Source organism: Liolophura sinensis, chromosome 6, assembly GCF_032854445.1.
Source record: "Liolophura sinensis isolate JHLJ2023 chromosome 6, CUHK_Ljap_v2, whole genome shotgun sequence".
Classification (NCBI taxonomy): Eukaryota; Metazoa; Mollusca; class Polyplacophora; order Chitonida; family Chitonidae; genus Liolophura; species Liolophura sinensis.
Window position 1 is genome coordinate 58,969,011 of NC_088300.1, and position 72,089 is coordinate 59,041,099.

The following is a 72,089-nucleotide window of genomic DNA, read 5'->3' on the forward strand; positions in this document are numbered from 1 at the left end:
ATACAATTGTGGACAATTGAGATTGACCTATATACACATCGCGTTGATGACACATTGTTGTTAAACAACAATATGTAGGTTAGATCATCCAGTGAGGTTTGTCATTGTACATATGCGTCGCCTTGAGTTTACATATGCGCGCAGACGCAGGAATGCAAACAGTGCAATACCGGTACCATATGAATATTTACTGTGCACATTGAGAGTAAGGTCAAGGTCGGGTCATGGCACTCCGCCCCCTGTCTGCGCAAACGTATTACCCGACTAGCAGCGTGAAAATGGCGGAGGAATCGCCACTGACCCAGACGGAACACTGGAAACAACTGGCCGACTCTGTGAAAGATGCTGATTGTGTCTTGCAGGAGGCTATCAACGCCCAACATGACCATCTCATCATGGAAATCGAAACGTCTGATGGTCCGTTAGCAACGAATCTAAGGTGAGAAAATAACCGTCCGGAACATTTTTGATAGAACTATTTCCGCACAAACAACAACAACAACTAGCAGCAGACGATTTATTTGGCACAACCTGTTGGCTATATTGACTCACAACTACGGCACAAATGAGCTGACATACTCGTCTAATGGTCATTAAAGAAGTTATACGGTCACACTAAAGGCGTGTCGATAAAAGGGTCTGTTTTACGAAACCAAAAGCGCTGTATTTTTTATGACAGTTCACTGATTGATCGTATAGGAAGACGGCCTAACACATTCCGCTGGCATGACAGTACTTGAGTTAGTCCGACTTCAGCAAGTTGTGAATACGTCTTTCTGGTCTTATTTGATGCATACAGCGAACAAGGTGGTTCTGCCTCCCTCGTCGATGAGTATAATACATCAACATGCTCCAATAAAGGGTACCACACCCACACACCTACATTTTTAATTCAGCCAGATGTGCTGGCTGGTACTGGCTGTTCTGCTCAGCTGGCTTTGCGGTCTAACATATAATCTGTATTATGTATAAACTAGTCTTCTGCTGGCTGGCAAGAAGAGAGATAGAAATATTGTCTGTCACAGAAGACACAAGCAGATGATAGGTGTGGCCAAACCTTATAATGTTCATGCTATTTTTTTCATATGTAAATTTCGTATGGCAGTTAATAGGATATAAAGCAATTAAGAAAATAACAGATGAAATGAAACAGTGAACTTTTGTTAGTTTTGTTGAAGGTGTAAAATTTGGTATTTGTTCATAACTCCTAGATTGTTTGACGGTCTTAGTAATCACAAAATAATGTTATGACATCGATTGATTGCAGGGCTGTATATGAAAGTGATGAGTTGAGCAGGTTCATGGGCCGCCTGGATTCTCGTATCAAGAACCATGACAAGGAAATTGAACGCATGTGTAACTATCATTATCAGGGATTCATAGATTCCATCCGGGAACTGCTGCAGGTTGGAAGTGATGCCGAAAAACTAAAGGTATGCCCATCTATGAAACTGTACGTTACTTACTTTGTAACCAGTGACAAGATCAGAACTGTACCTGATTTAAAGGAAAAGACAATAAATGATGTAACCTTTGTTATTTTGGATGAGGGTGTAAACAGATCAAAACAGCCACAGAACTTTATAATTGGATATGCCATATAGACACTAGAGAAACTGGAAACGTGATGTTGTGTTACTGTACACTCTTCAATCTATACAGGGTTCATTTTTACATCAGATTTTGTCAGAATGGATTCCTCTAACTTCATCTTGTGAATCCATGGGAGTTTGAATTTAGAATCCTGTATATATTCAAAGATATAAAATACACATTCAGGTTAGGGAAGTAACTTATACCCTTGATAGGTAAAAGATGTGCTCTCAATTTTTGGCTTACTATGAACTACAATATCTTGGTTATGCATGTCATAAAAATAAAAATATACACTTTGGTTGGAATACTTCAGTGGTACGTATATTTGTTCTATTGTTGTCATTTCTTTTACAATTCTTTTAAATCTTGAAAGTTGACTTATAATGATGGAATGTATGGTGGCTAACATTTATGTTAAAACATGTGTTTCATGCTTTTCATTCCGGCTGTTCTAAGGCAATCATGGTGTTTATGAGCTTCAGGCTGTTTTAGAGCCCTCAGCACCTGAGGCCATTATCAGTGCTGAAGACGTGAATGTACACAACACTGATCTTGGCCTTCCTCATCTTTGTCTATAACATTTTCAAGTTATTAATTAAAGACCAAGCTTTGATTTTCTATTCACAGGACGAAATAGCCAGTACTGATCGTGAAGTGCAGGCTTCAAGTAGACCTCTCTTGTCCAAGGGTGAAGAGCTGATTAGGTGTAGAAAAATTCAGAAAAATATTGCATCTGCAATTGAGAGTATTTCTTTGTGTTTACCAGGTGAGCTTTCATGTTATTGTAATTTCATTGAATTGTGCTTACTTTGAAATGTCCTGCAGGTTTTAGACAATAATGATTTTGTAAGGAGAAGACGCAAGCCCTACTTTGCACAGTGGTAATAGTCATCATTTTAGCTGAGGCTTTCTTCTGAAACGTCCATTCAAAGATAAAAGTTTTGGGCTTAGTAAGATGAATGTTGGTATACTGTGACTGGGTGGTTGTCATGTTTGGTGTCCTCAGAACACCAACACTGTAAATCTGTTGTTGTTGTAAAGCCCTGCTGTAATGATATGTGGGTTGTCATATTTAATTACATAATTTTAAAGGTGATATTAAGCTCAAGGATAATATGTATTGTCTCTTCCCTGGAGCAATTGATAAAACTCCTGGAGCAGTTTATGGTTGAGTGGTTAAAACCCTTGCATTTCAATTGCTAGGTCCCCAAGACAAGGTTAAATCAGATTTTCGGACAGGAAATTTTCAATATTCCCTGCTTCAGTTGCTGTTTTGGTCTTTAAGCCAAGAAGCAGTGAACTTGTTTTCTCTTGTGCTCTCTTGTGTGGTTTTACATGAAGTTTGTGGGAAATGGCTTGGCTTCCACCAATGTAGTACATGTTGGGAAGTTTGCAAATAGCTTACCAAAGGTGAGTAGTCCACTCCAGGCAATCCAGTTTCCTCCGTCCATAAAATTATCTGCCATCATATAAATGGAATTTTTTGTTTTAACAAAAATCAAATTAAATACTTTTATATGAAAGAAACATAAAGTGGTATGGTAATATTTGTTTTGCAGTTTTAGAAATGTATGGAAAACTAAGAGAGCAGATGCATCATCATCGGTGAGTAATTCTTTTTGATCTTCAAAGTCTATTCCAGCATTAAAGAAAATAGTGATTGTTTAAACATATGATAATGCGTAATTAAATTACTAGTACAACTTTAATGCTCTTCCTGCATTAAACCTTTGTGACTGAAGTGTGGAAATATATCAGTTCTAGTTGGGTTTTTTTTTTTTTTTTTTTTTCAGGTACTATCCAGCATTGAAAACGTTAGAACAATTAGAGCACACTTATTTGCCACGTGTTAGTCGTTACTGGTTCTCCCAGACCATGGCTGATACAATACCAAAGCTACGAGAGAGTATCAAGGCTGCCTCAATGTCGGAGCTTAAAGATTTCCTTGAAAATATTCGTAAGCACTCCACAAGGATTGGGGAAACTGCTATGAGACATGTAAGTAGACTTGGTTTCTGTTGATTATTCAGTTGTACATGGGTATACAGGAACTCAAGTGCAGTTAAGCGTAAATGCAATGATCAGAATGTTAAATTTATCTCTGAAGTTCTCTTTTGTGTCTAATTAATTGATTTTTGATTTTGTCGTCAAATTATTTTGAAAGAGAAATTATAGAGAGCAGAAATAGATTTCTTTGAAGTTAAGAAATTGAAGCTAAGAAAAGGCTGATGAAGGAAAAACCATTCCTTACTATATGTTGTCATTTTCTCTCTGTGCCAATCCTTCTCAGACATGTATTCTTCGTATAATATAGGCTGCTGAACAGAACAACCTAGACCCAGATCTGGCCAAGAAAAAGAGGAAAAGGAAAGCTCCTGCACCACCCAACCCATTCACAGGGGAGGTGGAGGAAGAGAAAACAGCTAACCCATTTGATGGAGAGCCAGGATCTGATGAGGAGACAGAGGAGGTGGGTGGGGCGCGTCAGGCTGTCATTGTAATCAGACACCCATGGATACATGTGGGCGGGAATTGCGTGGGACAAATGTCAGTTCAGTGTAGATACATGTACAGAGGAGGTGGGTGGGGCAGATTTGAGTGCAGACAGACAAATGTACATGTTCAAGCATGTTCTATTAGGTTACAAGGTCTGCTAATGCAGATGTTACACGCTGGCTTAGTTCAATCACATAACAGAAATAAAATGCACTTGGTTAATAGTGTTTGGAAGAAAGTGATAACCCATATCTGTATAGTGATTTTTATATTTGTTTTGTAGGAACTTAGTGCACAGGACATGGTGGATTTCTCTCCTGTCTACAGATGTCTACACATTTATTCTGTTCTGGTAAGGTCATTGGGTCTGACAAACTTTAAACTACTATGTTATTGTAATTTTATGAGCTCTTGCGCATAAGAGATCTCCAATGCAACTGCTGTGAGTTCAAGTCCAGCTCATGCTGGCCTCCTCTCTGGTCATATGTGGGAAGGTCTGCCAGGAACCTGCGGATGGGCATAGGTGTCCCCTGGGCTTTGGCCAGTTTCCTCCCACCATAATGCTGGCGGCTGTCATATAAGTGAAATATTCTTGAGTGCGGAATAAAACTCCAATCAAATAAATAAATAACTCTGTTTATCTGTTACTCAGAAAGTGGCTTTTTATTTTTAAGCATTTATTTCTTTATTTGTTTTCAATATATGTGATAACATACTTTATGAGATGATGAAGTACCCCCGATACTTTCAATTCCAGGGAGCAAGAGAAACGTTCGAAACTTACTACAGAAAACAAAGGAAAATCCAAGCCAAGTTATCATTGCAAGCTCCGCAAAATATGGTATGAATTTCATATGTTTGGTGTAACTTTTTTCAAACAATTTTCAGCCTGTATTAAGTGATGAAAAGTTCTAAAAGATGGTTTTCATGATTTTTTATGCTTTCGTGTATAGTTTTTATGCAAAGACATGGAATATTTGAATAAGATAAATTGTTGAATTGAGCATTACTGGCAGTGATGTACTTTCTGAAAGTTATATGTAAATCTAAAAATAGCAGTTACGCCCGCACAGTCTGTGATGTGTTTTCATATTTCTTCTATCCTTACAACACTTATGTGTTTTGCCATCATTTTTTTTTTCTTTTCTTTTGTTTTTGTCTTACAGCATGAAACTTTAGATGGGTACAAGCGATACTTCCATGATATCATTGGGTAGGTTGGATAAATACATACATTAAGACAATGGAGTTAGGATAGTTTTCTGTTTCTGAGTGTATGGACTCTATACAAAGTAGAAGAGAGACTGACAAACAGTTAATTTTGTATTTCAGATGAGTACTGATGTGCAGCGAAAATTAATTCAAAGATTTTGAGGAATTAAAAGTTACTATTTAAGCGCTGGTATGGTGGTTGTACCATTGGTCAGTCACAGGCAATACTGTCCGTATTTGTCATGGTTATTTGTTATTAGAACAAAAGCTTTTGAGTATTGATTAGCCTTGAAAAAGATGACGTGTGGTGTAAACACCTGTTTGAAGCACAGCTCTTGTTAGATTAATGGTGACAACATTGTGAGGCCAGTCAAATTACTGGTGAGGGCAGTGGTTTCCTCTCCTGGTGAGGGGCTGTGGTTTCCTCTCCTGGTGAGGGGCAGTGGTTTCCTATCCTGGTGAGGGGCAGTGGTTTCCTCTCATGCATGCCCAGCACTGTTTTGTCCAGCAAGAAAACTTTGAAATTCACATATTCATGTAACATGTTTAGCAGCATCTCGTCAAGAAAACTACAAGTACTTATTTGTTAAAATCTCATGCATCAGTGTTTACTAAAATGTTTATACACACATCTTTCTTTACATCTTTACCCATATGGCACCAATTTGTGTATCACTTGTTATTAATTCTACCTGTCTTTTCTTTACTCAGGTTTTTTGTGGTAGAAGACCACATTTTACATACAACAGCTGGTCTTGTGAATCGGTCAAACATGGATGAACTGTGGGAAATGGCTGTGACTAAAATAGTAGGAGAACTGCACAAAAGCTCGGTGAGAGATTCCTGTTGTATTTCTTTCTTTAACAATGAAGCCAGCTGTTATTTGTGGGAAGTGTTGTTGAAGGATGTGTGTTAAAATTCAAATGAAACTGTTTTCCAAGTGCTCTTTTCTCCAATGTATTCGAATGCCTTTGTGTAGAGAGGTCAAATGATAGTCTAATGTAATTGGTATGTGTAACAAGAAAAAAGTGTTGTTAAGTGGTGTAATATCTGATGTGTGCAAATGTATTTCATTATGATTTTCATTTATTTTTATTCCAGGCACTCTGTAAAGATGACGAAATGATGCTACAGATCAAAAACCTCATAGTTTTATTTTGTCACACTCTGCGTGTAAGTCAAATTATCAGAGATTTCAAGAGTAAAATCTTGTACTTTTGATGTCATACCAGCTGATGAACATGGATGTCTGCTTTTTTTTATGCAAATGAAAATTTTTATGTAATACTATAATTACTCAACCTTTTTATATATTTGCAAGGTGTTTATTCAAGCATATTCTGAAGGCATTATTCTGTGTTATGTGATAAAATTATACTTTAGCAAAGCCCTGAAATCGACCAATCCAACCAACATTGTCTCCAAAATTGAATTTAAAATATGCATAAATTGCACTGAAAGTTGCTCTTTCATATGCAAAAAGGTTGAGGACTTAGGGTAAGCCGTCTGTACCAGTTGAGAAAGGCTGTGGGTAAAGGCTGGAAAGCTTTAATATGAAGTAAAGTATGGAGAGGCAGCTATTTTGCCCTGTGTCTAATGCAATAACACTGACAGTGTAGCATTAAAGGTTGGTGCCGAACATTCAGTAGTTTTCATTCATGTGAATGTACATTTTATACTGATAAATGAAATGATTAAGTTCATTTCAAAATTATTGCAGCCTTCAAATTGTTAGAAGAAAGTCATGTAAATGATGACTAAGCCACAGTGAAATAAAGCTGAAATTTGGTATGCCATTTTAGTTCATTTATTCAGATTATAAGGTCATAGAGGAAACAATTTATCATTGTGTTGTCTTTATTTGCCAGGGCTATGGCTTCAGTGTGGGACAGTTGTCAGACTTACTGCTGGAAATAAGGTAGGATTCTGTTGATACTGTTGATTTTTGGTTCAAAAGAAACAATTGTTTAAGTTCCAACTTGAAAACTTGAGAGAGAGCAGCTTGTGTGTCACTGGGTCAGAGATCTCCATTGCTCCAGGTATCTCCATTGGGATGGGCCCAGAATACTGTCAGTAGGAAGTAGCCGACTTGCAGAAGATTTAAGATTGAGGATACATCTGAATCATGGATGTTTACGTACAGCTCTAGTGTATACTAAAGCTTATTATTTTTAAAAAAATATTTGCACTTTATTACTATTTGTGCAAAGGCCTGTTGTGTTCTTTTTAATTATATGTAGAAGAAATCTTTGATGTCTTGCCTATTCCTTTCAATGCATTATGTTACTTCCTGATTTACTTCCTCTTATTTCTCACTGGCTATCTGTATGTAAACTTGGTTTGAGTTGATACTTCATGCAGGTGTATTATTTTTTCTGTTGATGTTTAGGGACAAGTACAACGAAATATTGATGCAGAAGTGGTCTGGTGTGTTTGATGGGATATTTAATGAGGACAATTACACACCAATCTATGTCCGGGATGCAGAGGAGTGTGTGGCCATCATGGATGGCTTCCCTCTCAGGGGTGAAGCTGACAATGATAAGGTACACTCATACTACACATACACTTCCATCACGTATATACTCTGATACTTTTGCCCTCTCCAACTGTAGCTATGGACAGATACATTTGATTACAATAAATGTCCCACAAATACTAATTTATGTACATATATGTGAGTGAATTGCTATTGTAAAGTTAATCCACTATCCTCTCGTATAGCAATGTTTTAAGTGACCTATTGTAACCTTCATTTTGCAAGGAGAGAGGGATATTTCCATTGACCAATCAATGCACAGTAATGTTTTCATTTATGAATCATTGCTATCAAATCAACAGAATGTCCCTGATAGGCTGAAAGTATATACCAACTAATAATTTTCTACAGATGTGAGTCCGTCCTGAGATGGATTAGTCTCTGTAGTGCTGTCATCTCTCCTGTGAATTGGTTCTTTACAACAGTAAGATGTGTCATCAGAGAAGACAATATCAGGTTGTGTGGGCAAAAACTATTAGGATACTTCCTAATTGTGGGTTGAAAGGATTTATCTGCACTCTTTGAAATTGTTTTAGAAGGTATTTCTTTTTTTTCAGGTACCATACCCTAAAGGATTCCCATACTCTGAATTTGTGCCAAAGATCTATAGTGAAGTCAAGAAGTATATACAGGGTTGTCTCAAGTTCTCAGAGGATCTTCATCTTAGGTACTGATCACTGATCTTATTTTCTGTTGTCATGGCAAATAGTACATATTCCAATCAGAAGTCTGGCTTTGTCAAGGGTATAATACAAATTATCCAGGTGTTGGGAAGGGTATAAAACAAGTTATGTACGTGTTGGGAGGGGCATAATACAAGTTATCCAGGTGTTGGGAAGTGTATAATACAAGTTATCCAGGTGATGGGAAGGGTATAATACAAGTTATCCAGGTGATGGGAAGGGTATAATACAAGTTATCCAGGTGATGGGAAGGGTATAATACAAGTTATCCAGGTGATGGGAAGGGTATAATGCAAGTTATCCAGGTGATGGGAAGGACATAATACAAGTTATCCAGGTGTTGGGAAGGACATAATACAAGTTATCCAGGTGATGGGAAGGGTATAATACAAGTTATCCAGGTGATGGGAAGGGTATAATACAAGTTATCCAGGTGATGGGAAGGACATAATACAAGTTATCCAGGTGATGGGAAGGGTATAATACAAGTTATCCAGGTGATGGGAAGGGTATAATACAAGTTATCCAGGTGATGGGAAGGGTATAATACAAGTTATCCAGGTGTTGGGAAGGGTATAATGCAAGTTATCCAGGTGATGGGAAGGACATAATACAAGTTATCCAGGTGTTGGGAAGGACATAATACAAGTTATCCAGGTGTTGGGAAGTGTATAATACAAGTTATCCAGGTGATGGGAAGGGTATAATACAAGTTATCCAGGTGATGGGAAGAGTATAATACAAGTTATCCAGGTGATGGGAAGGGTATAATACAAGTTATCCAGGTGTTGGGAAGGGTATAATACAAGTTATCCAGGTGATGGGAAGGGTATAATACAAGTTATCCAGGTGCTGGGAAGGGTATAATACAAGTTATCAAGGTGTTGGGAAGGACATAATACAAGTTATCCAGGTGATGGAAAGGACATAATACAAGTTATCCAGGTGATGAAAAGGGTATAATACAAGTTATCCAGGTGTTGGGAAGGACATAATACAAGTTATCCAGGTGATGGGAAGGGTATAATACAAGTTATCCAGGTGTTGGGAAGGACATAATACAAGTTATCCAGGTGATGGAAAGGACATAATACAAGTTATCCAGGTGATGAAAAGGGTATAATACAAGTTATCCAGGTGTTGGGAAGGGTATAATACAAGTTATCCACATGTTGGGAAGGGTATAAAACAAGTTATCCAGGTGTTGGGAAGCGTATAATGCAAGTTATCCACATGTTGGGAAGGGCATAATACAAGTTATCCAGGTGTTGGGAAGGGCATAATACAAGTTATCCAGGTGATGGGAAGGACATAATACAAGTTATCCAGGTGCTGGGAAGGGTATAATACAAGTTATCCAGGTGTTGGGAAGGACATAATACAAGTTATCCAGGTGATGGAAAGGACATAATACAAGTTATCCAGGTGATGAAAAGGGTATAATACAAGTTATCCAGGTGCTGGGAAGGACATAATACAAGTTACCCAGGTGTTGGGAAGGGCATAATACAAGTTATCCACATGTTGGGAAGGGCATGTTGACATTTGAACTGGTTCAGAGTTAAAATTTCACACCCAGGGATTAAATCCTAATGTACCCTTCTTGTCACCCGTACAACGGTTTTTTCTGTGTAATATTTATCAAATAGAAATAATTTAAGCACTGATATAGTGGTGTGACGTCAGAATGAAGTGTCGCAAAATTCAGCATCAATAAGAAAAAGGACATCAACTGAACTTGTCATGCTTATTTCTGCACAATAATTCAGCCACACAGGGTGTAACTATTTAAGTCCTTGTTGTAGTTTATATAACCTGTGCAGGTGTGGTCTGCAGCTTTGTCAAATGTACACTGATATTTTAACCCGTCTTATCAGTTGAGAATGATCCAGGGGCAACATTAAATGTAGAAGTCATTGGTGGGAATACGGTCTTCAAACTTAATTTCAGCGAATATGAACTGCAAGTCTGTGCTTCACACATGGAAAGTTACAGTGGACTTGGTATTTTTCCACCCATAAAACTAACTGCTGTGATATAGGTGGACAATTGTGGAGTAAATAGTGGCATTAAACAACAATCAAACGATCAAATAAATAGTTCATAACACTGTGTAATTTTGAATGTGAACATATCAACTACAAATCTTCCACAGCCATACAGAAATTGATGACATGATCCGGAAATCTGCAAATATGTTGTTAACAAAGACACTGAGTGGTTGTCTCTCCAAGTTGATCAGGCGACCGAACCTGACTCTATTGCAGGTAAGTGCTAGCAAGAGCTTTTTACATTTAGATTCCATTGTAAGCAGTAAAAAGTACAATTAGTTAGTCAATGTTTGCCAAGGATTATGTGATTTAGTATGAGACATCAGCCAACGTATGTTGTGTAATCATCACCTCTTTTCGAACCCCTGCTTGATTAGATATACATATCTGATACAAAAAGGTATAAAATGGGTCCATAAAAACATTCTGGCTTTTTTATTGGCTAAGAATGGTAAGAGAATTGATGGTACGCATTAAATAAAAGTTAAATAAAAATACTTTGTCTATCATCTGACCTAAATCACTGTTTTTGTGGCTAAGTGGGTAGATCTTCTGCCTCCTTTGAGAGTCATACAGATGGCATACAAATACAACTGAAAACATTTTGATATCTACAAGTAATGTTTTTCCACTCAGTTCCATATCTGAGTAATACAGTTTACAAAAATGCCATTTTATGTTTTGTATTTTACAGTTGATCCAAATATCAATTAACATGAACTACCTTGAGAAGTCCTGCGCATATTTGGAAGACTTCATCTCCAGTATCACAGGGTAAGGTGGTTTTGTTCACATATATTAATTCTCTGATTGGGCATTCCAGTAGATTAAAATACTTAGTATTTTCTCGTAACAAAATTTTGTTTGTTCGTAAGTTAGAGTAGTTTACCAAATGCTTGTGTGTGTGATACATCCAGTTTTATATTACTCTTGTTAACTGCTGTGTGTATATATATTCTCTAGGTCATGTCGTGCCCCAAGCATCGGCATCCAAGTCCATTAACAAGGAAAGCAATGTTTAAATAATGACACGTTCAGAATACTCCCTCATTAATGCTCTCTGTGAATGGCGAGCTCTCTGGTAGCCTTGGTATCAGATCTAATTTTTAGTTATATTTAATTGTTTGTGTTTGATTGAGTGGTTTGTATATTCTCATTATCAGGGCGGAGAAGGACAGTGTTCATGTGGCTAAATTACACGGAACTTCAATGTTTAAAGTATGTGACTGACAGTTTTGGATGCATAAAACTTTGCACACTTTTTCTGAATCTCCAGTAATATATACTGCTTACATCTGTGTACATGTAATCTTGATAATTTGTGATAAACCATAAGGTCAGTCGAGTAGAATTTCATCACTATAAGTGGTTTCATTACTGTAATTTCATCACTGGTGGTTTAAAGTGAGCAAGAATTAGAAGTACATGTGTATGTGATGAGTGAGTCATTGCACATGTGTTGGTTAACATTGTAAATCTTCTATCCTTTCAACCTCTTAAGTACTTTTTTCCCTGGAATTTATGCATACAATGATTATGAAATTAAAAATGATTTTGAAGGCCACCAAAGACACAAGCTTCGTAAAACAGAATGTTTCAAAATATTGTTCCCAGTTGTGGTTGAAGAATTAGTGTAATTTGATTTTGTAAGACTTTTGTAAGACTGCATTGATGATTTTCCCTTGTTTAATGGTGATTCATGTTGAAGTTGTAATCTTACAGGATGCAAAGAATGAAGCAGAGGAACAAATTTATAAGCAGCTGAATAACAAAATTGATGAATTTTTAGAACTAGGTAGGTGGAATTTTTGCTGATTTATTGATGGTTTATTTTGAAGTATAAATCAATAAAATCACTACTTATGAACTATTTGTTGTTAGATACATGTTATTATTATGTTTCTCCAAAATGTTACATGCATCTGGAAATATTTTTCAGTGACAATGGGTATATAATAAAATATGTACTTATGCTAGCAAAAAAAAAAAGACTAATGAAAAGTTAACATTATATTGGAGTTAATAATGTGCCAGTATTTTATCCCCATATATCCCATTTCATCTCTATATGTCCCATATCTTGCTTTCTTTTACAGCCAGTTATGACTGGTTATTAGTAGACCCCAAGGGCCATGCCAGTGGATACCTCATGGATCTTATTGCCTTCTTACAGAGTACCTTTATGTCCTTCACCAATCTCCCGGTGAGTTATGTGCCCCTGTGTACCAGGCTACAAATACATGTACATGTACCTGACAATCCTGAGACTGCTTTAAAGAGAAGCATTTAGGAGATGGCAGATGTAGTTTTGGGGACTTACTTCAGATATCTGTTGAGAGAAGCATTTCTTCACAAGAGATCAAAAACTGTTTTTATGTGAATGCAATGGGGACATTTTGTAAATAACCTCTAGTTTGTGTTTGTGATATCATTATATGCATCTTGTTAGAAATTCCAAACTTCAGTACAGAATGTAACATCTAACTTTTCAGGACAAAGTTGCCAAAACAGCATGCATGTCATCGTGTAAGCATATTTCCACCAGCTTGATGCAATTCCTCCTGGACAACGATATGAAGCAGATTTCCATGGGTGCTCTACAGCAGTTTAACCTAGATCTGATGCAGTGTGAACGTGAGCCACAGTTCTACATTCACAGTTGTTCTTTATACCATACCAGTTATATTTGCCAGTATTGTAACATTATTGTAGAAAACTGCCTTGTAAGCTTGGCAAATTTTGTCATGGTACTGCGGTGAATATTCATTCTAAGCATGGTAATTCGTTACATTTTCGTGCACAGTGGGGACTCTTGTCCAAGCCGATTGACCTTTGTTCTCATGTAATGTATGAATACTATGTTGCTAATTTGCCCTCAATTCATCATCGCTAGGGGAGGAATGAACAATAAACCTTTGAGTGAGTGAGTGAGTGCTTGGGGTTTAATGCTGTACTTAACAAGTTTTTAGTCATATGATGACGAAGGAGTCGTTAGAGTGCATGTAATGTGCCTCCTTGACGTTGGATGCATTTCCACCGCGCTCTTTTATCTAGTGTTGCCTCACTGAAATGACTTGGCGAAGGCAAGTAAACCTTCCTGTCCAAGCCATTATACTGATACGGGTCAACCAATCCTTGCACTATCTCCTTAATGTTGAACACCAAGCGAGGAAGTTACAACTTCCTCTTTTTAAGGTGTTAGGTGGGACCTGACCCAGGATTGATTCTGAATCTGCTGCCTAAGCGGACGCTCTACCAACTGTGCTGTTGGGGCCAGTGTAGACCTCTGAGCTTGGGAATGAATTGCTTTGGATAGAAAGGTTGCCCCATTTATATACATGCAGAATGACTTCATATGTGTGATGTATCTTTTGAAATGTGTGAAATGCAGTGCTACTGCTTTCAGACTCAGTTATGTAGTACTTAATGTACGTATCCATTGTTTTTCTGTTGACTTCATACATGTAACTGTGAAACAAAATAACCAGAAATCACCTACCTCAGGTGTAAGATAATTCTGAATGCTGTATAGCTTGAGATGTTGAAAACTTTCAGTGGTCAGAATGGTTTTTATTCCCATCCTCTCTTGTAGAATTTGCAGCCTCTGAGCCTGTACCTGGGTTTAATGATGGCACCTTACAACTCGCCTTTTCTGATCTTAGACAGGTGAGTCCTGTACAGTACGGAATGTTTGGATGTTTTGTGTGATAGTCTGTATGAGGTTAAGACACTAATTTTAGGTGTTCAGATATCTGGTTCATACATTGCAATGTGGCATGATAAATTGTCCAAATACTGTTCTTCTGAATTCAGTAGACGATAATAATGGGATAGTTTAATTAGTTGGCTGGCAGAATTAGAATGGTCACAAAGATCCTTTCATTGTTTTTCCACAGACAGATTCTAGCCTATAAGCATAAGTGATAACATCCATGGAGCCTTTTTATGAAGTAGTGGCAAATTGTATCAGATCTAACTTGATTTAGCATTATGATAGCTTTGTAAAACAGGCCCCTTGTGATAAGGTTATCAACATTTTATGCATTAGTTGTCTTTGAAATATTGAAATTGCTGATGTATTGTTTCAGCTGTTGGATCTGTTTCTGAACTGGGACTGGTCAGTGTATTTAGCAGACTATGGCCAGCCTAACCACAAATACATCCGGGTGACTCCCCACACAGCCATTACCATTCTGGAAAAGTAAGTTCTGTGAAGAAAAGTAACTTCAAGGTCTGGTAGAAGTGCCAGGATGTCTCATTCTCATACAGTGTTTATGTGTCAAGAACCAAACATGCATGTATTTATTTAATGACACAAATACCAAATTTCAGGAGAATGCATTTTTTTTGTAAGTAGCTTCACTGTGTGTTAAGGGTTTTTGAAGCCATTGTATCTATAGGTCTGCAACTCCAGATTAGGTGTCTGTTAGACAGTGATTATCCTGTGTAAAATGAGTTACATGTGGATGTTCATGAATGGGTGTTCATAGAACACACCCTTTGCACATAACCAATTTTCTACCCTATTGTCTTCTGATTATGCAGCACTTGATGCATTCAGTTCTCAGTGAAAACATCACAAACATTGATAATATATGGGTAATGAACTCAAACTTACAAAATTATAACAGTTTTGTAATTGTCAGTGAATAGTGATTTCATGTACCTGTTCTATGTACAGAACTGCTGTGTATATGTGAATGTGCAAAACCAGACAGAAGGGTGAAGAAAGGATGTCTGTTTTTTTCAAATGGCTTCTTGCCTCATCACCTGATCCTATTGGTGTTTTGGCCTTTTGTCTGTGGTATGCTATGGGCGACACTGTGGCAGTAATACAAAGCAAGAGTGAAGAGCAGAGCATGTACTTGTACTGTGTGGAAGATTAGTTTAAAAGTGTTTTGAACTATCTAAATACTTGTAGATTAAATAGTGCCATTAGATGTGTATAATAGTATGACACAGCTTTGTAACAAAAGGTTATTTGATCCTGAAATATTTAAGTCACATACATGTATTAACAATTAAGGTCTTTGAATAAAACAGTGGCAGAAACTCTTAATGATCTAATTTACGGTTTAGAAAGTTTTTATTTCGTCTAATTCCAGATTGAATAATGCTGACAAGAAGAAAAACAACTTGTTTGCATGGAAGGGTAAAAACGAGAGAGACAAGAAGAAGTTACTGGACACTGTGTTAAAACAGCTGAGAGGCTTGGTAAATGGAACTGCCCCTCATAGTTGAACATTTTAACAGGATTCCAATCACAGAGAGCTTTCGATGCGCTTTAGCTTATGTAACTGTTATTTTGCGGTCAGAATTGCTGAAAAGATTTCCTCGCGTTGGTTGAGTTTGCATCACACATTTAAGAAATTGTTCTGTTTAGGAGTTTCTGTGGCAAACTGGTGCTAATTTGTCAGCTTACCGATGAGGACAAGAAGGCATTTGTATTTCTTCGTAACTTCATTGAATAGTCTCTCAACACTGTTGTATTTTATTTTGTTATAGTATCTTATTTAATTTTCTTTTTATATTAGTTTGAACATTTGCTTATCATGGCCTAGTATATAGCTCATTTTTGTGGGGGGATTGTTCAGCTTATGTTTACCTATATAAATGTGATATACGAACAACCTGCAGAGCAGTAGACTGTGATCGGGTACGAATGTATAAATTGTCTCCCCTTGGTAAGTGTTTGTGAAAAAGGAGTTTCAAATGGTTGTTCTTTCTTTTTTTCAAGAAAAATAAATAAATAAAACAAAATCTGTCCACCACTAGATACATAACAAAAGCAAACAATGTACCATTTGCACTACATTTTTAACTTTAAACTTTGCTCTCTGTCTTACTATATATGTGCATCAATATAACATCCTTTATATGAAGATTGAACAACTTTAGTAAATCCATAGGGGCAAATATTTATTGCATAAATGAAAAAATGGCTTACTGTACTTACGTTCCAGCATTCATGTCACTATAGTCATTTTAGCCTGTTGCAGCTTTCATTAGAGAACTGTTCGTCTTCAGCTATTACCAATGGTATGTGCAGCTTTTTTTTTTTTGGGAAAAGATGAACTCGCCACTTCTCGTTTTCTATTTCATCTATAAACACTTTTACACGTGGAAACGTTGTAGAATATCACTGGTTTTACAAGTTTATCTGACAGTTCAAAGTAGTCAAGTGCCAGTATTACACTCTAACTTATTACAAATATAATGATTTTGGGACTATGTGAGAGGACTTTGATGTTTGCAAATTTCAGGCCAGGGATTATTGTGGTGTTTTATGTGTGATGTCTGCATGCTGGCATGCGAAGCTTTAATTGAGGTCTTCAACACAGCAATACAGGATGTTTTATGCTCCCAAGCCTTGTGATTTGCAGGGTTGTTATCAAAGAACATAGCAATTGAGAACTCCTGAAGACGTCTTATCAGTGCTAATTTTAATGTATGCTGCCAGATTTGTAAATAGTGTGAATTTTATTCTGTCACAATGATGCAATGTTAAGAAATAACTCTTACCATGAAGTTTTTGAGTGAACCCATGGTTCCCATTCATATGTTCACCCATTCACCTGAAAGAACCCCCGTTGTCTTGTCCTATAACGTTCCTCACAAGGGATGATTAAGTGTGCACACGAATCTAGGTGTTAAAATTGTCCATTATCTGTGTTAGGTAAGGTTAATTCATCGTGATATGAAAAATGGTATTAAACTATGAAAATAAGTTTCCGAAAGAGTCCATGAAATTTTATGTAACTTGGTGCTACTGTTGAGTGCATGCATTATTTATTCTCCAACACAACTGTCCATGTGCAACAAATATGAAGCAGATGCTTGTCCTAAGAGAGCTCCATAAGCATTTGTTGTCCTTTGTTACATGAGTAGGCCATAAGTACACAACTACGGTACCCTAATTCCTCAAGCTTTCCACATATAACAGAGCAACTTTCAGTGCAATATCTGCATGCTTTTAATTCGATTTTGGATGGATTGGCCAATTTCAAGGGCTCACAATAAGTGTAATTTTATCAGTCTACACAGAATAATGCCCTCCGAATTCGCCTGAATAAACATCTTACAAACATGCAAAAAGTATGAATAATTACATATACATGTATAAGAAGTTAATTTGTCACCACTACAGTGTGGGCGCCTCCGTGGCTCAGTCGGTTAGCGCGCTAGCGCAGCATAATGGCTTCCTCTCCGGCCGTACGTGGAAAGGTCCATCAGCAACCTGTGAATGGTCGTGGGTTTCCCCCGGGCTCTGCCCGGTTTCCTCCCACCATAATGCTGGCCGCCGTCGTAAAAGTGAAATAATTTTGAGTACGGCGTAAAACACCAAACAACAAAATAAATAAATCACTACAGAGTTTCAAATCAGATTTGAAAATGAGAAATTTCTGTCACAGGCACTGTATTTTGGCTAAAGTTAAGCATTTTTCAATCAATTTTTTGCTTCATCCACCTTTATATTGTTTTGTTGTTGTTGTAGACTTTGACTAAATTCTTATCAGAAAGACTAAGATGTTGGCATCAGAAGTATCATTTTAAGGCCTTTATGTGGTACTGAAAGTGAATTTTTACACACCAAACTTCAACTGAAATACGATGTTATAGGATTTTACAGGATGGCCATCCCTACAAAAACAGTGAGGCTGATCCTGTTTAATATATGTTGATGTGTGTGCAGAAGTCAGACATGGATGTTCAGCAATTCTAGTAAAATCAAGGTTGTTGAGAAGCTAATGATACAAATAACATGTACATGTGTACAAGACTTCATTACCTAATTATGGTAGTCATTATACTTGTTTCTTGCCTAGGACTTCCGTGCATGTACAGTGTCTTGTATAATAGTAATATCTGATGTTTTACCAGCTTGAGATAGAAACAGAGTGCAATATATATGTACAGTTTGAAGCATATTAAATAATACAGAATTGTTTTCATATAGTGATAGTATTGATTGCAGATCTCGTGTAAACTGTTCTTGTATGCTTATTTCCATATTGGAAGATCACATGTTTACTGGTACAAGATACTTGGTTCACATGCACCAAAGAGTCTGCTTGTTTGAGCCTTTTACTGTCCTAGAACGTATTCATGATTTATATATGTGGCCTTGCAATTTCAAATACTCACTGCTTCTTGCCGTGAAGCACTAATCCGAATATTAAGAACAATTTTTGTGATAAAAATGAACATGCCACGTAGATGTACATTATGTAAGATGTAAGATTATGTAAGAATTTTCACTATGTATATAAACTGTACATAATCGTCACTTTATGAACTATACACTTCTAAATAAATGTACCATCATCTGCCATTCTGTTTCTCAGTTCAGTTTATTCGATAAAAACTTGCAGCAGGAACCATTTTCCCTACTCAGTTTACATATCGCGACCTGAGAATAACAGGGTTCTAACTGACATTTTTGTGAAAAATGAGTTTGATGGTGGGTATTGTTTGTGTAACAAAGTTCTATCTACTGAAAGAACTCGATGACCTGAAACCTAATAGTAATGCTGTCTACAACACAATTACAGAGTTCTAATTCACGATTTGACACACTGGTCAGAATAACATGGTTCTATCTGCCGCCTTTGTCCAGTAAGAGTGGGTGTCTTATCTTCCTGAATCGACAACCAACCAGATTCCAGGTTACATTCACAGTAGGTGAACCTCCATCTAGCAGAATGGCTGAACGCATGGATTTGGCTCGTCTTTTAGCCCAACTTGATCGTCCCAGTGACGAAGAACATGGTGACACAGACACAAGTAGTATGCAGGACAGGTAAGGAAGTGTTTTGGGGTGGATTTGCACATGTAAAGTAACTTAATCTCTCGTGATATATTACTTAATGTAAGTTCCAATGTAGTGTGGACATCATACCATCACCAGATCAACCACATAGAGTCAAATAGAACCTTGTAACTCTAAACTGAACAAAAAGACAAGTCCGTTTTCAGGGTGTCTCCAAACAGAGCTTCCAGCTTAGTTGATGTGTATATAATGCATGAAAGGCATGTAAATAAAAAATACCAATTTTACGATGCAAAAATTATAAAAAATTAAATTAAAAATAAACATGAACTGTGTTAAAATGTAAATATATATTGAAATATGTATATAATTATTTCCAAGCTGAAGCAATCGATTTCCGTAAAAAATGTTTTTTTTTGGTTTTTTTTTGTTACAGTGATTCTGCTGAATACGTGACGGTTGACCCTGTTATAACCTTTGATGGAGACCCTTCCTCTGCAACAACAGAATCTCTTGGGGAAGGATGTTCTAGTAAAAATACCACAGATGAAGATATTGCTCGTCCAGATCCGATGGAGGCCTCTACGATTGCTGACGACTCTCAGAAAGATCCAGATGTTGCAGACTCCTGCGTGGACGATGACTCCTCCACTGATGAATCTGCGTCCCTGGGTGAACATCTTAAAAAGGGACGGTCTCGTAAACGAGCACGAGATCCAAGTCAATGGAAAGCTAATGTACGGAAGAGGCTATGAAGGGAAACCCTACCTTTCTGTTAGGAAGAAGATGGTAACAGGGAGAGAAATAAAGAATTTGAAAAACTGTCATACGTCTTGCAGGTTTAAATGCATGGAAAACATTAGCCAGGAAGACAGGGTTCAGATTCATGATGCTTATTACCAGTTGAATCAAAACCGTAAATATGATTTCATTGCTACAACTACAAGTTACGGTAAGACAGACAGGCCCACTGGAAAGGGCCCCTCCCGGAGGAAGAAATCAATTAGATATTTCTTCTTCCTTTCCGAGAAGAAAATGCGTGTTTGCAAGCCATACTATCTGGGCACATTATGTATTAGTCAAAAGGTCATATACAATGTCCATGAGAAAAAAGATAAAACTGGTACACCAAAAGCAGACGGAAGAGGCAAGCATGCCAAGAAAGTCACACATGAAGAGGTTGTTCAGGGAGTAAAAAATCATATCCTGTCTTTTCCGGCTGTTGAGTCGCACTATTGTCGTGCAAAAACAGAAAAACGCTACTTGGAATCGAACTTGAATGTAACAAAAATGTACGACCTCTGTGTGGAAAAGTGTAATGTAGACAAAACGGCTGCTGTAAAGCTCTCTTTCTATCGTCATACTTTCAATTCAATGATTCCAGCTCTTGATTTCCATAAGCCTAAGTCTGACAGATGCGACAAATGTGAGATATATGACACTGCCAAAAACAACAACCTCTTAACTGACACGCTACAGCAATCTCACCAAGCCCATGTGAACAAAAAGGAAGCCATGCGTGAAGAAAGGCGAACTGATCGCAACAACAAAGATAAGCTCGTTGTTTCCTTTGACCTGCAAAATGTGATCACATGCCCAAAGGCTGAAATAAGCTCGTTCTTCTACAGGGGAAAGTTAAACATGTACAACTTAACAGGATATGATTCCATTTCTAAAACTGGTTACTGTGCTGTTTGGTGTGAGACAGTAAGTGGGCGTTCTGCCAATGACATAGCGAGTGCGCTGATTCAAATACTTGAAAGACTCGTTGTTAATCACAAAGGGATGGTCAAAAAAAATCACCACATGGAGTGATAGCTGTGTGCCACAGAACAGAAACAGTGTGATTGCGTTTGCTGTTGCAGAGTTTCTCAACAGACATCCAGATATTGAAACAGTGACCATGAAATATTGCACACCCGGCCATTCTGCAGTGCAAGAGATTGACAACATCCATAGTGTCTTGGAAAAGGCGATGTCTGTAGCTGAATTTTACTCACCAGTGTCAGCTATTCGAATCATGCTAAAGGCTAGGAGAAAATGTCCATACACTGTCATTCAGATGAGGGGTGACCACTTTAAGGACTACCAAACTTGTGCCAAATCTCTTTCCTACACTAAGATCCCTTTCTCGAAAGTAACCTCATTGAAGCTGTCGTCTGAAACACCATTTCAGGTCCAGTACAAAACCTCCCAGCAATCTGAGAGATTTGAAGTTGGGGATCTAAATCATTTAAGGAGGGGAAGGCAAAACCGGGTAATCAGTTTTGATAATCTGCGGCCAAAAGCTCTGGTTAGTGGGCAGTTTCATAAAATCCCCCAAGCCAAAGTAGCTGATCTCAAGGAAATGATGAAATTCATGCCCCTGGTAGACAGAGAATATTACAAAGCAACATTCCGTATCTGATATGTAATATGGAACTTTAATACTGAACTGGTGAACTTGCGTGGTTACGCAATTGCCATTTGCATGTATTTTGTTTGTTCTGGGAGTCTGTTTCTTAATGACACTATCACACAGTGAATGTTCTCAATAATTACAAGTAAAGCCGATTTGTTTCATAAAATGTTGTTCAGTTACTGCTTTTTTAAAAATTTCGTGACATCAGATAGAACCTTGTAACTTTTAGTGGTACTTTGGCTTTTAAAGTAACAAGGTTCTATTTGTAGCATTTGAATTGCTAACTTCCTAAGTTTTACAGAAAACCCGGAGATCATCGGGCGTGAAAAAGTACACACTACAATGAAACAATATAGGCTCATACTTAAATCGTTCATTTATGACTCAGTGGACGGTGAGCACTTGTACTTCACAAGTCATTTCATCGAAATGACCTCAATGTTAGTTAGAACCCTGTTATTCTCAGGTCGCGATATATATATATATATCTATATTTTATTTCCTCAGTAGTTAATACCTTACTGTTACCTGGGGGAACTACAGTGTATAGCGTTGCACCCCACATCAGTTGTTTTCCGGACTTTTTTTTTGAACAGTTCAGAAACTTGGCACATGGCTCCACAAGAACCAGTTACAGATTAAGCCAGGAGTTTCGTTCCGTGAAATCTAATTTCGACAAAATTATTGCCGATTTTGTCCAAATCTTAATCTTTAACAATTTTCCACGCTTTTTTCATTGTATTGAATTGAAGATTGGTACCTGGCTTCAGCATAACATGTCACAGATCAAGTTTGAGGTTTGGACCCATACTTTTAATTTGTACAAGATTACGGCCATGTTCCCGATTGTTTTTCAGAATAGTTCATTGTGTTGAATTGAAACTTAATACATATTATTTCATTCATCTCTATAACTCTTAGGTTAATTTGTGTGCAAAGGGTTTAATGCTGCTTTGAACAATATTTCAGTCCTATCTTGACAGCAGCAGGCAGGTTCCAGTGTTGACATATCCCATTCACTGGTTATTCACTGGTTTAATTTGTGCTTAATGAAGAACTCCAGAATTTTTCACAAGTATACAGCTACAGTTTATGGCTGGAGGAAAGTAAGAGTGCCAAGAGTAAATCACCAACTTTCATAGGTACCTGTCAAACCTCTTGATGGGAAGCTGAAACAGCAAGAACCAGTCAAGGTTGCAGAGAGCCAACCATTTAACCATCTGAGCCATACAATGCCTAGGACATACATTACACGGCTTGTGTGCTATGCTAAAAACACCAGACACGACAGCTCACCCAGTTGTAGTATTTGGCCTATCCAATAATGTGGTCAGTCAGGTTTCAAGATAGTCCCCAGATGCATCTGGTAACAAAGCTGCCATGTTGTTTCCATTTCTTACTTTCACTCAACTACATGTATGTATGGATTATCCTAGAGAAAAGTTGGAGGGCATTTTTCACTCAATTCTCTTTCACTTCCACTTGAAAACAGCCACTGGCTGTTTTGAAGTCGTTCTTCTTGCTGTAATCTTTACTGTCAGAAATCAACACACAGAAAATTTATGCATCTAAAATGTTACTTCTTTTCGAAATTCAAAGGTGTGTGATGTGTTACTCCAGATTATTTTGTTCACAGAACAGTGCAATGTTGTATATTTAGAAACTGGAACAGTTTAGTTACATCCTATCTCTGTATAACCACAGTTTGTCATCACCAAGAATGAAATCCTGATCCAACTATAGATTTCCAATCACATTACACAGAAATTTGGCTGCACAACTAGTTCTATCTAAATTCATAACAGCTGGATAGTTTTAAGACTGGTGAATCGACAGGTAACAATAGCTATAAGAACATACATGTAGTGTTGATTGACAACTGCAGTTACTCCACCCTCATCATGCCATCAATGAGTCAGCAGGAAATAGTTGCCACGATAAGTGGCAGGTGAAATTCAGTATAATCTGGTCCCAAAATGTTTTTTTTTTTTTTTGCAAATCATCCCCGTTGTAGTAATCTGAGCAGCCTCCACCTGATTTTAAGACCACATTTGAATACTCAACTTCAGTTAACACTAATGCAATGTATATACGTGACTGAATACATGAATAGTGCAACACTTCAATTTTCCATCTTGTCAACAAATGATTTTTATCTTACATGTTTCAGACCAGAGTATAGTTAAGCCATTGAATAATCTCCATCCTGTCTCTGTTACTGAAATTGATCAAAACACAAAGTAAGTACACATTTGTTACGCCAGCACTGACTGAGGTCATATAAAGTTTGACAACAAATGTGATACTTGGGCCAAGTGTTCCTCATCAAGCTTTGCCTGCTCACAATTGTTCCTCATCCGAGAGGCTTGGAATCACGGAAATTTCTTCAAGAGAATGTACACATCTACAACGGCAGTTTATCTGACTAAACAGTTTAGTGCTTTGCTACTTCTGCTATCAGCCAACATAAGCTATATAAATACTATTTGCGAAAAATATAAATTATCCTGCAGTACCTGCTACTTGTACCCATGTACGAATTCTGTACAACACTGTCACTGTGAGAAAAGATATTCACATGTTTTCCTTCCTATCACACTGTATTTCTGTACTTTCTGTCTGGATACACCCACTGTCATAAGAAATCACCAACAGGAAATTCTGGGCAAATTAGACAACTTAAACAATTTGGATCTATTTGATTTTATCTGCACCTCGATGCATCTCTACCAAGCACTATGATGAATAAACAATATCGTTTTTCTTAGTTAAATTGGTTCCGTAACTAGCAATGACATTTCATGTTCCAGGCCTTCCCTTCTGGATACTACAGAAGTCCCTCTCAGCTGGGTGATTTCTTCACCCTCCGAGCAAACTCTACAATTGTCCTGATAGGCCGACCTGAAAAGAAAGCACATGCAGTGTAAATACTTATTAACTGCTGAATGTATGTGAACAAAGCATGCAATCATGTACGTCATTTACTGTGATGCTTTCTTTGTTTCATTAAAAGATGCGAAATCCATGTACTAGTGTACCTGTAACACTCTTATCAGCCTCATCCTCATCACCTCGCACATCTCCTCACTTGTCCTGCCCTTATTAGTCTCATCCTTCAATTGCCTTATAACTTCTTTCATATCCTTACATGTCACACCTTTATTAACCTCATCTATCCCTAGTTGTACCTATTATAACCTTATATGCTCCATCCTCGTCTGTCACAACTTTATTAACACCCTCATCTGTTATAACCTCACCACCACCCCTTACCTCTCAAAACCTCACCACCACCCCCTTACCTCTCATAACCTCAACCTTTACCTGTTACACCCTTATCCTTTCACAATCTTACTTGTCACCACCTCTTCCATAATCCCTTTACCTGTCATAACCTCATCAATAATCCCCTCACCTGTCAAACTCTCCTCCACCAACCCCTTACCTGTCACACTCTCATCCACCAAGTCACCCACTCTTACCTGTCATGCCCTTGCCCAGGTAGGGAACTTCATCTTTGTTCATCATCACACCAGCAATGTCCAGGTGAAGCCAGTTTTCATTGGTCACAAATTCCTGTAATGAACACTAGCTAAATCATAACAGTGTGTACAATGAATACCACTAAAATTTTTATCTACCAAAAAGCCGCACCATTTAACACAACACATTAATACAACTGACATGGCCAAAATCAGATTTTCTTTTCAGTCTTCTTCCATCTAATTGACATAACTTTACGCAAATTTTTTACCATTGATTTTATTTCAAGTTATGGTAAGGATATGGTTTCTTTGGCTTTTACCCCATTTTTCAAGAAGTAGTGACCTTCACTGACCTTGAGAAAAGCAGCCGCCGTACAGGAGCCTCCTGACCTGCCTCCCTTTCCTATGTTGTTGACATCAGCCAGCTGAGACTCTGTGACCTGTTTGGTATAATGGTTAAACAATGGCATCCTCCACATACGGTCGCCAGTCAGTTGGCCAGCCTGAAATCCATCAACAGAGACAAGGTAATGTACGGCACAACCATGAGGTCTGTAACAACAGAGATATGGCTATATATGGCACAACCATGAGGTCTGTAACAACAGAGACATGGCAATGTATGGCACTACCATGAGGTCTGTAACAACAGAGACATGGCAATATATGGCACTACCATGAGGTCTGTAACAACAGGGACATGGCAATGTATGGCACAACCATGAGGTCTGTAACAACAGAGACATGGCAATATATGGCACTACCATGAGGTCTGTAACAACAGGGACATGCAATGTATGGCACAACCATGAGGTCTGTAACAACAGAGACATGGCAATATATAGCACTACCATGAGGTCTGTAACAACAGGGACATGGCAATGTATGGCACAACCATGAGGTCTGTAACAACAGGGACATGGCAATATATGGCACTACCATGAGGTCTGTAACAACAGGGACATGCAATGTACGGCACAACCATGAGGTCTGTAACAACAGAGACATGGCAATATATGCCACAACCATGAGGTCTGTAACAACAGAGACATGGCAATGTATGGCACAATCATGAGGTCTGTAACAACAGGGACATGGCAATGTATGGCACAACCATGAGGTCTGTAACAACAGAGACATGGCAATATATGGCACTACCATGAGGTCTGTAACAACAGGGACATGCAATGTACGGCACAACCATGAGGTCTGTAACAACAGAGACATGGCAATATATGGCACTACCATGAGGTCTGTAACAACAGGGACATGCAATGTATGACACAACCATGAGGTCTGTAACAACAGAGACATGGCAATATATGGCACTACCGTGAGGTCTGTAACAATAGGGACATGCAATGTATGGCACAACCAGGAGGTCTGTAACAATAGGCACAACTATCAGGCCTTTAAAAACACAGACATGGGAATATATGGCACTACCTTGAGGTCTGTAACAACAGGGACATGGCAATGTATGGCACAACCAGGAGTTTGTAACAACAGGCACAACTATCAGGCCTTTAAAAACACAGACATGGCAATATATGGCACTACCATGAGGTCTGTAACAACAGGGACATGGCAATGTATGGCACAACCAGGAGGTCTGTAACAACAGGCACAACTATCAGGCCTGTAACAACAGACTGGGTAATGTATGGCACATCCATGAGGTCAGTGACAACAGACAGAGGGAAATGTATGGCACAACTATCTGGCCTGTAACAATAGAGACAGAGTAATGTATGGCACAACTACCAGGTCTGTAACAAAAGAGACAGGGAAATGTATGGCACAACTATCTGGCCTGTAACAAAAGGGACAGGGCAATGTATGACACAGCTATCAGGTCTGTAACAACAGGGACAGGGTAATGTACGGGACAAGTGCCATGTCTGTAACAACAGGGACAGGGAAATTTATGGCACAACCAGGAAGTCTGTACCAACAGAGACTGGGTAATGTATGGCACATCCATGATGTCTGTGACAACAGACACTGGGAAATGTATGGCACAACTACCAGGTCTGTAACAACAGTGACAGGGTAATGTATGGTACAACCAAGAGGTCTGTAACAACAGAGACAGGGTAATGTATGTTCCAACTACCAGGCCCTGGTGACCTGGTGAAGGTGTGACCACATACTGAGGTATAACTGACCTGGTGAAGGTCTGACCACACACCGGAGGAGTTGATGTGTACATCTGTGAGGTATAACTGATCTGATGAAGGTCTGACCACACACCGAAGGAGTTGATGTGTACACCTGTGAGGTATAACTGACCTGGTGAAGGTGTGACCACATGCTGGAGGTGTTGGTTTGTACACCTGTGAGGTATAGCTGATCTGGTGAAGGTGTTACCACATGCTGGAGGAGTTGGTCTGCAGACCTGTGAGGTATAACTTACCTGATGAAGGTGTGACAACATGCTCTAGGAGTTGATGTGTACACCTGTGAGGTATAACTGGCATGGTGAAGGTGTGACCACATGCTGGAGGAGTTGGTGTGTACATCTGTGATGTATAACTGGCATGGTGAAGGTGTTACCACATGCTGTAGGAGTTGGTCTGCAGACCTGTGAGGTATAACTTACCTGATGAAGGTGTGACCACACGCTGGAGGAGTTGATGTGTACACCTGTGAGCTATAACTGACCTAGTGCAGGTGTGACCACATGCTGGAGGTGTTGGTGTGTACACCTGTGAGGTATACCTTACCTGGTGAAGGTGTGACAACATGCTGGAGAAGTTGATGTGTACACCTGTGAGGTATAACTGGCATGCTGAAAATGTGACCACATGCTGGAGGAGTTGGCATATACATCTGAGAGGTATAACTGACCTGGTGAAGGTGTGACCACATGCTGGAGGTGTTGGTGTGTACACCTGTGAGGTATAACTGACCTGATGAAGGTGTGACAACATGCTGGAGGAGTTGATGTGTACACCTGTGAGGTATAACTGGCATGGTGAAGGTGTGACCACATGCTGGAGGAGTTGGTGTGTACACCTGTGAGGTATAACTGACCTGATGAAGGTGTGACAACATGCTGGAGGAGTTGATCTGTACACCTGTAAGGTATAACTGGCATGGTGAAGGTGTGACCACATGCTGGAGGAGTTGGTGTGTACATCTGTGATGTATAACTGGCATGGTGAAGGTGTTACCATATGCTGGAGGAGTTGGTCTGCAGACCTGTGAGGTATAACGTACCTGATGAAGGTGTGACCACATGCTGGAGGAGTTGATGTGTACACCTGTGAGGTATAACTGACCTGGTGAAGGTGTGACAACATTCTGGAGGAGTTGATGTGTACACCTGTGAGGTATAACTGGCATGCTGAAAATGTGACCACATGCTGGAGGAGTTGGTGTGTACACCTGTGAGGTATAACTGACCTGGTGAAGGTGTGACCACATGCTGGAGGAGTTGGTGTGTACATCTGTGATGTATAACTGGCATGGTGAAGGTGTTACCATATGCTGGAGGAGTTGGTCTGCAGACCTGTGAGGTATAGCTGACCTAGTGCAGGTGTGACCACATGCTGGAGGTGTTGGTGTGTACACCTGTGAGGTATAACTGACCTCATGAAGGTGTGACAACGTGCTGGAGGAGTTGATGTGTACACCTGTGAGGTATAACTGGCATGCTGAAAATGTGACCACATGCTGGAGGAGTTGGTGTGTACATCTGTGATGTATAACTGGCATGGTGAAGGTGTTACCACATGCTGTAGGAGTTGGTCTGCAGACCTGTGAGGTATGACTTACCTGATGAAGGTGTGACCACATGCTGGAGGAGTTGGCATGTACATCTGAGAGGTATAACTGACCTGGTGAAGGTGTGACCACATGGTGGAGGTGTTGGTGTGTACACCTGTGAGGTATAACTGACCTGGTGAAGGTGTGACAACATGCTGGAGGAGTTGATGTGTACACCTGTGAGGTATAACTGGCATGCTGAAAATGTGACCACATGCTGGAGGAGTTGGCATGTACATTTGAGAGGTATAACTTACCTGGTGAAGGTGTGACCACATGCTAGAGGAGTTGGTATATACGCCAGTGACAGCTGACCCAAGAGCCACATCTATAGCACCTACAACATCATGACATATCTCTTAAGTCTCTGATAGAGGCCAGGTGGTGCAAGAACTGCACTAATACCCTGAAAAAAATGACAAAGATTTGTACCTGTTAACAAAGATGATTTGACAATATTTGAATTAATTTCTTCATTACTGAGATGCTCACGTCCCACTGACTTCATCAATTGCCATAAGCAATGCTTATAAAATAAGCTTGACTCCATGAACAGAAACAACAGATAAACACATTTAAAGATTTCATTACTAACCTGTTAAAGTGGCCATATCTAGAATTAGAAATGGGTTGAAAGTTTCAGCATAACTGAGAGCATCTGCTAGAAGAAGTCGTCCCTCTGCATCTGTATTGTCTACCTGAAGTCGAAGGTAACGGCATGCAAGCGTATAACAACTCCACACACCCCACCCTCCCACCTCCCCAACATATGTACACGAATAAGTACAATCACACTACACTCACTAGTAAATGCTCAAGTTCAGTAAATACACAAACAGATACACAGACAGATGGATATCAATTTGATAGAAAAATAAACACAAGCATATTTCTTTACTCAGTGCAAGCAGTAAGTGTCATTATCCTCTTCTAATCAGTTTTCAATACATGAACAATGACTATATGACCTCCCTATTTTCAACGCAAGGACATGAAAATAACATCTTAACATCCTAAAAGAATATTGACAAAAATTAATGAATATTTATTTATTTGAGTGTTGTTTAATGCCATGCATTAGAATTTTCGACTTATAGAATGCAAGGAGGGAACCAGAGTGCGCGGGATAAACCACTGACCTTTCGCAAGTTACTGACAAACTTTTCCATGTAACCTACAGATTTGCACACCATACTGGTGGAAGACAAGTGATCTTCAATAAAGGCAATGTTCATGGACCACTTAAAGTCACCCAAGTCCCAGGAATATTAAAAGCCCACATCTAGAAACTCTCTGTTCAAGGCAGTGATTTAACCTGCAAATTGTGTTCCTTGTGGCTCAACTCTCATATTTACCACAAAGTCCCATTTTTTAGACTGATAATATTTACTTGCTTTCTTGACTGGCGTTATACACCATACTCCAGCATTATTTCACTCATGCAATGGCGGCCAGCATTATGGTGGGAGGAAACCCAACAGAGCCTGGGGAAATGGGAAATTCAGGTAGACATTCCCACATACGACCAGAGAGGAAGCCAGCATAAGCCGGACTTGAACTCGTGTAGACTGCTAATGTGAACTATCCTAATAAAACACAGATGAACACATGTAGGTTTACAACAAGACTAAAATGGAACAAAACTGTCTCCAGTTGACATTTAAAAGTTTTCAAGTACCATGTTCAATCTGAATACATTTCATTTATCCTTGAAAAGAGGATCACAAACTGAAGTTAGAAAACCAAGCCTGCATGTAGAAACGTTGTGTAAGAAATAGATTACAGCAGATATTAGGAGTGGACTTTGCATACCTGTATTGTTTTACCATTCCTGGCGGTCACCACATCCCCGGGTCTTGTTGCCTTACCACTGGGCATGTTTTCACATAGTGGGATAAACCCTACAGTAGATCACAGTAGACAGTACAGTATATTTTTACAGAGCAGATTCATCACACTTTTCATCACAATTCATTCAAAAGTATCAGTGCTGCAACAAATCCAAAATGCAGTTAGTATGAATTTTAGGGCTTTAGATTTGTTATACATTTTGTGTTATTTATGTTACATTATTCTATTATTTTGTAACTGTTTCATAAAATTCATAAACCGTTTATGACCATAAACAATTTACACATATCTAGACAGCCAGTGTTTTCTATCAAATCCCCCAGGTTTGTCTCCCTTTGATATCGGAACATTTTAATGTTGCAGCGGTCCTGATTCATCTGCCAATCCACCATGCCCATGACTTTATAAAATGTGACTGAAAAACACCACTACAACATCATCAAAAGTCCTACCATGCATGACATTTTCACATTTTCAAAAGTCCTCCAACATCATGACATAAGTCCTACAACACTATGATAACTTGAACTTTGTATGAAAGAAAAATAAGAGAATTATTTTTACCACTAAGAAGACATCAATTTCATTTTATGTTTTATTGGCAAGAATACACATAAAAATACAAAAAACGGGAAAAAAACCCCTGAAAATCCTCATTATGCTCAAATAACATGAAGTGCATTTGAAACAATGGCTTCATTTGTCAGAGTTGCGCGACACCATGTTTTCTTGTGTGATGTCAGGTCCCCAAAAGTTGAAACAACGGAAAAATTGTGTATAATTAAATTTTCCAATACCCACAAAAGTAAAACACTGACTTACTTCCCTTGTCATGCGAAAGCATCTATAATGTAACCTGAGATATTTTTGAGGCGTGAAACTCAGAGACGTGGGATGTACCAGGCCCATGAAATGGGAGACCTATACAGTATGTAGCTTATATGACAACAGTGACAGCTATTTTTTCCGCTATAGAATGCATAAAACATGACATCAGCCATTGGAAGTAGCAGAAATGTCGTAAGAATCTAAAGGAAGTCAATATTATTATTCTTCATCATACTTCAGGTAGAACATACACATTGGAAGGAGTTCGCTAAAGTATGTATTTCATTACACAATTTTTATATTTCTTCCCAGCGGCTTAATAACTTAATGAAACGTTTATCCTAGATTTTCCAAATGAGTTTACCTGATTAAAATAGGTGTTGATGGTAGGTCCGTAACCAGCTTGTGCTGCTTTAACTTCAAAACTCACCATTACTAAAGGGCCATTCACAGGGATCACACCTGACCACACCCTACTCCTAAAAATGTGTCATTCAAAGCGGAAAGTGACCTCAAATGAGGCTCATTCCTGTAGCCCTATATTCTTTCAGAAAATTTAGAGAAGCAACAAATCAGTCCATCTCGATCCTTATTACTCAACCCATCATTGAAGCCACAAAAGGTTTTGGCACTGATATAGCAGTTTAAAGGCTTTACACTCCTTCTTAAAGTCACACCTGAGATCTAGCATACATGGACAGCTGGTATGTACTGTACCTCTTATATTGACCGGTAAGTTAAGCCTAGCAATAGCTGACATAGCCCCCACCACGCAGGCTGCTCCGCCCATGTCACCCCTCATGGCATCCATGTTGGCTCCAGGCTTCAGAGAGATTCCACCACTGCAACACAGCACATGGAGGTTAGACAAGTGAAAACATCAATACTCAAAGTGTTTCATTTTATTATGCATAAAGAACAATAGTTTTTAGTCATATAACACAAGGCATTATATAATTCAATATTCTGGTTTTGTTTAAACCATTTTTGATGAATCTTGAGTGACAGTGCTCTACTTTGTGAAACTTATGAGTGGAGATGGAAATATGTTATGCATATCTTTTGGAATTTCTAAGGATAATTACGCTTTGCTGCCAAAATGTAAGTATGACACAATTTAAAAATAGTAAGGGACTGTCTGCCTCTCCACTCATGTACCTGTAGTTACCTGTCAAAAGTGATTCCCTTCCCCACCAGGGCTAGTAAGGGACTGTCTGCCTCTCCACCTATGTACTTGTAGTTACCTGTCAAAAGTGACTCCCTACCCTTCCCTACCTGGCCAGGAAGGGACTGCCTGCCTCTCCACCCATGTACTGGTAGTTATCTGTCAAAAGTGACTCCTTTCCCCACCAGGGCTAGTAAGGGACTGTCTGCCTCTCCACCTATGTACTGGTAGTTACCTGTCATAAGTGACTCCCCGCCCCACCAGGGCTATTATGAGACTGCCTGCCTCTCCACCCATGTACTGGTAGTTACCTGTCAAAAGTGACTCCTTTCCCCACCAGGGCTAGTAAGGGACTGTCTGCCTCTCCACCTATGTACTGGTAGTTACCTGTCATAAGTGACTCCCTGCCCCACCAGGGCTATTATGACACTGTCTGTCTCTCCACCCATGTACTGGTAGTTACCTGTCAAAAGTGACTCCCTTCCCCACCAGGGCTAGTAATGGGCTGTCTGCCTCTCCACCAATGTATTCCAGCTCCACAAACATGGGTGGTTCATCAGAACCTCGTGTCACAGACAGAAATGCTCCCATTTTCTCGGACTCCATCCATTCCTGGTCTCTGGTACAAACACGACAAAACGGCTTTATAAACATGACAACATGGCTTAAACATGCCAACACCGCTTCAACAAAGACAGCATGGCTTAAACATGACAACAAGTTTTAAATAAAGACATCACGGCTTAAACATGACAACAGGGCTTAACAAGACAGAATCGTGTAAACAAGACAATATGGCTTAAACAAGGTGGAACAGCTTAAACAAGGTGACACAGCTTAAACAAGGAGACACGACTTAAACAAGACAGTAAAAATTAAACAAAACAGCATTGCTTAAACATGACAACGGGGCTTAAACAATACAGCAATGTGTAAACAAGACAGCATGGCGTAAACAAGACAGCATGGCTTAAAAAAGACAATGCAGCTTAAAGAAAGACAACATGGCTTAAACAAGACAATGCATCTTAAACAAGACAAAGTGGCTTAAACAAAGAAGCATGTCTTAAACAAAGACAACACGGCTTATAAACAAGGCAACACAGCTTATTGAAGACTAGTCAAAGTGACAGACACAATCCCAAAAGGTTTAACATATTTCTACTCTGAAATTGTCACTTTCTACTTTCAGTTGGATGCTGCATAAAGCAGAAATCAGAGCTGACTAAGCTCTTTTAAATTAGTTGCACTTCCCAAACAAGCCTGTACACCCACTTCAGAAATTTAGTTGCCAGTGAAACTAGCTAATTTTCAGTTTATTGCTATACAAATGAGAAATCAGAAAATAAATATTTATTTACTTATTTGATTGGTGTTTTACGCTGTTCTCAAGAGTATTTCATTTATATGATGGGAGACAGCAGATACCGTGGGAGAAAATCTGGTGAAAATAAGTAGGAAATAGTTTACTTTAACATGACCCTGCACAACAAATATGAAATCTTTACCTGACATGATATTTCTTCTACTGTCCACACAAAATTGTGCTATAGAAACCAGACATTTGATCTGAACAAATGCTTTGGAATAATGTCAGTGGAATGAAAGCCTCAGCTATACTGAAGTCCGTAAACAAACTGTCTCTTAAGAAATTCCACTGTCGGCACAGGTTTCGCAACTCACATGTTATCAACACATTCCTGTGTTATGCCACTATTGTGTGATTCTGAATTAGTGATCATAAAACCATGAAACACTCGTTTTGCAGTTATTGTAGCTTAAAAGATAAAATGTTGTCAAGTTTCGGTGACAGAAGTGAGGAAAGAATCCCACCTGACTTTGACTGTTACTCCATGAGATGAGAGGCGTTCCGTGACAATCTGCGAGAAAATCAGCGGGGTTAGCTTGTTTGCCGGCATCTCCATCAACATGCGGCCCAGATTCTGCGACTCTGCTTGTACCCTTCCTCTCTGCCATCTCTCTTCTATCTTCTGGCTAGCCAGCACAAGATAGTTCAAATGATCAATAATTCAAAACATATTCTGACATTTCATTTCTGTGTCTTTTTCAAAATATATTTCATACACATGTACAAATACAAGTTCATGGAGTTAGGACAGCCTGGTGATGGTGGTGGTAGTGGTGGTCATGGTGTGTGGTGGTGGTGGTGGTGGTGGTGGTGTGTAGTTGTGGTGTGTGGTGGTACTGGTGTGTGGTGGTGGTGGTGGTTGTGTGGTGGTGGTGGTGTGTGGTGGTGGAGTGTGATGTGGTGGTAGTGGTGGTGGTGGTGTGTGGTGGTGGTGGTGGTGGTGTGTGGTGGTGGTGGTTGTGTGGTGGTGGTGGTCTGTGGTGGTGGTGGAGTGTGATGTAGTGATGGTGGTGGTGTGTGGTTGTGGTGGTGGTGTGTGGTGGTGGTGGTGTGTGGTGGTGTGTGGTGGTGATGGTGTGTGGTGGTGGTGGTGGAGTGTGATGTAGTGATAGTGGTGGAGTGTGATGTAGTGATGCTGGTGGTGTGTGGTTGTGGTGGTGGTGGTGTGGGGTGGTGTGAGGTGTGGTGGTGGTGTGGTAGAGGTGGTTGTGTGGTGTGATATGATGGTGGTGGTGTGTGGTGGTGGTGGTGGAGTGTGATGTAGTGATGGTGGTGGAGTGTGGTGGAGTGAGTGTGGTGTAGTGGTGGTGGTGTAGTGGTGGTGGTGGAAGTGTGGGGTGGTGGTGGGGTGTGGCTGTGGTGGGGTGTGGTAGGGGTGTGGTGGTGTGTGGTGGTGGTGTGTGATGATGTGGTGGTGTGTGTGTAGCGACTGTAGGTAATTAGCATTGTTATTTTAAGGGACATAACTCTTAGGTGTTATACAGGAGGGGAATCCCCAACATGTGTGTTGACACGGAGTGAAACGATCGTTCTGATTGGTTGATCGGGAGGATTTTAATTTTCCATTAAAAGTTCTATGCCATCTAAATCTGTCTCATCTCATCTGTGTTACAGGTAAGATTCAGAGGTCATCTGCCCCTCTGTAACACACCATTTAGTTCTTGCTGTGTTGTAGTTCCTAGCTGATCTATAAAAACTGATAAAATGTGGTTAGCTTTGAAGATATTTTGGGAAGAATAGTTCATAAATCTAAAAGTGCATGTTACTTACTGTTTAGCAAGGTGTTGTTGTTACAAGCCCAAGAGCGTTAAATCCTTGCTAGAATTAGTCTTAGATATAATGGTACACTAGTATGGCAGATTTCATAGCTTTTGATGCATTTGTATCCATGATACAAGTAACCCTAAGAGCTCAATATAGATACGTGTGTAACAAAGTAACTTAATTCAATCAGTGTTCGAACGGGTGTACATAAACCCGCTAGTGAGCGTAGCAATTCAGGGGAGACAACTCTCAATGGCATTCTAATTCAGGGGGAAATACTCTGTCTGGAATTATAATGTGATATAATGTGAAATTATAATGTTGTACTGAGATGAGTTGTCCGCCATCTTCCATTAAAAGTTCTATGCCATCCAAATAATTTGACTAGTCTCGTCTATATTACAGTCCTACATTGCGCCAGTCCATAGGGAGGGCAACATGTGGTAGTAGTGGTTGTGGTGGTGGTGGTGGTTATGGTGGTGATAACGGTGTGGTGGTAGTGGTGGTTGTTGTAATGTGTGGTGGTGGTGGTGATGGTGGTGGTGTTGTGTGGTGGTAGTGGTGGTGTGTGTGGTGGTGGTGTGTGGTGGTGTATGGTGTAAGTGATGGTGTGTGGTGGTGGTGATGATGTGGTAGCATGGTGGTGTGTGGTATTGGTGTGTGGCGATGGTGTGTAGTGGTGTGGTGGTAGTTGTGTGTGGTGGTGGTGGTGTGTGGTGGTAGTGGTGTGTGGTGGTGGTGGTGAAGTGTAGTGGTAGTGGTGAAGTGTAGTGGTGGTGGTGGTGGTGGTGACGGAAGTAGTGGTGGTGGTGTGTGGTGGTAGTGGCGGTGATGGTGCTGTGTGGTAGTGGTGAAGTGTAGTGGTAGTGGTGAAGTATAGTGGTGGTGGTGGTGGTGTGGTGTGACAGAAGTAGTGGTGGTGGTGTGTGGTGGTGTGTGGTGGTGGTAGAGGTGAAGTGTAGTGGTAGTGGTGGTAGTGTGTGGTGCTGGTGTGGTGTGGCAGAAGAGGTGGTGGTGTGGTGTGAGAATAGAGGTGGTGGTGGTCATGATGTGGTGGTAGTGGCGGTGGTGGTGGTGGTAGTGGTATGGTGGTGTGTGGTGGTGGGGTATGGTTGTGGTGTCTGGTGTGTGATGATTATGTGGTGGTAGTGGGGTGTGGTGTGGCAGAAGTGGTGGTACTGGTGTGTGGTAGCGGTGTGGTGCGATAGTACTGATGATGTAATGGTGGTGATGATTTATGGTGGTGATGATGTGGTGGTAGTGGTGGTGGTGGTAGTGGTATGGTGGTGTGTGGTGTTGTGTGTTGTGTGATAATGTGGTTGTAACGGTGGTGGTAGTGGTGGTGTGTGGCGTGTGTGGTGGTGTGTGTGGTGGCGGTGTGTGGTGGTGATGTGTGGTGGTGATGTGTGGTGGTGGTGCGTGATGGTAGTGATGATGATGGTGGTGATAGTAGTGTGTGGATTTGGTGTGGCAGTTGTGTGGTGGTGGTAGTGTGTCGTGGTGGTGTGGCAGAAGTGGTGGTAGTGTGTGGAGGTTGTGGTGGTAGTAGTGGTGGTGTGTGTGTGGTGGTGGGGTATGGTTGTGATGGTAGTGGTGGTGTATGGTGGTGGTGTGTGGTGGTGATGTGTGGTGGTGGTAGTGGTGGTGTGTGGTGGTGGTGCGTGATGGTAGTGATGATGATGGTGGTGGTGGTTGTGGTGCGGTGTTGGTGGTTGCGGTGTTGGTAATGATCGAAGTGGAGAGTGGTATTGGTTGTGGTGTGTGGTGGTGGTGGCAGTGGTGATGGTGGTAGTGGTGTGTGGTGTGATGGTAGTAGTGTGTGGTGGTGGTGTGTGGTGGTGGTGTGTGTTGGTGGTAGTGTGTGGTTGTGGTGGTGGTGTATGGTGGTGGTGTGTGGTGGTGATGGTGTGGTGTGGCTGTTGTGGTGTGGCTGTGGTGGTGTGGCTGTGGTGGTGTGGTGTGGTGTGGCAGGGGTGGTGGTGGTGTGTTAGTGGCGGTGGTGATGGTGTAATGGTGGTGGTAGTGGTGGTTGTGGAGGTCTGGTATTGGTGTGTGTTGGTGGTGGTTGTGTGAGGTGGTGGTCGTGTGTGGTGGTGGTGTGTGGTAGTAGTGTGGTGTGGTGTGATGTGATGTGGCAGTGGTGGTGGTAGGGGTGTGGTGGTGGTGGTGGTAGTGGAGGTGGTGGTGGTGGTGGTGGTGTGTGGTAGTGGTGGTTATTTTTCAGTCATATGACAACGAGGGGTCATCAGGTACATGTATATATACTGTGTTCTATATACTGCCACTGAAGTATCATGCTGAAGACACCAGACACATTTCCAGACACCAGACACCAGACCCTTCGCAGCTATGTGACATGCCCCTTCACTTGAAGATGCACCTGGACTACTGAAGGCTAGATTTGAGCCAAAAATCTCAGTTGTCAATGGCTAGTTGTGCCAGCTAGGACCACAGCCAACCTTTTTCATTGATTCACTGAATGTAACTGCGATCTCAAGAATTACAATCTTAAGAAGTGGAAAGGCATTTTTTGGGGGTATCCATTTTTTGGGAGCCAAAATAAAAAAGTGTTCTAAAGCAGCTGGCATAAAGTCTTACCTAATATAAAGTAAGAATGACACCTATGCGAACCTACAAGTAAAAGGAATTACCCTTCATCAGTGTTATCCACATGTACTGTAATAACTTTTCACAAAGTTTGCAAAGTGTTTATTCAAGCATATTCTGAAGGCATTATGCTTTGTACACTGCTAACATTATGGTTTTTGTGAAGCACTAAAATCCAACCAACACAGTTTTGCCTCTCACATCAAATTACAAATGAGCATACACTGTACCGAGTGGTACTCTTTCATATGTGAAAAGGCTGAGGAATTATGGTAGCCACATTGTGAAAGGTAAAAGGTGTCTTTCTCACAGCTGGGCTCAAAGGCTCACAAAATGGCATGGGATTTCTTATCACATTTTGTCACTTTGTCACTGGGATGCCTGTAGTGTGTAGATATAAGGCACCAGACATGACAACCCACCAAGTCACATTATACTGAAACCAGGCCAACCAGTCCCGTTTCCTTGCCCAAACCTCGCAGTGCTGTGTGCTAAGCGAGACAACAAAAAGTAAAATCTGTGGCATGGCCCATCCTGGATTTGATCCCAGGTCTTTCTACCTCAAGGTGCTATGCAGTTATGGATTACCATAAATCAATAACAATTAACTGGTACCTTTCTCCAGGGCAGTGGTCTGTATAACACCCTGTTTTCACATGTGGCTTCTGCTTTTTCTTTTCCTTCAACTCATCATAAGCAAACAGTGACAACATGCAGCCTTCAGCAGCAGCTGGAAAATAATATAAATACCACTGTATTATCAGCAGATTATCCTGACCGAAATGATATAAGTAGGCAAACTACATGTACTGGAACACACTGGGTACCACTCCCCATCAGACACACTAACAGGCACTGGACACAGGGCCTTATCAGGCACACTATAAAAAATACAGTGGGCAGGACACTCAATCAGACACACCAACAGACACTGGATATGACACCCCATCCGACATCTCACAGACACTGGTTGTGACACCCCACCAGACACACTGACAGACATTGGACATGACACTGGGTATGATACCCCAATCGGACAATGGACATGACACCCCATAATGCAAACAGACATTGGACAGAACACTCCAGCAGACACACTGACAGACAACAAGCATGGTGCCCCATCAGACACACTATCAGATACTGGATATGACACCACATCAGAAACACTAACATACAATGGACACATGACACCCCATGAGACACTACCAGGCACTGAACATGACACCCCATCAGATGATGGACATGACATTCCATAGGGCAAACAGACAAAGAGCAGGACACTCCACCAGACACACTAACAGACACTGGGTATGGCACCCCATCAAATACATGATACCTCATAAGACAATGGACATGATATCCCATCAGACAATGAGCATGGCACCCCATCAGACACACTATCAGACACTGGACATGACACCCCAACAGACAACCAACATACACTGGGCCTGGTACCCCATCAGATATACAGGTACTGGACATGACACCCCATAAGATAATGGACATGATATCGCATCAGACAATGGATATGGCACCCCATCAGACACACTATCAGACAATTGACATGATATCCCATCAGACACACTTTCAGACAATGGACATGATATACCATCAGGTAAATGGTCACTGGATATGACACCCACCAGACACACTTAGATACATTGGACAGAACACTGGGCATGGCTCTCCATCAGGTAAACTGGTGGAGGAAGGGGTGGCGTCTGTTCATCCTTCCCACCTTTGCAGGCGACAGGGATAAACCCCGGTTAACCACGCCGGGTGGAACCTGTACATCAGTTCTCTAGATGTAACAACCCCTTCTTGGTTGGCGCCATAATACCAACAAGACCAGCACACAAGCCCGCGGGCATTACTTGAGATAAAAGTTTACAACTGCGCATGGCACCTTGACAAGTAAACTTACACTGGGCAAGGCACTCCATCATGTAAACTGACACCGGGCATGATGTTTCATCAGGCACACTAACATTCACTGGGCATGACACCATCAGGCACACTAACAGACAGTGAGCAGAACACTCCACCAGACACCCTGATGCACACTAGTGGGCATGACACCCCATCAGGCACACTAATAGATACTGGACATGACACCCTATCAGACAATGGACATGACATACCATCAGGTAAATGGTCACTGGACACGGCACCCCATCAGACACACTATCAGACGATGGACATGACATACCATCAGGTAAATGGTCACTGGACATGGCACCCCATCAGACACACTATCAGACGATGGACATGACACACCATCAGGTAAATGGTCACTGGACATGGCACCCCATCAGATACACTATCAGACGATGGACATGACATACCATCAGGTAAATGGTCACTGGACACGGCACCCCATCAGACACACTATCAGACGATGGACATGACATACCATCAGGTAAACGGTCCCTGGACATGGCACCCCATCAGACACACTATCAGACGATGGACATGGCACACAATTAGACAATGGACATGGCACCCCATCAGGCACACTGATACACTGGGCAGAACACTTCACCATACACACTAAGTAGCACTGGCCATGGCACCCCATCAGGTAAACTGGCAATTGGCATGGCACACCATCAGGTAAAATGGCACCTTATCAGGTAAATGGACACTGGGCAGAACACTTCACCAGACACACAAAGTAGCATTGGCCATGGCACACCATCAGGTAAAATGGCACCTTATCAGGTAAATGGACACTGGGCATAACACTTCAACAAGCACACTAACAGTTACTGGGTCGGTCACCCAATCAGGTAAAATGACACCTGGCATGACATCCATCAGACTCTCTAACAAACACTGGATGCAACATTCCTTCAGGTAAACTAACAGACACTAGTAAAAATAACACCTCATTACGCACACAAACACACACTAAGCGTGAAACCCCATCAGGCACACTATTAACAAACATTGGGCCGGACATCTCATAGGGCATGGTAACAGACAATGGGCAGGACAATATAAAAAAGGGAAAAACATAAAGCTACTGGCATGTAACTATTGATATCAAAAATCTATGAAAAAGGTTGAGCTTGTCAGGGTAAGAATTATTACTAAATTTACTAAAATTATTATACATGGACTACATTTTTTACCAGCAGGTTAACACACAGGTAGTACAAAAATCTATTTGTTAGCAGCAGTTTCAAGGTTTCGTCCCTTTCAAAAACTGTGACAGGATAATATTTCACTTTTTGACACCCGTTTTCCTATTTCAATACTCTGTAACTTCAAAAAGGAATACATCTTTTTTTTTTCAATTCATATTCACATCATTTCATATGCGCGTACTTCAGACACCTAAATAATAAACAGGGATACACAGGTTATTATAAATATCAATGCAGTGTGTGAGGACCTGCATTTAAATGGGGCACCAAGCAGTAAATACTATACAATTAATAAATGCTGAACAGCAAGAATATTAACAAAATACAAATGATGCAAACCTTCTGGGTCACCACAGGGATCAAGGACAATATCAATCTCTCCCACATCACGAAGTTGACGTGCACCAACTGAACAAAACATAAAACATGGGGTGTGAGATGAATTCTTAACTCTAAAGCCAAAGAACAGTCTTTTGAAAGCCTTACCCAAAAAGCTACACTCTACATACACATCTTCATCAGAGGAACTTGGCTTGCGAAATTCTCAATTATGCATACTTAGGTGTGTAAATATTTATTCACAGACAAACATTCACAGACTAACATATCTAAAAATTACTAAAAACGTTAAAAGCTTTCAAAATACTTTACATAAATCTGAGTGAAGCCTCCACAGCTACATGTTGTATAGCATGACTTAAAAGGAGGAGAAAATAAGGCAAGAGTTCAGGTGAACACAACAAATACATTTGTTTGAAATGTATAAAAGACTACTAGCAGCCTGGTGGTGAGCATAACCCCTCAGTCCCTCTGGGACACCTGGTCTGCTCTTTTCAACCAATACACATGTTATGGTAGCAGGAATATTTAGTTCCTTTTTTTCACTTGGTTAGTAGATCTAAGGACCAACATATTCATATCTTTACGTGCCCCAAAAAACTGAGAGAATGTAATTCTTTGATTTCAGCACTACTTATATCTGTCCTAAAAATTAGAAGAAATAGCATATGTGGTTACCATGACAATCGTGCAAGTGGACAAATGTGTCCACCAAAAATGAAAACTTTATGCGGAAACTGTGGGAGTTATAGCTCTGACATGAAATCATATCTATTTACATAGGATATATAAGAAAAATGGCAATCTGGTAGCTATGACAACCGTGCAAATGGACAAATGTGAGTTGCTACACATCATCATGTGTTTTGTATGTATTCACCAAGTATTTTGACACAGGCCAACTGCATGATACAGGACAATCCTGTAATGACAGTAACATTGTAACTTTTTAATAATGTGAATAGCTGGAAGATGTGCAATTATGAAGTGGGCAGTAAGGTTTATCCCAGCAGGTTTATAGATATGAGAGCAAATATAGATTACTCCATATATAGGCAGGGGGGCCTAGGTGGCTCAGTTGGTTAGCGCACTAGCACAGCGTAATGACTCAGGAGCCTCTCACCAATGCCGTCGCTGGGAGTTCAAGTCCAGCTTATGCTGGCTTCCTCTGTGGGAAGGTCTGCAGCAACCTGCGGATGGTCATGGGTTTCCCCCAGGCTCTGCCCGATTTTCTCCCACCATAATGCTGGCTGCCGTTGCATAAGTGAAATATTCTTGAGTACGGCATAAAACACCAATCAAATAAATAAATAAATAAATATATAGGCAAATCTGTCTGGGACAAATACACAGAACACAACAAACAGTATTGGATTTCTCCAAAAATCTTGTGGCCACAGGATTTGCAAACAGCAGTAATAGATTGTGGAGAGGCATTTACTTCACGTGTATTGTAGTGTGGATTTCTCCGAAAATCTTGTGGCCACAGGATTTGCAAACAGCAGTAATAGATTGTGGAGAGGCATTTACTTCACGTGTATTGTAGTGTGGATTTCTCCGAAAATCTTGTGGCCACAGGATTTGCAAACAGCAGTAATAGATTGTGGAGAGGCATTTACTTCACGTGTATTGTAGTGTGGATTTCTCCGAAAATCTTGTGGCCACAGGATTTGCAAACAGCAGTAATAGATTGTGGAGAGGCATTTACTTCACGTGTATTGTAGTGTGGATTTCTTGGTTTCTTGAGTACACGAGTGTTCTCAAGAGTTATGAGCTGATATCAGAGTAGGTGTTTACAAAATACCAGACAAATTTAAAGCAGAAATGTGATATGCCTTAATAATGTGTTATTCCTACCTGGAAAAAAAACATGTGGGTCTTGTTAGATTTCAGCAAAAGTTGAATACTGATAATTTAAAGTTAATGTGCAAACTTCACACCAGCCCAGTGGAAAACCTCCTAGCAATTCATGAGTTAGATTTGTGTGATAAGTTAAAAGAACAGAGTAATTGTGAAAAAACCCTTGGGTGCAAATACTATGGCACAGCTGGCATTCATTACACAAATAAAGATCGGTTCATACACCAACATGACGGATACATCTAATATGCAGTATTAAGACAGACGCAGGCTGTAATGATCGATGTAAGCTTTCAGTCCACCAGCATGGCCACTCAGAATGAAATTATTATTTGTTAGGTTGATCGAAGCAGGTTGATCACATCTATATGTGCTGTCTGGTTGTCTTCTTTTGTGTTGAAAATGGATTTGAAGGGCACAGTTTCAAATATGTTCCGAGTAAGTATACAACAGTGTCCTTAGAGTGCATGCAATGTGCCTCCTTGTTGCAGGACGGATTTCCACCACACTTTTATCTAGTGCTGCTTCACTGAGACGTCTTACCAAAGGCAAGTAAGCCGCCCCACCCAAGCCATTATACTGATATTGTTGCACTATCCCCTTAATGCTGCATGCCAAGTGAGGAAGTCACACCTTCCTCTTTTAAGGTCTTAGGTGTGACCTGACCCAGGGCTGATCCTGGATCTACTGCTCCCAAAGCGGACGCTGTGCCAACTGAGCTTTCGGGGTCAGTTGTCCCACTCATTACAAGATCTGTAGGACCTGTCAAAGTGAGGGACCAACACTGATTTTTGTCAGTAGTTAGCCTTTACTGTGGTTGGTTGATGTCTCTTAATAACTTTTGCTTTCTTGATGTATTATCTGGAATGACCCTTTCTTACTGTGTTAAGAATGCTTATGTCTCTAAAATTTTAAGTTTATTTGTATTTATATCTGAACACCAATGGTTAACCTTGAGCATCATTCTATCCCCAAACAGTATTAAAGTATGGTTTAATCATTCTTCTTTTATATGCAATACTCTATTTGTAATATCTTTCCCTGTGACATATTTTGCAAACACAGTCTCTCTACACATAAAATCTACAAAGCCAAGCATTAAAGTTTACTGTAAAAGTAAAAACAAAAAAATTATTACAGATGTAATAACTTTTTGACATCAAAACATGCACATAAGCTTTTTTTGGACTCTTCCAACAATAGACTGGTCTTGGTATGGAATTTACCTATTTGTTCATTTGACTGGAGTTTTGTGGCATACTGAAGAATAATTCATGTATACGATGGCAGTGGGCATTACGGTGGAATTTATATACTTATTTATTTCATGGGGGCTTCAAGCCGTACTCAAGAATATTCCACATATACATGGGCGGCCAGCATGATGGAATGGAATTTAAGTTTGATTTATTACCATATAGATATCAAGCGTCATCCTCCTGGATTTTTCACATTAAGTAAGAAACAGACGAGGTTTATGGGCTGTGGAAACTAGGAAGCCTACCAAGACTACCTGGTGAAAAGCACTGATTTACCCTTGCAAATATCTGATAAACCTTTTCAACCAAAGCCTACCCAGAAAAGGGCTGGATTCAAGCCTTCAGACTCATTGGTTAAGGGCCAATCAGCTGTAGTGTGAACTAGACTTTAGCCAAAGAACTAGAGAAATGATGATGGCCTTTACACAGTGACTCATAGGCTCGATCAAGTCAGATAATAGCAACTGTGAAATCTAATTCAGCCACCGTTTATAATAACAGACTGGTATGTGGCCAGGATTACATGTGGGTATAGCTGCAAAAAAAAAGTGTACTAAAGGATATTCCTACCAGAGACAGCTGATCGTATGTTTTCCCTGCCTTCTTCCAACTCCTCCTGTGGGTTATACCCAACCCCCCGGGGTCCAAGACACACCACAGCAATTCGCTCATACTCACACCCACTGTTGTACAAGATTCGACTTTTACCTTTCTTCAGATCACGGCTTGCACTGACGAGTATTAAAAACAAGCAACAGCTTTACTGAAAGTCATGTTACTCTCTTAAATGTGCAGGAACAGTTATCAAAACATTATTCTACACTCAAAGAATTAACTTTGCTTCAAAAATAAAGCAAAAATTCATGTTACATAACAGTGCCTTCTCATTTATTTAAACTTGGTCCAAGAAACAACAACAAAGGTCCAGTCACTTTAGATAAACCATAATAATAATTGGCAGGAGTGCCCTTTGGAACCAAGAAAGCCCAAACTCCTCCTAAAAGTTTGAAGGATTGCCCTTTGGAACCAACAACGGACTAGAGGCAGGCTCATTCTAAAAGTTGGAAGGACTATCCTTTGGAACCAAGAAAGCCCAAACTCCTCCTAAAAGTTTGAAGGATTGCCCTTTGGAACCAACAACAGACTAGAGGCAGGCTCATTCTAAAAGTTGGAAGGACTATCCTTCGGAACCAAGAAAGCCCAAACTCCTCCTAAAAGTTTGAAGGATTGCCCTTTGGAACCAACAACGGACTAGAGGCAGGCTCATTCTAAAAGTTGGAAGGACTACCCTTTGGAACCAAGAAAGCCCAAACTCCTCCTAAAAGTTTGAAGGATTGCCCTTTGGAACCAACAAGGGACAAGAGGCAGGCTCATTCTAAAAGTTGGAAGGACTTCCCTTTGGAACCAAGAAAAGCCCAAACTCCTGCTAAAAGTTTGAAGGATTGCCCTTTGGAACCAACAAGGGACAAGAGGCAGGCTCATTCTAAAAGTTGGAAGGACTTCCCTTTGGAACCAAGAAAAGCCTAAACTCCTCCTACAAGTTTGAAAGGATCTAATGTTCAGCATAAAGGTTAGAGGATTTCTCACTGGAATATTGGCTACTTACACCTTGAGATCTCTTGTGAGCCTTCCCTCAGATACCCTATCATAGTGCTGTGCTGCAGGAGTCAACTCTGGCAGACTATCCTTCCCTGCAGCTTTAAATGTACCAACCACCAGGCCTTTGTGCTGTCAATATATTGATATATGCATTGATATGCATTGATATATATATATATATATATATATATATATATATATATATATATATATATATATATATATATATGGGGCAGGACATGCAGCTGCAAAAAATTTAAGACAAGGCAATATCACAGACTTTAGTTGGAGTGGGAGGTTGTGTGGAGCAAAAATATTAGCAGCATCTGTAAGTTGTGGTAGATAATTATACCTTGAAGGCCAGCATAACACATCTTGTTATTTATTTCTTTGATGGGTGTTTTATGCTGTACTCAAGAATATTTCACTTATACCATGGCAGCCAGCATTATAGTGGGAGGAAAAGGGGCAGAGCTCAGGGGAAACCCAAGACCATCTACAGGTTGCTAGAAGACCGTCCCACATACAGCTGGAGAGGAAACCAGCATGAAACCACTTTCTGCAGAGAACAGTTTAACTTGTGAAGACTATGACCTCTAGAGCTTCAGTCATTTTCATTTAATCAATGCAGCCAAAAAATGGCATATACCTGGCAACCTGCAACATGTTTTTGTCTTCAATGACATGGTTTTAACACTCAATTAACAGTGGGACAATATACTGTTTATGTTTTAAAATATTTTCAGCAAAGATACAACCCTGTTCTGTTGATAAAGTCAATGATAAATAAAACAGTGTCACCACCTTGGCACTGAATGAAGTAGATGAGAACCTAAGAGATATCACTGTGTGTTACAGTCACATTGGAAAGGATTTCATTTATGGTCTACATTATTATATATATTTATTTATTTTTTTGATTGGTGTTTTATGTCGTACTCAAGAATATTTCACTTATACGATGGCAGCCAGCATTATAGGGGAGGAAAGCGGGTGGGAGGAAAGCCGGCAGAGCCCCGGGGGAAACCCATGACCTTCTCACATACAGCCGGATTGGAAGCCAGCATGAGCTGAACTTGAACTCACGTTATTATGTACTACACCGCGGCTGGCATGCAACTATTTTCGCCTCTTGCATCATCTACATCAATTTTCAGTTCATACATGCTGACAGGTAAATCTCAAAATAAAGTTTTAATTGTTTTTTCTACGTGACGTTACCGGTGCAAACAAGGCCTTATATCCAAAAACTGACTTGACATTAATGGCAAGTGACTTAAATCTCACAAGTGTCGAAAACTGGTGCTTCGCTAATCCTTCAAACAAACAAAAGTCCGCGACCTCGCAGCCAGAAGCCTTGCATAATTGTTTACTGTGTACCTAGAAAACATAGGCACTCAAAAACCTGAAATGCTTCCGATAACATACATTTACAACCGAAGAAGAAAAACATCGATGATTGTGCACGAATCGCTGTAAGCTGACAAGAGCACGTCGTCTCAACGGGGCCGCCATTGTTGTTGATGTCACGTGACCATAACGTCAAACAGTATCCACGTGCAAGGTGCTACATGTACGTTGCCTGTATACTTAAATCAATGGGTATTGGTAGCTACATTAACGATTTCTTCATCATTCACATTTTCTGGATCTTTATTTTTTTGTTTTTGGAAAAACTTTCCTTGAATGAAACAAATTAACAAAAACGACTTAAAAAATACGACTTAAATACCGATTAAATTTCAAACATGATCAATTTCAGAAGTTCTTGAGATGTACCACGAACAGAATCAAACATATCGGCATATTTGCGTTCGGACCTGGAGGTTATAATAAACTACATTAACTGGAGTAACGACCCCTTCGCCTTCAGCTAGAGGCCTGGTCTCAATACAATAGTACATGTATATTTAATTGAGCCAGTGTAATCTAGATTTTTGTCTAGATTTGGCCTATAGGCTGAAACATCATTAGGACTTTCTTGAATTTCCTACCGCCATAATGCAGGCCGCCGTCATATAGCCTATATAGGCTAACATAAGACAAATATTCTTGAACACGACGTAAATTACAAATGAAAAAAATAAATAAATCTTTCTTCAACTTTAAGTGGGCCTAAGATCATCATGCACTTACTTCTCAATGTCTTCAGATCAAACTCATCGGCTGAGAAGAAAGCCTTTTTTTTCTTTGGACGTACGTTAATTGTTGGGCGTGAAAGCTTTCATCAGCGTGTTTCGTAAATTTAAAATTCGACAGGTGAAACAACCCAACTACTGGTGTTCATGGGACATTTGTGACAATAAGCCGTTGACGGCGCTTGTGTGGTCGCTCATGTAGTTTAACGTTTGTTGAAGACCACTTAATTGTCTGCCACCAATATACCTGGTGTGCGTACCGGTATGTCACATGCGGGAAAGTTCGTCAAAGACCTGCCAAAGGTCGGTGGTTTACCCCGAGTGGTTTACGCCGATTTCCTCCGCCCATAAAACTAACGGCCGTCATATAAGTGATCTTGATTATGGCGTTTAACAATAAACTAAATAATAAATAAAATGAAGCACAAAAATCCATATTATCAACAACAAAAAATGTTAGACACATTTCGAGTACCTCAAATGGTTCATCGTATGAATAAAGTGCTTTATATTAGAAATCCTGCAGTAAATTTGTGTAACCTGTGCAGATGGTTAGCAAAGCCTCGTTAAAGTGTTAAAACTGAGTAACAGAGAGTTCAGTACCCATTACACACCTCATAGTTATATTAAAATAAAAACATCGAAAATATAACTATTGTTTCATTTGTTTTTTATTACATATCAAATACTTTATGGGCTCCCTGGACTTTGTCAGATTGCACTTCTATTCCCGGACCAGCCAGCCAGGTATAACCCACTTCCATTGCATTCCATTACTGACATATATGGTACATTCCAGTCCCCAAAAAAATAGATATATATATATATGCTACCGTACATCGTATTTGCCTCCGCTGTGAGAGCAAAACGGGTGAATGGTCCATATTAGCCACTGGACAAAATCATCGGGACTGAAACATCCACAAAATCGGGGGGAAAACCCTATGAGACTGTATATAATTACCACACATTTGTAAATAGATAATGTAACATAGATATGCATAAAATACAAAAATAAGGCAATTCAAAAGTTTAAATCACAAATATTTGAGCATCGTTTAAACCAGTTGTTAGTGGCTGGGTGAAAGTTCCGCGGCGTGGGACACGTATGTAAAGTGATCTACGTGTCGACTCTGTGTACAGGTAGATACATATAGGCACAGATTCTCACCATAACTGATGTGGGCGAAGCTATTGTCGTGGTAATCTTAAAGGGACTCCCACGCCTAGGTGTCAAAGGTGAAATGACCACGGGTCTCGTGTCCACAAACAATATTTTGAGGAGGCTGACTGTTCATTGACGTGATAAACTGTATTTTCAGCATCTCCCTGTGCAAAAATTCCGAACTGTATTTTGGCAGTATAACTCGCAACACTCTAGCCCATTGCACAGAGGCCAGAGAGCGGGCGTGGGCCAGTGTTGGTAAACAATCCCTGCTAATTCGTATTCATGGCTGCCCCTAGTGTTAATGCTAGTTAAGTTTGGGGATACCCAGGCCTTAGTTAACCCATATGTAATACCTGGCACCGGTATCAGCGACCGCCAGCGTAAACATTAGGTAACCACAACTAAACAGAAACAAACCACTCAAACATTACACCTGTCTGTGCGACAACAATAACTATTATAACTAAATAAGCAGATGGTCTGCAATATTACTGAAATAGATCTTTTAATCTGCTAACAAATAATCTTTTAGTTTCATATAACAGTATATATCTGCCATAAAACGTTAACCCACGTTGCGTAAAAATGTCGAGCTGAGTTCTGTTAAACAAAACAAACAAAAAGCATGTTTTTATAACACGGCCTAAAACGCCAAAGCAATAAAGATGAGCGGTTTAGTCTGATATGTATCAACATATTATATGTGAATACCATTGCTACTTGCGTAGATCACTCTTAAATTCACATAAATCGTTATCGTACTGGGCAACCAACTATGAAAATTAAAATTTATAGTGCACACTCGGTACTAATCGTTATAAATGTCCGTCATCTGTTATTGGTCGTGCCGTTTATTCGTGCTAAATAAATTTTTGATGTTTTACAGTCAAATAATTATACAAGAATTATTAAGCAGGAAATGAGACAAAGCTGCAATGAAACAAATAATTCCCCGGTAATATGTTTGAGCTCTATCAAACAGGATTCGTGAAAGAAGTATTCTGTGGTACACGTGGACGAAACATTACATCACCTGTCTTACTTTTCACGGACAACTGGAATTCATTTTGGAAGGACAATTGGCTGGGTTCTATAGACGACAAACTAGAAGATATAGCTGGTAAACTTGTTGTACTCATTTCTACATTGTCTCTAAACATGCGGATATTCCTGGACGACTTGAATCCTAAAGTTAATGAGGTGAAACCAGTGTAAAACGGAAGTACGATCACAGTTGTTAGCATAACTAAGAGCAGTTGTCCAGAACTGGAGAAAATCATCACTATTATGGCCGCCACGAGAGCAAACGCAGAATACCCCCACAAATGTTTGAGACTGGACACAAAAGGATTTGAGTTCTTGAAGTCCTCTTCGACAGCTCTTTGAGGGATCCACTTGCATTTTGCAGATATGTTTACTTGGAGAGCTCTACATATCCGTACAGACCCTACCATCGCTTCGGGAGTAAACTGGAAGATGGAAGCCAGCGTTTCAATGGCAACATATTTGTAGTTTTTCTTATTGCACGTGGCAAACTTCGGGAATACCAGCACCAAGAACATGACCATGACGACGGGTGCGTAAGTGTGGTGCAAATCAACACTGATGTGTAGCAAAATGAATAACAAGAGTAATGGCTTCATAACCATTTGTCTCAAGGCCGAATGAGCAATATAAGAACTCACGATGTCCAGTTCTGACTCTGTCCGTAATTTGGTTGGGTTAAATTTATCTCCCTGAAACTTTTTCTGCAGCCATGCCATTGGTACCCCGATGGTGTATTTCCAAAAGTATGTGGCCAGGATGATTTCCCCCCGATTCCAGCGTCTTTCACGGATATTCCAGGTTACGTAATTGTAGCTGGGCGCTTCCAACAGGTGAACTGTACCGGCGTAATACGGACGCAGTAGCGCGGCTTCAAAAGTATCGTGACTTAGGACGTTTATTGGAACTCTCTCTATCACAAAATCACGCGTTCCAATAACATTCTCTATGTAAACACTATTTTTTATCATGGCTTTACCAAAATACCCAGACTGACCGAGCATAGCAGTCAGGGCGTTGGTCATAGGCTCGTATATGGATTGTCGCATGGATTCTAGATGCATGAACATGGTGTCGTCCTTGCCACAGGTGAGCTTAATGGAGGGTTGAATGATCCCCTTTTCAGGATGTGCGGCCGCGATCTCCAGCAGTTCAAACACTGTCTTCTTCGGCACACCAGTGTCAGCATCCAGGACGAGAGTGTAGTGGAACTTTCTGCCGAAGATGTTTTCTACGTCCTCGCTGTCGTGGAATAAGGGTTCACCATAAGTTCGGGCCGCTGTACCGTAATACTCTTTGTCTGTGTAACTATAGGCCTCGTCATCGCCGCTGGAGAGTAACATCAGATCCTGGTACTGACCACATTTCCTGACCACACGGCTAACACGGTGGATCACCATGAATTCCCGGGCAAACCCATCGCAGATCTCGTCCAGGTACTCTCTGGCAAACACCACCCCTTCCATGTCATCGTACCGACTCCACACATGTTCCAGTCGCAAGGAATCAACCCTGTGAAGGTCCCTGTCGGAATAAGAAACTCCTTCTTGAAAAAGAACGTCGTATATCAGAGCCCTGTATTTATCTCGAACCTCCAGTTCGTATTCCTTCAAGTTTTTATCGTTTGTCGCACTGACGAGAACTGCGCTGACATCCATGGACAGATTCTCCATGTACGCGTTGTACATAGTCTCCATGCACTCATCGATGTCATCCCTACCTGTGGCCAAAAGGTTGTAGTTTAAGATTATAGTAAGGTTGTCCGCGCATGCTTTTTTGTCCTTGCGAATATTTCCTCCCATGACCAAAGTGGTGAATGTTTGAACAGGGAATTCCATCACGCTGCCTTGGATGATTCCTAAAACCACGATGATGAACACGCCTTGTACGATGTTAGTTGTGCCCCAGTTAATGTTCAAAATATTCAGCACCAATGTTGTCAACGCCAAGAATATCCATAATCCAAAGTAACAGAACACTCGTGCGTTTCTCTTCATCTTTACCAGGTCTTAACCAATGGTGAATATGTTACAGACCCCAATCGAACATACTTTTCTTAAATAAATGGTTAGAAAGAAACCGAAACATACTGAGTGCGTTTACTTCCAAAGGGCCCAAATATTCTACTGACTGTTGATCAACCATGGCTATTGAGTTTATATAAGACCAATACAACAATAGCAGGGGAACCACGCGTCTGCTCAAACTACATCTGGGAGGGCATTCCCAATCCCTCAGTCCTGACGTCACTGCGCGTGCCGATGGTCCCTAAACCATGACAACCACGCAAGTTTTACTTATGCAAACTACGCCTGACGGCTGCTCACACCCTTGTTAGGAACAACTCATCAGCTGTTTCATTTATTTGGATATAATCTGATCTATATAGGCTTAGTAGGCACGAATACAGATGATTACACATGTATAAGTATATGTTAGAATCAAACAATCAAACAATAAGAGGTGAAATACCGCATTCTAGTGTTACTTCCCGCAACAACTTAACATGACCCACTGAAGTAATACCTTCTTGTATCTACAGCTTTATGAAACCTTCTACCATTTAGTTCCACACACAAATAGGTAACGAACTGAATGATGTGACATATTGCTTCGACACAGAAGAATAGAAAAGCAGATAAACGTGTTTTCTTTTAAAGAGATAAATCACTTCGCTAAACATCATACTATCACAGCCAACCTAGACGGTTGACCGGGATATAACATACCCATTGTAACTGATTCATAGATCGTCTCCACTACGGACAGTTTATGTAAATTTGTTTTGTGGATATGAAATATGACGGAGAGCTACAAATCTGCATTCCATTATTGAGGCACGAAATACACAACATGCAGTATAACTTTAAGCGCGTATGCATATAGGGAATTTCAGTCCCACATATGTGCCCAGAAAACATTTATAACATCTATACCTGCATATAAATGCGTCTTTATTTGTAAATTTCACTATGAAAGATTTAACAGAACGTGTATAGATGGGTTATAAGATCATGGCCCTGGCATCAATAATTGACTTGATTCTGGGTCAGTCTTCGGAAGGATGAGTGTAGCAGACTTTAATACCGACTTTTTGTACTCGACACATATGCAAATAATTGTAATGAATGATTTGTATATACGATTTGTATCAATGTTTAGCAACAATAAAAATGTAAAATATTATTTTCAAAAGGGAATGTTTTAAGGCTATTATTCTATTTTTTTTTTACGAAATTATTTTTTTGAAGCACGTGGAAAGTAATTTATGGAAGCCGATAGAGGACATCTCGCTACCTTAACCTTTCTAATCCAGAGCGAGGCAGCGAGATAGCGACGCGAGGTAACAAGGCAGCGAGGTAGCGAGGTAGTGATGCGAGGCAGCGAGATAGCGAGATGTCTTCAATAGACTTGCATTAACTTGTGAGTTAATTTGGATATGACAAAGTGCACCACATTCTGGAAATTGAAAGGTTTTCAACGGAAGAATTTCCGATATAGCATAATGGAGGCGCTAAAGAATTAAATGTTCTGATGTCGTTTGGTCAGGGTACAGATCATCGTACGTCGTCTGTGTTCATTGTTGATGTCTGAAATCTGTCCATGAATATGTTAAACTTGTATCTAGGGATTAACACTGATTTAGCAGATGCACACGTGTTTAAATGACAACTATATATGTAGAATGTGTTTGTCTACACACAGGTTGTGTTCAGTTTGTCTCGTAAGCCAGTACGTGTAGATTTGTTTAACAATGTCTGCCCATTGCCTCTGTTTTGGCTAAATGACACCGTGAGGCATAGGGAAGTCTAAACTATATAGTCGAGTTAAAAATAGTCCCGCCACTGAAAGGGGCGTTTATCTGGCCAGATACTTTTGACCTGCGCTGGAAGTTCTGGCCTCCGGAAAATCACAACGCTAGCGTAGGTCTGAGGTCCGTGTACCTGATTAAGGCGTGTCACTCTCCTGTGATTTATTAAACGGTCACGTTCACTCAAAGGCGGCATTATATCGATCTTCCTGCCACGGTGGTCACGCCACATTTTATGTCTGTCGTATTATAATTTAAAGGACTGTGGTATAGAGGTTAATAACAGAGCTGCGACGTATGGCATACACTGTAATGTAGCTGACAAATGTTCACACTTAACCAATGAAACCCGGCCTCAGTTTAACTTTTATTCTAACTGTTCATGTAAATGCTGATATAATCGCACGTTACAGAAATTACACCAGGCGCAATTTGTGACTGCTTCGTAAAACAGGCCTCTTACCTCCAGACCTATAACTGCATGTATGCGTGGGTCCCGGAAGGTTACCTCTTACGTTAACATCCTCTCCACACTGACCATTTGATTGACTCTATGAAGTGCTTAAGTAATTTATTTTATATATATTTGAACAAGTAGAAGACATGCTGACTCTATGTTGAGGGCAATTCTCTACAGGTAAACCACATATAAGACCATACATGAAAAAATTAAACTGAGAAGACTTAGGCCCATAAGCCTTTATTTGCTCTGCCCGGTTACCTCCCACCGTAATACTGGCCGCCGTCGTATAAGTGAAATATTCTTGAGTACGGCGTAAAACATCAATCAAATAAATAAATAATTTTATTTCCTTCATTCTTTCGAATAGTGCCATCTGGCCTAGTCTGTTTTGCGGGTTAGGGTTATAAAATTTAACGGTACACCTGCTCCTGGCATGACTGTTTCCAAGTTGAAAATTAGGAAGTCGACAGGAAGTCGATTAGGAAGTGATATTTTTATTTGATACCAGTTGTCCGAAATGACATGGGTGCATGATCAAACTCCCGTCTTTTGAGACAGTATGATTCAGCGCAGGGGTAGACATGGGGTTGAGAGGGTCAAAATTAGAAATTAATTCTGATGACTTGCTGGTTTGCTGTTTTTGCCAGGCTCTATAATCAAATGAACTAACGAGACCCTTTGCTCATATATAGTTACAAATTAAATGTTTTCTTTTCCACCAGCCAAAATATTTTAGCAACTTGTTACCAGGTGAATTACTGTATTTATACATATATAGTCGTATACATACGCATGAATATATTGAATTATATATGCTTCCTAAACATGACGTATATCCATTTTCTCGAATTCTAAGAAGTCATCCGATTAAGCTATATCATTTTCATACGGTAACCTCCTCCCCGTGCATGAAATAACATCTGTGCCGTTAAAATATAGGCTATATACGACTGACGAAAATAATCTAGGGCGTCTATAAAACACGATTACCCTGTTTTGTACTTGATCGTCTAATCCTTACAGCGTATTCTATACCCCGTAGCATACGTGGCGATGACGTGAAATCCTTCTACGTCATCTCAATATTTCTCAATAAAAGCAAGTAACTAAACTAAACTGTCATTTATCTGGGTGGTGTTACCTGCATATCATTATGATAATTGCAGATTTCGAGAATCTTAAATATTTTCTCTATAATTCTCAGAGCAGCCATACCACGCTATGCTATGATGTATTAATGCATTGGTGCATATCACAAAGCCCTAGCCATGCATTTAGACTTCTGGTGCATGCACACTACACCTAAAAGTCGGTTTCTATAGAGTTCAACAAGAACATGAAATGGTTTTTATGAGAGGTTTCTGTGAAGTCACATTTACATAATCAGATGGTTGAAATATGTACGCCCATTGGGTTCGTAATCTTCAGCAGTAATTTATTTTCCGCCTTGTAGTCACTAAATGTGTTTGTTGTATACCTATATTCTTTATAAGGAAGCCGAAATATTCAATAATGGAACTGGAGAGATCTTACTAAGATCTAACATCAAAGCTGGCCTTGACATAAGTGACCCAAACAAATGCAAACAGGTAAGGTAATATATGCACATACACCTGGAGAAGGTAACCTACTTATCTCATGGGAACGGAAAGTTTATATAGTTTGGCAGTAATTCCCCAGGTGACATCCAGGATTACGACGATGATCATACGATAGTACTGTCCTACGTCACTCACCCATAAATGTACCCGAATGTAACTCATTTATTTAACGGACAGGATCTTTCACCAAGCTGCGCATTAAACTCGCCTTACTCCCTGTACTTAATATATAAATCTATAGACACGAGTCTATAAAATAACTTAGATTCACCATTTATTTTTTTTTATTGTCCGGTCAAAGGTTTTTATTTATCTGCACCTTAGGTTAGTATAAGAAGACTCCAGTTGTTGCCTCGTGTAGTCGTTGTCTTACGTTGAGTGTTGACAGTCTCGTGCCTCCATAATAACAGAACTTCCCTGACGTATTAAAAAAGAAAATACAGCAAAGCATAAAATATAACCAAAGGCAATGGGTCCATACAGATCCAAACGCCTAAACGGGTGTAGGCTTGGTTACTCCTTAAATTACCTTTTAATGTGGATTTTTTACGGCCATGGGAATACTCCATTTTAGAGAAACACGATGTCGCGTCAACCGTACCCTGTGCTCTTCAGTACTAGTGTGTGAGAAACTCCTTTGTCGTGCGAAGTACGAGCTTTATTATTACAACCGAAGGCCATGCATTGTGGCTTTTCTGGTTGAGGTGTTGGGAAATAACGCCAGACGTTGAACTACAGCTTTCTGGTTGAAAATGGGATTTAAAGAATTACAGAATGATCTCGCAATCAGAAATGAAAACAGCTAATTTAACACTAATTCAATACTTGGCAAAACGGTGAACTAGGAATGGCTGACGTCACAGCAGAACAGATGGGTGGTAGGCCAATCTCGCCTTGATTGGTTAAAACTGAGAGCATGGGGGCATGTTCGATTTTCAGTGCCTGGGTGTTTTTGCTTACTTTGAACTGCGATATCTCGATTATCCTACATCACAAAAGTGGCCTTTTTTTTAACCTTTAAATGTGATTCTTTATCGATACCTTTATACATTTGGTCTAGTGCTGTCTTTTCTTTCAAAGCATCCTTTATACTTGCAAAAAAGGAAATTAAAGTGGCAACAATCTCTTACTACTCCAGATTCCACATGGACTTCCACGACAAACCATACCTTTACAGAACAAATGAACGTAATTTTAAAGATTTATTGTTAATAAACGCCCTGCCATCAATTAAACATGCATTATATTCACAACAACACAAGTCGTTATTGCCTTCGATGCAACGAACTGACACAGTCTGGTTGATGACGTAAAATACATGTCAATGACCTGCATTAGGTCACGTGAATTTGTCTGGCAAATCGTGCGCTCCTTGAAGGACCAGGCTGGGGTCAGAAGAACACACGTCAAACGAGCGTAGACTATACACAAACTGAGACAAAGCGAAAGACTACCGCGCAACATGTTAATTGATTGCAACGGTGACTGTATTATTTGCCCATCAGTGCGCCGTGTGTTTACATCGTACATACAGGTGGAATACGTAATTAACCTGTGTAGATCTCTGTTTGCTTTGCCCAGGCTTGCAAGCCGTGGGTGTAGACCTAATCCCAGCGGAAGTCATATCTCTCCCTGATCAAATGTGCACTAAGCGATACGATTGACATTAAAACAAAGCAAAGACGCATACACAAACTGAGGAGTGATTTGGTGACTGTAAACCGAAGTAAAAGACGTTTCACTTTATGACACTACCAAAGAGCTGTAAAATCGTTAGAACCTTTGGTGTGCCTAATGAAATATGGGATCGACATGAAAGCGACGTAGATACAACAGACGCAAAAACAAAATCGTAATGATTCAGAAATGTATTTGTCTGCTTCCTCCGTATTTACATAAAACTACTAGTTATAAATACCACCATATAGCACTGATTTTAGGTAAAGATTTTTTAAAAAGATAACCGTTAATTTGGAATTATGGGAAAGTAATCATAGGACTGGTCAATTTATTTTGTTTCTTTTTCTTTACTTACTTATTTATTATTTATTCCACTTAACGCCATACTCAATAAGTTTTCTATTACATGCTATCGGTCAGTTTAATAGGTTTCATAGATTACAAGAAGTATAAAAAAATATGAATAAATACTTACATGTCGATGCATGTATGTGGGTGAATTTAAAAATTGGCATCCCTCACTTTATCATATTGGTACAGGAATTTTACTGAAGTATCGTGTAAAAAGTGAAATTTGATTTGCCACTATCTACGTGTGAATGGAGTACTTATGCCTGCACCTCAAATAATTAGGCGATAGAATAAATAACCAATTGTCGGACAGTTTCACAATTATTACGCCAAAAATACAAATAAATATATAACTATCACTCAAAAATACACAAAAGCACCCAGTGAAAACAAGCAGGTTACGTTGCTTGGTTTTGATGTGCATTGTGTATGTGGGTAACAATTTTTACGAATATCTATCAATTTCCATCAATTTCATCGCGTGGGTAGTGGTTTTAAAGGATAGCTCTACCCACAGGCAGTGATGTGGAGAAGCCGACTCTAACGTCCGGTGAGCATTCACGGCCGTTCCTTTAATTTAGCAGTCATGCTTTTATTGTCTGGTGATCAAGGTGAATAGAATGGGCGAATATTTGTACATGTAAGTTTGCCCAGTTTGACACGAGTCCATGCACACTGGCCATGACATCATCGTCTTCACCTGTTCGCTACTTTTGCACCTCCTGCAGATTTCGTTTGTTAAATTGTAATCAGGAATTCACTTTGTGAAAGCAATTTCACTTTTTTTGGTTCTCATGGTTTAATCAATCTTCTGAATAGAAAAAACACATTTGTATTAAGTTATTGAGTACTTGCTGGCAATGAGGTTTATACCAAAGCTTTAAATTAACACCTGCAAATGTAAATTTATATGGTATATATACAGACAGACAGACGAATAAATATAAATAAACAAATAAATAAATAAGAGTATTTATTTGGTAAATAATGCAATATTTATTGGGAACCGAAGAATGTAAGGCTCAAGTGCGACATTATATCGAACTACCGATTAATTAAACCCACGGTTTGTTAGACTTCAAACAATTTTAAATGAAACAAAACTTAACATACTAAATGGAGTAGTTATTTAACGTAAACTAATATAAGTTATATATAAAAACTATAAGTTTTGTTTATTCGTAGCGTTTCTCATAAATCACGATGTACAATGAAATTATAAAACAAACATTATTTCCGAGAAACTAGATATATACGAATCTTTGACAAACTAGCTTCTGATCTATCTTAGTTTCTTGACATTTCTGCTTTTGCAACGATGAAAAATAAGGGACAAAGGGCACATTTAACGGGATGTGTTTCATAACGATCTGCGTGGTGTATATTTATGTTAAATTTTTGCAACAATGATTATTACAAAGTAGAAATGTTCCCATTGGTATTCCTTCGACAACTGGACAATAATTTATGTGGCATTTCAGAAAAAGAATTCACAAATAAAAAAAGAGAAGAGATGTCTGACAACCACGTTTTATTATAAACTGGATCAAAAGTTTCATCAATGATGCACGAACCAGCGCTCCCGAAATTTTAGCAGTATGATACATACAAGGAAGGAATCGCCCTTCAAAGCTGACCGCTCCATGCATGGGCGTATTTCACTTTGCGGTATGGATTTCATGCAAGCCTTGACTCTCCTAAGCCCTTTGCGTGCTGCTGTGAATAAGAAACATCTGTGTATAATTCTTTATTGTTCACAATAAGATATTCAGCGGATCAAAAACCGTTCTGAATAAATTTATCGGTGATAGTTATGAAGAGTGAATTTTAGCTTCAAACATATACATTCATTCAAAACAATCAGTTCATTGTCCCATATATCAGTGGAATCAATGGAATAGGTGGGATGCACGTACTCCATGCCCCATCTACATCGTGTCACAGAGATCGTGTCCTGCTGTACCCAGTGTACCAAGATTTAGCTGACGGTGTGGGGTGGGGCGAATTGTCCAATACAGGTTACACACCTTGTGGTAAGATGTGCTCAGATTCAAAAGGCCGCGCCAACCAAGTGGTGTTTAACTTACTCTGATTGACCAACTCACCTAGATCTCACCTATAGAAAACTGAATTCACTGATGGGGGAATTTATTCTCTCTTGAGCTACATATACAGGGTTGAACTATATTCAGCTTAACGCTTGGGTCATTGACAATCTCAGTGTGCAGAAGTATTATGTTCAACAGAGGACAGAAGTGTCACACAGCTTTATAACCCTTTGCACGAGATTGCTCTATATGTCGGGCTGATTTACGTCATAAAAAATACTGCATAATGAACATTCACGCATGTGATTTCTTTTATCGGATTTAATCCAGAAGTCATGCGAAATTGAAACTAATATTAATTGAAAATTCTCCAAATTGTATGTGGCCCCATACACCTTAGGTACAAGTGAGTTTCTTTGCAAATTATCACTGAACTAGTAAAGTCTTTACACATACATGTGTCATCTGTTTGACACCTAGCAAAAAGGTGGTAGTTTACTCCGCTCTCATAAAAATCTTCAGATCAGTTCGTTCCCTGAGTAAGAGATGACGGATTGTAATTTTGTCCATCAAACAGTCTTGACTAGAGGCTATGCATTCATTCGATATTAAGAACGGTGGATTAATGCGTTATCAGGAACGGATTAATCTGTTAAACGAACGAAATTGCAATCTGTCTTCATTCAAAAAACGGATTTAACGGAAGATTTTTTGAGGGCGAGCACTTCCATGTGCTCCATCCACAACCCTGCACGCCACCGTTCAAGTGAGAAGTCTTGTCTAGGGCGTCACACCATTTAAAATGATAACTGATATATATTTAGGTTCTTCGGGAATTGAAGCTTATTATTTACGGTAAACTCTTTGTATAATGTCAGAGGTCGATGTCTTATGCCTTCTACATGATTCTGTACAGTGTTCAATATGGCAGGATCGGCCTTAACTGAAGGAAAAAACTGGTATAAAGTAATACGCAAAAAAAAAAAAAACAAAAAAAAAAACAACAAACAAACAAAAAAACAAAAAAACAAACAAACAGCAACAACCCCCCCCCCCCCCCCTCCCCAGAAAAATGAAAGTTTATGTGGTTCATCTATGGACTACTGTTTCCAGTGCGCATGATCGAGATTTTATCGCTGTGGAACAAACAAAACCTCGTGACCTTGTTAAAGCATTATAAACCTCGGTTCAGCAAAAAAATTCAGTTTAACAAAGACATGGTGTGAACATTAAAGTGCAAGAATTAACTTAACTTTAAAACCAAACATGTATAAAAATAAACCGGGTGATATAGCACATCACCCTGTTAGCGCGCATGCGCTGGGCTTAATTTCCATGACAACAAACAGTGGAGAGATAGCCTACGTCACCATGGTAGGTGCACTTCACGCATGCAGCGCTGCCACAGCTTTGTAGAACAGGACTCTGTTACCCTAAAAACGAACCTGTAACGCAAATAGCAAATTACATGTAGCATATAAGTAAGCCAAATGTTTCACTTACTCACTTGCTTACTGTAATCCAAACATTTCACTATAGGCTTATATCTGATTTCAAGCAACCGGTCTTGGATGAGTTGTTACGATGCTTGCATTTGTACCGCTCGCGCAACTTCTTTGAAAAACCCTTGTTTTCCACCGAACTGGCATGAATATCGTTCTACCACTGGCTTCGTTCATCGTTCATCGTCAGGCGATAGAACGATAGTACAATGGTATAAAGATGGCCTTATAACCGACTTCCATACACAAGACTATTGCCTTGATATGACGTGGAGGCTGTACTAAAGTGATAAAAATCACTACGTAAAAAATAGATTTTTCTCAGTAATAATTATAATGATAATACCAATAATGTTTAACTCCATATTTGTTTTAAATTTCAAACAACTTTTCAGTACTAAATTTTAACCCAATTTTACTTTAATATACAAGTCTATCATCTTTCAGAAGAGAATTTAAAATTCCCATATCCGTATACATATCACCTTTTTTCATAGTATAAAATCTGTACTTATTATCTTCATAACCAATACTGTTAAAGCATGTTATAGGCCAATCGACAGTTTTAAAATTTGCCCCGATTTATAATGATTTACAGGTTTTACTGTTAAAAAATATCATTAAGAAAAGAATTTAAAGTATATCAGGAGGCCCATTAACGTAGACACAGATCAATGAAAAACCTTTCTCCGCGGTGATAAAAAAAAAACAATTTTCCATTTTATGGTTGAATTCATCAGTATTGTCCTATTTGTGTTTTCTTCATTATACGTTTATAATAAAACCTATAAATTAAATAACTCGGTAGAAAATGTTTAAAATTTCGGATGCCACTAACAGCCCACCTCACAATACCGTCTGTTGCACAACAACACTACATGTTAACGTGATGCATTTCTTATAACTATACAAGGGAGGTAACATGGAGATGTCACAAGTAGGTAAATAGGATCCGGGTTACTTCCCATGAACTCTTCCATACCTGAAATAAATCATAAAAGGAGTCTCGATTTCGTCCTACCCGAAGGGCAGAAATCAGAATAACCACCCAGTGGTGGAGAAAAACTGGAAACCCTTTCAAGACAATTAGTCTTTGTGAAGTGGTCATAGTTCTTAAAATGTTCCACTGGGAAGGAACAGGCAACAACACATCCTGAAATATACAGTAAAAACATATATTGTTATGTATGTATGTATGTATGTATGTATGTATATATGTATGTTGTGTGTGTGTGTGTGTGTGTGTGTGTGTGTGTGTGTGTGTGTGTGTGTGTGTGTGTATGTATGTATGTATGTATGTATGTATGTATGTAATGTTTCAGTCATACATAGGACGATGAGGGGTGATTAGGTGTGTTCACGGATATACTGTGTCTTTTTGAGGCAGGGCGACTCCATGCCGCCAAAGTGCTGCTGCCACTGAAGCATGATACCGAAGACACCAGACGCATTATACTGACACCGGGGTCAACTAGTCTTGTTTGCCAGCTCTAACCTCTCAAAGACGGGAGCCAAGCGGTGCAGCAGCAAGTACCATTTTTAAAATCTTTGATATGATCTGTATCATATTACTATGTCCAATATAAGAAAGATAATGAAAATACAATAAAAAAACGTCACAACATATCAGCAACCATCAATCAGACTCGATCAGTCATATTCACACCGGACACTCGTTCTGCCTGCATAAAGCGTGCAAATGGCCGGATCCCACTGGACTTCCACCTTATGGAATGGATACAGTGTGCCATTGGGTCTGCATATTACACAATCTTCGGCAACTTCCCGTATGACCTCTGGAAATCTCGAGCATATATGACACAAAGAGATAGCAATTTGACTTCAAATATAAGAAAACAGCGTATACATGCATGTTGGTGTTTCAATCTCAACGATAGGAGTTTATTTCTTATGTGTCAAGATAGAGCACGATTTGAAGCTTGGTCATTAAATATGCAATAACACAGGCAATAGCACAATTATATGGGTACATATAACAAGTTGGAACCGTATTATACTGAAAATGTAGAATGAAAAAGTTGAATATGAAAGACAAATTACAGACGTATAGATCGGTATTGCAATTCTAAACAACACTTCAGACATATTTCGTCTATAATAAGGAACAGTGGATTTGTTTTCGACTAGGTGAGATCAAGGTGAAAACTCTACATGGGGAATAATAATGTGTACATAAGTCTAACCTTAAACCAAATAGACGCCTACTTAAAACAATTCATCTGTTAGGCACAGAAAAAATTTATCGCGGCAAACCACTGAACTGATTGGTTTGTCCTTCTACGACAATAAATGTAATAAGCCATAATGGCGTTGTAACGTCTTCCCAAGACTATGCCTACTCAGTCGAAACATCAGTTCATACAATCTGTCAACCAGATAAACTAAATCAATGAAGTTTTCAATACCATTTTATTATATGCACGGAAAAATGCTGCTGGTATTATATAGCGGTTCCATATATCCCTCAGCAATGTAACTCGGTTCCTTGATTACAATGGTACTAGCCTGGACTTTCTGTGTATTTTTTGCTTTTCACATCATTTCCAAATATTAAAATCGTGACCAAAATTCAAGACTCCAAGTCAGCACTATTGACTTTTTTGTTAGTTGTAGATAGTGGTATCAGCAAGTAAAAAGGTTTGTTACCAAGATTTCTTGTGTTCTGTCACAATACAACATGACATAAAAGCTCTGTATTGAAATACCGTTGAGTTGGAAAAAACTCTGGCCTGAAGCCACAGATATGGCAAATGATAAAAAAAATCTGAAATATCCAGATCATTTTACAGTGAATATTAGCTTGGGATCCAAAACATGGTCGAAACGAATCTAATTTCTATGTTTACATGAATGTATTACACGTATGTATTAGGAACGAAAACTGTCCATATCTATTCTGCACAGCTTCAGACCAAGTTCTCTTCTCTTTATCCACTTCATCTTCTCTTGAATCTATGCATCGAAACAGAACATTCGTATACCAGCCCTCAACCAATAAGGACATTCCGGGTCAATAATCGCAAGGCCAATTCCCATAACAACGTTTAACACAAACTACCGAAGTGGTAAAAACAGAATCACGTGTGGAACTGCTCTGGTCGGGTGAGAAGATGACACATCAGTCTACACAAGATGTTGCGCGTGCGTGATGAGCCGTGTGGGGAGCCACGTGACGAGCCCTGCCTCGACATGACGCTTGACACGTCAGAGTGGTAATCTGCAACAAAACAATAACGAAAACGTAAGTTTAAAGCTTACAACCTGAGTGCACAGCCTACCCTTCAAACTGCTGTGACATTTGGAAAAATATGTCACAAATCAAATGCGACGAATAAGACCTTTGCGTTAAGTTAACAAATATTTAGATTCAACCACGGTGAGGAAAATAATACCTAAGAAAAAAATAAAATTATCTTGCAAATAATATGCAAATCTAAAAGCAGTTAATTTTGTATCTTGTATAAAAAAAAAAACTGTTTGACAATACCTTCAACGTTTGAAACCGTTCGCCTGTGGAGTGCTCTGAATTGGTGGACGGGAACTACCGATTGCTCGTCACAACTGTCGTCATTCAATGACGTTAGAAGGCACGGTTCCGATACTGACCTCGAAACACCCTGAGCCTGAAGATCTTGGGAAACGTGGAAATGTGCCAGGGATAAAAAATTCGTGTTCCCTCTAAGAATCTGACTCTCCAACAGGCTGCTGTACAACGGCCTTCGACCGAAAAAGCGAAAGTAGTCGAAATAATTGTGACGGGCGGAAGGCAAGACAATCCTGTGGAGCAGAAGCTCTCGTGGCAGTAACCTGTCAATGGACACGACGAGTGATGTGCACGTCGGGGAGGTGGATTGTGATGCATTGTGGGGGGAACACTTCACGTCATTCGAGCAAGGCGACTGACGGACAACGTGATCTGTGTCTGGTTTGTCAGATCTGTCGTGGACACGGTTAACATTAGGATGGCTCCCTGAGAGGCAGGTATTGTCTGCAGGCTCCGTAAAGTAAAGTTCAAACTTTCCAAAGTCAGTAGAATGGGGTTCGCAACCAGAAGAGTCGGGTGATAGACGTTCATTAGATGAGTGATGTTTATAATTAACTAAATCTGTCGATGTAGGGTGACAATCTATAAATTCAGGTGACAGAGATTTGAATTCCAGTCGGTTTGGGGTGTGACGAATGCAATCACCATTATCTTCTGTGTTAGCATGCGAGAAATATTCACAACCAGTAGAGTATACATCCCGTGTACAATCTTGAGAGGCCCCAACCTCATGCACGTAATGCAAGGAGTTAAATGTGTTGACTTCACAATCTGAGTCACCTGTGTGATGTACACAATCCAGTGAGTCAGACACATGTCTCGCACAATCTTGAGAGGTAGCGGAGCCATGTATGTAATGCAAGGAGTCAAATGTGTTGTCTTCACAGTCTAACTCATCCGAGTGATGGGTACAATCCAGTGAGTCGGGAGAGTGTCGAGCGCAGTCTACATCGTTATCTGAGTAACATTCTGGGCCGTGGGAACCAGTTGAGTCACGTCCGCAATCTTCAGAGTCATCTGAGTGATGTCCACAATCCAGCGAGTCGGGGGAGTGACCGCCTTGGTCCACAATATCTGCGTGATACAGAGAATCAGGTGATTCACGTTCACAATTTCCAGAGTCAGGTGTGAAAAACGCGCCATTCAAAGAGTAACGGGAGTCAAGTTCAAAGTCTACAGAGTTGTACCCGTCACTCAGAGAATCGGATGAGAGAGGTTTGTTGCCCGGAGAATCGGGGATCTGCCGTTCGCAATCCACGGTCGACTGAACTTCCAGGTTGTCTGGTGCGAAGCATTCGACTTGCTCATAATTGCCAACTCCGACAGAAGATCTCTGATAACTATTATTTGAAACATCGGTTGGGTGTGTGAAAGGGTAGGGTTCATAACACTCGGTGTCGCCAATACAATTACCAGGGGAGTGGCTGTGCATGACATCGGGTGCATCTTTCCTCGGGCCAAATATCTCTTGCCCATGGCATTCACAATGAACGGCGTCCGACACGTGGCATGTATTTTTTAGGTCATCAGGTATATTGCATTTACTCTCCTCAAAAAAACAGTCTTTGCATTCATCGACTGCTTGAACAATCGCTTGGTCGTCGCCATTCTCAGCGCCGGAAACTTGGAATACACTGCTGATAACGTTGAGCTCATGGCATACGTTGTCTACGTTGTTTTGAGCTTGGTCTTCATAGTCCACTGCGTTACATTCACAATTCACAGCATCAGAAATCTGACACTTATCGGCTACATCAGAAATTACATGACGGGCAGTGTCTAACGCTTCAAGCGCATGACCGTCCGTGTCAAGAGTATCAGTGTCGACTTCGATAGCCGATGAGAGAGCTACGAAATCATTAACTTCTGTCTCCATGTTAGACAGGTCAGCCGCGCTGTCGCAAACTTCAACCTCGGCATCAGGCAACAGAACTATGTCATCAGAAGTCTGGATATCGGTGTCAGATGAGGCAGACACGATATTACGAACTTCAAATTCAACATCTGGCGAAACAGGTACAGCAATGTCACGTGAGACAGGCGAAATATCACAAACTTCGATCTTGGCAACAGAAGTCTGGATCCCTGTGTCAGGTGAGACAGACACGGTATCACAAACCTCGCCATTGGCATCAGACGAGACAGTTTCAGTATCACAAGCCTGAACCTCGGTATCAGGTGAGATAGACACGATATTACAAACCTTAACCTCGGGATCAGGTGAGACAGTTATAGTATAAGAAGTCTGGATATCGGTGTCAAGTGAGACAGACGAAATATCACAAACTTCAGGCTCGACAGTATCAGTGTCAGAACCCTGATTATCTGTGTCAGGTGAGACAGACACGATATCACAGACCTCAACCTCGGCATCTGGCGAGACAGTTACAGTATAGCAAGCCTGGATATCGGTGTCAAGTAAGACAGGTGAAATATCACAAACTTCAACCTCGGCATCAGGTGAGACAACAACAGCATCAGAAACCTCGTTCTCGGTGTCTGGCGTGACAGCCACAGTATCAGAAACCTCAACCTCATCATCTGGCAGGAGAGCCACAATACCAGAAACTTCAGCCGCAACATCTGACATGACAGCCACAGTATCAGAAACGTCCGCCTCAACATCTGGTGTGACAGCCACAGCATCAGAAACTACAACCACAACATCTGGCGTGAGAGCACCAATATCAGAAACTTCAGCCTCAACATCTGGTGTGACAGCCACAGTATCAGAAACTTCAATCTCAACATCAAGCGTGACAGCCGTAGTGTCAGAAACTTCAACTTCAACATCTGGCGTAACAGCCACAATATCAGAAACTTCAGTCTCAAAAACTGGTGTGACAGACACAGTATCAGAAACTCCAGTTTCAACATCATGCGTGGCAGCCACAGTGTCAGAAACTTCAACTTCAACATCTGGCGTGACAGCCGCAGTGTCAGAGACTTCAACCTCAATATCTGGTTTGACAGCCACAATATCAGAAACTTCAACCTTATTATCTGGCGAGATAATCACATTATCACAGGCTTGAATCTCGGTGTCAGGTGAGACAGTCACAATATCACAAACTTCAACCTCGGCATCAGGCGACATATTCACATTATCACAAGCCTGGATTCCGGTGTCAGGCGACACATCCAGAGTGTCCGGAGTTTCCATTTCTATTACCAGTGAATGATTTGCAGAACCACATGGTTTGGACTGGGCGTTTTCTAGAAGGCCAATTTTATCACTAACATCGGTATTTGTGTCTGCAAAGAAATCCACAGAATCACTAGTTTGTATATAGGTGTCTAATGACTGAGCTGCAGTTTCAAAAGCATATGGCTTTGAATCTGTTGAAAGTTCAGCATTATCATTCTTAGGTGTGAATGTCACATTGTTACTTATAAAGGCACTGGTCACTGGCGCTGTTGAACTAGACCCAGATTCACTATCATTCACTTCGCTCAACAGTACGTGTGCGGCGTTTTCCGGGTGAGGTATAACCTGAATGGTCGCAGAAGTGCCCTTGAGAGGTACCGATGTATTGGTGTTTTGTCTAAGGAATTGTGTATCCTCATCGCAATTGTGCCGGGGTATTTGGCTGAAATTGGTTGGCTTCAAGCTCGAGTTGATCTGTATTGTCATCGGCTCATTTAATGAAGAACCTGTCGTACTTGCGTACATTTTGCCTGTATCATCTTCAATACTCGCTGCATACACTCTGTCAAATGATCCACTTACAGGGTTGTATTTCGCTGGATGGTCGTATTCTCTCAAAGTTCCAAGAACAGTAATATTATTGGAAATAACTGAATCCAAGGACTTGTCGAACACGCCACTGTCTGTGATACTATTACATTCTGTGGATTTAACTGCGGTGAATTGTGGTAAAACGGGCACAGTACTAACGGCATCATGACATTTATCTTGGTCGTAGGGTGCCACTGAATCAAACGACACATCTGACTGAGCATCATTTGATGTATAAAGCACGGTTTGTTTAATCCCAATTCCAGAGCAAACTGAAGCACACGTTTCTCCACTAACGTCTTCGTGGGGAAGAGAACTCTGTAAGGTTTTCACAGCCCGTTTTGTGTGGGGTTCGTTCCCATCATCAGACATCAGCGTTGGGGGTTTTCGGTTACTGGGGTTTTGAATTGTCTGCGTTCTTGGTATTTTAAGAGACTTGCTAGGATATGGTTGTGTCAACCAGTTGATGTGGTCATTTCCATCAAAGCCTGTTTCTGGCTTTACATAGTGCGTTGTTTGTATTATATCTTTTCTGGACACATTATCCTTTGGTTCTTTCAAAAATGATAAAGCCGAATCCATACTAAGCGGTCTGAACACATGGTTTACATTAATATAATTTCCTGCCCCGTCACAGAAGCCGTCCGTGGATTCCGGTGTTTTACCTTCAGCAAGACTCTTTTCTGTCAGCTGTTTCAACTTTTGAACACCTTTGCTAAATGCTCCCGAAGTACGATTTTCTATGTCTAGTGACGCCGAATATCCTCTGACGCTGTCTTCACTTCTAACAGAAACAGATTTATTACACTTTCGTAAGGGCGGTAGACTAAAGTACACTTCCTCATCCAGTGGTATAGATTCATTGACATTTTTCGACTTTTCGGCGTTTGCATCAGATAAACTGGAGTTAAAACTACGGCGTACCTCGATTGCTTTACTGGCTTTGCCGATGATTTCGTGTAGTCTTGTGGAGTGGTCGAGGAGAGATCGGCTATGTTCTTCCAATCGGGAGTGAACGTAGGTCAAATCTGCCGACAAGTCGGATCTGTTTAGATCAGGAAAGACCGGGCTGGAGTACAGCTCACAGGAATCTAACAGACGTCTTGGTGATTCGGATGTAATAGGGCTCTGTGGCAACTGGCGTGTGTATTCACCTTGGAGGTAAGACCCACTCGGATCGCGAAGAGGGAGACTGTCCTCATTCATATGGCTATCAATCATGCACAGAGGGGATGAAGCTCTGGGAAATTCTTGGATGCGTTGGATGGTATGCCGTGGACGTATGGGACTAAGAAAGCTGAAAGGCTCCTGTGAATTACCCAAAGATGACGTATCATGGCAAGATAAGCTGGAGTGCTGGGAACTGTTTCTGTTTGTGTCGGTGACATCTTCATCTTTTACTGTGTGGTGTAAATGGTCGATGCTTTCATTTGCAGAAAAACCACCGCGTGCAACAAACACATCCTGTGAATAACATCGTCTTTGGTCTAATGTGTCCGTGCTAGTAACAGAAGGAGAAACCGAATTTGGGTGCTTAAAATGACATGGGCACCTTAACGCTGATTCCTGTTTTGAGTAAAACCGTTTCTCTCGCTCCTCAAAATCACTTTGAAAACTCTTACAGTTTTCCTTTAAACGGTCTTTGAACTGAGGGCGAACACCATTGTCAGATGAATGGTGACTGACATGAACTCTCGGAATAGCGTGAGATACAGCACTGTTTACTAATGATTCCCTTTCCCCCCTTACACCACCATCGCAGTATGTTTCACTAATGTTTGTGGAGCCTTGTGCATTATGATCTTTGTCTGTGGCAACGTCTGCTTTGCTTGCCGGTGAACGTTGTCGTTTTTCTAGTCTCTGAATGGAATGGTCGGTGTAGGCAAATGTCCTCCTTGGAGACGAAGAGAAGGTTCTCCTTGGCCGGAAGTAGACAGATTCTCTCAGCTTACTCCTGGTTGTATGGCCATAGTTGTCTATTCTTTGAACATCGATCGTTGTCGAATTTTCTTTCCTACGTGAGTAAAATAGTGCATTAATTTCATTTAGAGAAAGCAGTGGTTCATTCTCTCTGCTGAACTGGTTGCGTGTTGTCCTTTGCGGGACATTCCCCGAGGCATCATTTCTCCTGAGCTCCTCATCAGTGAGGATGAATTGTCTGCTTACGTCCACTATTTGCTTC

General features: G+C 40.2%; 4 protein-coding genes across 4 annotated transcripts; 2 read left to right on the forward strand and 2 right to left on the reverse strand.

Moving 5' to 3' along the window:
- The first annotated feature begins 285 nt into the window (after window positions 1-285).
- LOC135469336 (exocyst complex component 6B-like) lies at window positions 286-17,355 on the forward strand. The gene is made up of 23 exons (XM_064747961.1): window positions 286-439; window positions 1,268-1,433; window positions 2,224-2,362; window positions 3,156-3,201; window positions 3,390-3,594; window positions 3,911-4,066; window positions 4,376-4,444; window positions 4,850-4,933; window positions 5,259-5,305; window positions 6,016-6,136; window positions 6,406-6,477; window positions 7,173-7,222; window positions 7,694-7,850; window positions 8,401-8,510; window positions 10,682-10,793; window positions 11,272-11,351; window positions 11,741-11,795; window positions 12,300-12,372; window positions 12,674-12,780; window positions 13,070-13,211; window positions 14,170-14,243; window positions 14,666-14,778; window positions 15,683-17,355. Exons 1-23 carry the CDS (start codon window positions 396-398, stop codon window positions 15,816-15,818), a joined length of 2,358 nt encoding a protein of 785 aa, XP_064604031.1. The 5' UTR covers window positions 286-395; the 3' UTR covers window positions 15,819-17,355.
- Window positions 17,356-19,207: 1,852 nt separating this feature from the next.
- On the forward strand, window positions 19,208-20,398 carry LOC135469351 (uncharacterized). The gene is made up of 2 exons (XM_064747980.1): window positions 19,208-19,377; window positions 19,784-20,398. The coding sequence occupies exons 1-2, from the start codon at window positions 19,280-19,282 to the stop codon at window positions 20,100-20,102; spliced, it is 417 nt and encodes a 138-aa protein (XP_064604050.1). The 5' UTR covers window positions 19,208-19,279; the 3' UTR covers window positions 20,103-20,398.
- Window positions 20,399-23,874: 3,476 nt separating this feature from the next.
- LOC135469289 (cytosol aminopeptidase-like) lies at window positions 23,875-48,312 on the reverse strand. The gene is made up of 14 exons (XM_064747904.1): window positions 48,226-48,312; window positions 46,805-46,926; window positions 45,769-45,929; window positions 42,080-42,148; window positions 39,204-39,318; window positions 34,682-34,843; window positions 33,312-33,467; window positions 32,401-32,525; window positions 30,817-30,905; window positions 29,600-29,702; window positions 29,262-29,341; window positions 25,587-25,736; window positions 25,231-25,324; window positions 23,875-24,649 (listed from the first exon to the last, which is right to left on the reverse strand). The coding sequence occupies exons 1-14, from the start codon at window positions 48,310-48,312 to the stop codon at window positions 24,591-24,593; spliced, it is 1,572 nt and encodes a 523-aa protein (XP_064603974.1). The 3' UTR covers window positions 23,875-24,590.
- A 2,356-nt stretch (window positions 48,313-50,668) lies between these two features.
- Window positions 50,669-53,147, reverse strand: LOC135467394 (uncharacterized). Its single transcript, XM_064745167.1, has 2 exons — window positions 51,146-53,147; window positions 50,669-50,703 (listed from the first exon to the last, which is right to left on the reverse strand). The coding sequence occupies exons 1-2, from the start codon at window positions 53,142-53,144 to the stop codon at window positions 50,669-50,671; spliced, it is 2,034 nt and encodes a 677-aa protein (XP_064601237.1). The 5' UTR covers window positions 53,145-53,147.
- Between the last annotated feature and the right edge of the window lie 18,942 nt (window positions 53,148-72,089).

Excerpts from the sequence above, each read along its gene's own strand:
- LOC135469336 (XM_064747961.1), top strand. The coding sequence starts at position 396 with ATGGAAATCGAAACGTCTGATGGTCCGTTAGCAACGAATCTAAG. Across the intron at positions 3,202-3,389 it reads GAGCAGATGCATCATCATCG|GTACTATCCAGCATTGAAAA; the intron begins GTGAGTAATTCT and ends TTTTTTTTTCAG. Across the intron at positions 4,067-4,375 it reads CTGATGAGGAGACAGAGGAG|GAACTTAGTGCACAGGACAT; the intron begins GTGGGTGGGGCG and ends TTTGTTTTGTAG.
- LOC135469351 (XM_064747980.1), top strand. The coding sequence starts at position 19,280 with ATGGCTGAACGCATGGATTTGGCTCGTCTTTTAGCCCAACTTGATCGT. Across the intron at positions 19,378-19,783 it reads ACAAGTAGTATGCAGGACAG|TGATTCTGCTGAATACGTGA; the intron begins GTAAGGAAGTGT and ends TTTTTGTTACAG.
- LOC135469289 (XM_064747904.1), bottom strand. The coding sequence starts at position 48,312 with ATGGCGGCCCCGTTGAGACGACGTGCTCTTGTCAGCTTACAGCGATTC. Across the intron at positions 33,468-34,681 it reads GGAGTAACAGTCAAAGTCAG|AGACCAGGAATGGATGGAGT; the intron begins GTGGGATTCTTT and ends TGTTTGTACCAG. Across the intron at positions 29,703-30,816 it reads GGAATGGTAAAACAATACAG|GTAGACAATACAGATGCAGA; the intron begins GTATGCAAAGTC and ends CTTCGACTTCAG.
- LOC135467394 (XM_064745167.1), bottom strand. The coding sequence starts at position 53,144 with ATGAAGAGAAACGCACGAGTGTTCTGTTACTTTGGATTATGGATATTC. Across the intron at positions 50,704-51,145 it reads ATTCCAGTTGTCCGTGAAAA|AACTCAGCTCGACATTTTTA; the intron begins GTAAGACAGGTG and ends TTTGTTTAACAG.